The 72,089-nt window shown below is 36.2% G+C and overlaps 2 protein-coding genes and 1 pseudogene across 4 annotated transcripts; 2 read left to right on the top strand and 1 right to left on the bottom strand.

Moving 5' to 3' along the window:
* Positions 1–32,908: 32,908 nt before the first annotated feature.
* On the top strand, positions 32,909–57,578 carry LOC122026939 (WRKY transcription factor SUSIBA2-like). The gene is made up of 6 exons (XM_042585697.1): positions 32,909–33,346; positions 34,856–35,050; positions 37,699–38,173; positions 38,251–38,416; positions 38,485–38,643; positions 56,839–57,578. The coding sequence occupies exons 1-6, from the start codon at positions 33,029–33,031 to the stop codon at positions 57,407–57,409; spliced, it is 1,884 nt and encodes a 627-aa protein (XP_042441631.1). The 5' UTR covers positions 32,909–33,028; the 3' UTR covers positions 57,410–57,578.
* Positions 57,579–58,411: 833 nt separating this feature from the next.
* Positions 58,412–58,581, top strand: LOC122028443 (annotated as a pseudogene).
* A 742-nt stretch (positions 58,582–59,323) lies between these two features.
* Positions 59,324–62,686, bottom strand: LOC122026944 (chitin-inducible gibberellin-responsive protein 2-like). 3 transcript variants are annotated; one of them, XM_042585701.1, is made up of 3 exons: positions 62,563–62,686; positions 61,215–61,282; positions 59,324–61,148 (listed from the first exon to the last, which is right to left on the bottom strand). In XM_042585701.1, exon 3 carries the CDS (start codon positions 61,101–61,103, stop codon positions 59,568–59,570), a length of 1,536 nt encoding a protein of 511 aa, XP_042441635.1. In that variant the 5' UTR covers positions 61,104–61,148; positions 61,215–61,282; positions 62,563–62,686; the 3' UTR covers positions 59,324–59,567. The 3 variants fall into 3 exon arrangements, with proteins under 3 accessions (XP_042441635.1, XP_042441637.1, XP_042441634.1); XM_042585703.1 differs by having other exon boundaries at positions 59,324–61,109; XM_042585700.1 differs by having other exon boundaries at positions 59,324–61,282.
* Between the last annotated feature and the right edge of the window lie 9,403 nt (positions 62,687–72,089).

The raw sequence follows: 72,089 nt of genomic DNA, 5'->3' as shown, positions 1-72,089 counted from the left end.
TAATTTTCAATTAAGTTTAAAATAATTTTTAAGTTTTAAAATAATTTTTTAATTAAGTTTTAAAATAATTTTTAATTAAGTTTTAAAATAATTTTTAATTAAGTTTTAAAATAATTTTTAATTAAGTTTAAAATAATTTTTAAGTTAAAATAATTTTTTAATTAAGTTTTAAAATAATTTTTAAGTAAGTTTTAAAATAATTTTTAAGTAAGTTTTAAAATAATTTTTAATTAAGTTTGAAATAATTTTTAATTAAGTTTTAAAATAATTTTTTAATTAAGTTTAAAATAATTTTTAATTAAGTTTTAAAATAATTTTTAATTAAGTTTAAAAATAATTTTTAAGTTTTAAAATAATTTTTAATTAAGTTATAAAATAATTTTTAATTAAGTTTTAAAATAATTTTTTAATTAAGTTTAAAATAATTTGTAATTAAGTTTTAAAATATTTTTAATTAAGTTTTAAAATAATTTTTTAATTAAGTTTAAAATAATTTTTTAATTAAGTTTAAAATAATTTTTAATTAAGTTTTAAAATAATTTTTTAAGTTTTAAAATAATTTTTTAATTATGTTTTAAAATAATTTTTAATTAAGTTTAAAATAATTTTCAATTAAGTTTTAAAATAAGTTTAAAATTAATTAGGTTTGGAAATTTAATTAGGTTTGAAATTTAATTATTGAAAAAGGTTTTTGAACCCATGTTAGATTCAAACTTAACTTTGGGTTAATCAAGCAGACTTCCTAAGGATAAATTTTCAGTTTAGTGGAGAGTCATATGACCTTCTTGTGTATCAACAGTGGACCACTTGCTGAATACTTTCCAAACCGTTCCCGCTAAAAAAAAACTTAATACTAAATTTTGGTCTAACTAGCCCATGTTTGACTAGGGTAGCTTCGGTCATATCCACTAAGTCTAGTGCACCAGGTAGAATACACAAGATTCAACTTAGACATGCCTTCGACAAGGTTTCCTTGACGTACTATCATCCCAATCCATTCTGGTGCTATGTTGTAGGGTTTGGTAAACCTTTTTATCTAACCGTTCTAAGCAGAAAATAAACCTAATCCTAAGTGTATGAGTTTGGTTAATCAAGTTGGTTATATTGTTTTTCTGCTTGCTCCCCCTGAGTCATAGCTTAGATAAGGTCTATCTAAGTAATGAATTTGACTCTTAGGGATTAAGTATAGGTTTGGTTTAATTTGTTTGGTTAAAAGTTTTGTTTGAACTCATGCTTGGACTTGACTTCTAATGTTTTGACTAATCAATGATAAGCAAGGTTTGTTTGTTTGTTTAGGGTTGTAACCAAGCCCTGATTTGTTGTACACAGCTCGTTGTGATCCAAGTACCATGTTTAGACACTTGGATCCCAGTTCGAACCTTTCCAACGTTTTCTTGAGTCGCTCGACTTGACCCTTCAAGTCAGAATTTTCTTCCTCAAGTTTTGCAACTTGAGTTGAAGTTCCGGCTTGAACTTGGTTAGTCGAGTCACTCAAGTTAACCTGTTGCTTAAGGTGGTATATTTCCTTAAGTAACAAATTATTTTGTTTTTCAGATTTTGATAATTTTCTAAATAAACATTTAACTACTTTAAGCAGATTAGATTTTGAATAAATTGTTACCATATTTGGATCTTTCGATCCGTGGCTTCTCTCGGACGCGATGTTGTTCTCAGACTCGTATTCTTCGTCGGACTCGGATTCAGAATCTTCATTTCTTGCCATAAATACAAGATGGCTAGAGTGCTTTGTTTTCTCCAAGTCGGATTCATCGGAAGAAGTCTCATCCCAAGTTGCTTGAAGGGCCTTCTTTTTTCTTGTCGACTTGTGCATTTCTTCCTTTCGATTTAGACATTCGTTTTTGAAATGCCCCTTCTTGTTGCATCCATAACAAATCATTTCTGATTTGTTTTGGGTCTAGTTGGGCGGTGTCTTTTTGGCATTTCTTCTGAATTTCTTCTTTGTCAGAAGTCTTCGGACCATGTTGACTAGTTCTTCTTCATTTGACGAGTCAGAGTCTGACTCGCTTTCTGACTTGATCTCATGGTTTTTTATTTTGTCTCCTTGCTTGGCCCTGCATACAAAGTAACTCCTTTCTCGACATGACGTATGTTAGATTGTTCGTGTAATTCCAACTCACAAAATAATTCATATAACTTAAGAATTGAAAGGTCCTTAGAAACTTTGTACGCATCTACAATTGATGCCCACAAAGCATTCCTCGAAAAAATATTTAAAGCATACCTTATCGTGTCACGATTTTCAAGATTATGCCCGATCAGGTGAAGACTGTAACGACCCAATTTTCCCTATTTTGAGTTCTGAATATCTTTAAAAATATTTAAAAAATGCTTTTGAAATATTCTAGAGATTTTTAGGAATTTTTAGAGTATTTTTATGCAATTTTTGGAGTCCGTTTGGTATTTTTACCGAGTGGAGAAAGTTTAAAAAAAAAAATTTCAAGAGCTAGGGTTCGAACCCAGTCTCTCGGCCCAAGCAGTATTCGACCCAACCAACCGAGCTGAGCTCGTTTTGTTAACTAAGTGTGGGAACAAATATATTTAAGTAATAGATGGAACCGAAATAACCCAGGTTATTTAAGGAGATTAATTTCCTTCCCGAAACCTAAAACATAATCTCTCCTTTTCTCCTCACGCACGCGACGCCGTTTTCTTCCCTCGGGCGAAATCGCAGCCAAGGCTAGGGTTTCCTCCTTACGGCGTCGGCGAGGTGTTTTCCGGCCGGTCTCCACTCGTGGGTGACTATTCCGGCAAGGAGAGCTCAGGAAATACAAGGGAAAAGGTGGAATCGAAGCTCCACCGAAACCCTAGGGCGCTTCTATTCGGTTGTAAGTCCAAGAACCCGATGTAAGTGCTTCTCACCTGCGGTAGGAGTAGCTCTCGGGGTTTTGTTTTGCATTTTGGTTGTAAAATGAACAATAGTAGCCTTTTCATTCTAGAATATGGAATTTATTTCAACCCTTGTTTTTAACAATCCGAGTTAAGATTTGGGATAAGTCCTTTTGGTTATTTTGATGCACGGCAGAGCCTTGATGTTTCCCTTGTTGGTCACAGCATGTTGTTGATGTGTTTTTAGTGCTCGGATGGAAATTCTTGAGGGTTTTTCCTTGATTACCACAACATGCTATTTAGATGTATTTACCTTACACTTTAAGCATGATTAAGTAGTTAAACTTCCTTCAAGTTACAGCATGATCAAGGGACTGTTAAGATTTGAAATAAGGTAGTTTTTACAAGCTTATTGTGGGGAAAACTATCACTGCCGTGAGCCTAACTAAGGATACCATCTATGACCATGTAGTTTTTGGTTATTGGTTGTTGAAATTCAGTTTGAACATATCATGTTACATTCCAGTGGTATAGTTGTTCTTTTTAAATTACTGTGAAATTTAGTTTGAGTAGGTACTGGTTTATATTTTTATATCAGTGACATATGGTTTAGAATCTCTTGTATACTGTATAAACGAGAGAAGTGCAAGTAAAGTGAGATAAAGTCATAATCTGATCCTAAATTTCAGAATTTAGAATCAAAGCACACTAAGTGCTTAAATCAATGGCAAGGCATTTTATTACAAGAAGTATTTAAAGAAGGATATAAAGAAAAGTATTTTACTTTTAAAAGGGCATGTACCGGACACAAGGTCCAAGGGATGGGCTCCAAGTTGCCCCTAGACATAAGGTCTAGAAGTGTCTTAATGGTTTTGGGATTAGCTACCTCAATTCTCATTAAGAAAGGCGCGCAAAGTGGTACAATGCCGGGCCCAAGTAAAGTTGAATATTATTTTAAAGTATAAAAGTATTAATTTGGAAACAAACAGAACAAGTTCTTTTATCTAAGTTGCAAATTCTAGCAAGTTAAATGATTGTTTTCTTTAGAGATGCATGATGTAGTTCTATATTGCTATTTTCATGTTGAGCATGTACTCCCTGCTTTCTTTAATGCTTATGCATTCCTTATCGGATTTTGTGAGTAGAAAGCACTTACTAAGCTTTTAGCTTATAGATACTACTTTTTCCTCCTACTGCAGATATAGATAAAAATAAAGGAAAAGCTAAAGTGGTGTAGAAGAAGGCGACAAGGAGTCGTTGATGGTGTGTGTGTGGTGGCTATTATGGAAGTTTGGGTTTCTTGCTGAATGTTATACCTGCTGGTTTCTTTAATTCCTGCAAAAAGGAAATTGTTTTGAAATGCTAAGATGTGTTTAAATTGCTTCATTTATGTGTTAGAATCAATAAGATGGTAAATTTATATACTCAGTATTTTTCTTATCACTGCTGGAATGTTAAATCTGTTGGGTTAAATTCGGATTGTTAATACTCAGAAATTTTATATGTTTGCTGGTATGTTATATGAGCTTTACTCTATGGAGGAAATTGGCATGGGAAGTTCGGTTTGCTAGATACTCAGTATCCCTATGTACATGCTAATTTTTGGTTACTGCTAGCTTGGAGTTATTCACTTGGAAACTATTTTGCATGCTAGTGTTTTATATTTTGTAGAAGTAACTGTTTAATGGTAGGGGAAATATATACTGATCGGCTTGTTAGGAAATGAATGAGTAGTAGTTTATTTCACTTTCTCTTAATTACGGTTTGGTTGTAGAATGAATAACTACATTCTGTAACAAGGGATGTTAGGTAGGATTTCATGAATGCAAGTTAACAAAGGAAGTAGCAAACAGTAGAGATACTTAAGCTTCATTGCCTATATGTTACACTTGCTTGTGTTACACTTATTTGCATGTTTAAATAAGTAAGAAAAAAAAAACATCAGAGCAGTTTAAAGTTTTAGTTGATATGTGATATGTTTTAAACAAATTGATTAAAGCATTTCTAGTGTTAAAGTAGGTAGTACCAGTTATGTGTAGATAGTAGATTCAGTAGCGGTCACCCTTAGAGGAGTAGTAAGGAGGGTGGTCGTTACAGTTGGTATCAGAGCAGGTCCATTTTCCACCAACACACACACATCAGCATCATCCTTGCCGTCTTCAAGTAAGAAAGTATTTAAGTTCTTTCTTTATTGCTTTCCTTTATTTACATTATTATTTGTAGTATGGATTGATAGTTATAAGTGAATGAGTAAGATAAGAGTTTTATTTTTTTAGCTATTTCCTTTCTTAATATATAAATGGGTATGTTTAGAAAGGGTAGAGAAATCATCAAATTTTCTTATTTGTTTAACTAGATGTCGAGAAGAGGACGTCCGTCTTGCTCGTATTGAGGACCAATGCGGGAGAAAGAGGTGCCAGCTCAGCGGGCCCAATCTTTCAAGTTGTTGCCCAACTTTAGAAACAAGTAGTGGCGACAAGTAATTGCCAATCGATGGCAAATCAACAACCATCCCTCCTACTCCTCAAACGATGGCGTGGAGACTCCAGTGGTAACGAGGTTCCACCATGAGTCGCCACGACACCCGAGACAAGAATCCTACCTCATTCGGTGGTGGCGAAACGGAGAGTTTCTCGAGCACTAGCGAGCCTGGTTGCCTGTGCTTGGTTAACACTTGGAGAGCACCATGGAGCTTCTTGAGGCGAAGTCGAGAAAGTTAAGTGTGCCTCCTTCTGCCACACGCATGTGGTGGGAGAGAGTAAAGAGCAAGAGGGCAATCAATCAGATGAAGTGGATTGATTTTGAGACAGAATTCTACGACGAGTTCTTTCGCCAAAAGATCACCAACAAGCACTACGAGGAGTTTATGGAGTTCAGACAGGGGGATCTGACAGTGGAGGAAGCAGTTAAAAGATTCAACAGGCTAGCTCGTCTCTGCCCAGAACTAGTAAGTACAGAGAAGGAGCGAGTCAGACTAATGCTCAGAATGCTGAAGCCTGTGATATCACTTAATGTGAGCAGTGGAACTCATCAGCCCCTAACTGGAGAAGAGTTGGTCAGTAGAGCCTTAGTAGCTGAGCACTATCTGAACAGCATGAAGGCACAAAGAGAGCAGCACAAGCCAATCAAGATGGAGACCAAGACTGGGGGAAATCAGAAACCCCAGTCAAATAATCAGAACTGGAAAGGCAAGGGCACTAAAAGAAAGCAGTGGAATTCAGGAAGTAACCAGAAGGGAGGACCAGAAATCAAACAGACTAAGCTCCTTCCCTGCCCTAAATGTGGGAGAACACATCCAGGAGCCTGTCTTTTGGGTAAGACTGGATGTTATTCTTGTGGTCAAGAAGGACACATGGCCAAGCAGTGTCCTAACAAGTTCAAAGCACCCCAGCCATAGCCAATACAATATGGAGCCAAGCCTCAACTACATTATATGCCTGCAACTCTGGAAGGACCTCAGATCAGTCAAGGAAGGTTGGAAGCTCCACCAATTCCAGCCTTTGACAATGCCAGAGTATTCTCCCTTACCAAAGAGGAAGCTGCTAGTGCCTCCACGGTCGTAACAGGTCAAGTAGTTATTTTTCAGCATATAGCTACTGCACTATTTGATACTGGGGCGACCCATTCTTTTGTATCCATACCTTTTGCCAAAGAACTACAGGTACCTACAGAAAACATGAATTTCAAGTTCCCGACAACTCGACCTTCTGGAGACGTCATGGAATCCAGCCAGTGGCTTCGGTCTGTACCAGTCAGGATTTCAGACCGAGAGCTATATGGATTTCCTCAGCCAGTACAGTGTTTCAGTGGACTGCCGCAGAAGGAAGGTGATCTTTAGCCCAGAAGGTGAACCTTCCTTTGAATTTACAGGAGTACCAAAGAGGAAGACCCAGAAGTTCCTCTCTTCTCTCACAGCTCACCAGATGTTAGCTAAAGGGTGTGTTGGTTTTCTTGCATTCATTGTGAGTACCAAGGAAGAAGAAAGACCTAAGCAGGAGGAAGTTCGGGTAGTCTGTGAGTATCCAGAGGTATTCCCAGAAGAGCTACCTGGACTACCTCCCAATAGAGAAGTAGAGTTTGAGGTTGAACTGGTTCCTGGTACCGGTCCAATTTCAAAAGCTCCATACCGCATGTCTCCAGTAGAGTTGAAAGAGGTACAAGAACAACTTCAGGAGCTGCTTGACAAAGGCTTCATCCGCCCTAGTCATTCACCATGGGGAGCTCCTGTGTTGTTTGTCAAGAAGAAGGATGGATCTATGCGAATGTGCATAGATTATAGAGCTCTGAATCAAGTGACCATCAAGAACAGGTATCCACTACCCAGGATCGATGATTTATTTGATCAATTGAAAGGGGCAACAGTGTTCTCTAAGATAGATCTGCGCTCTAGGTACCATCAGTTAAAAGTAAAGGAGAGTGATATACCCAGAACTGCTTTCAGGACCAGATATGGACACTATGAATTCGTGGTTATGCCTTTTGGTGTGACTAATGCACCTGCAGTCTTCATGGACTTGATGAATAGAGTGTTCAGTGAATACCTTGACAAATTTGTCATTGTGTTCATCGACGACATTCTAATCTATTCCAGAACCCCAGAAGAGCATGACACGCATTTGAGAATAGTCCTACAGACCCTTCAACAAAAGCGACTCGATGCTAAATTCTCAAAGTGCGAGTTCTGGTTGGAGCAGGTGGCATTTCTAGGTCATATTGTTTCAAAAGAAGGCATTCAAGTGGATTCGGCCAAAATAGAAGCGGTCAGCAACTGGAAAAGACCCAAGAATGCCAGGGAGATCAGAAGCTTCCTTGGTTTAGCTGGGTACTACAGGAAATTTGTGGAGGACTTTTCCAGGATAGCCTCTCCACTTACAGCCCTCACCAGGAAGGACAAGAAGTTTGAATGGTCAGATAAATGTGAGCAGAGTTTTCAAGAACTCAAGAAGAGACTGACCAGTGCTCCTATACTGACTGTTCCAGAGAGCGACAAGAGTTTTGACATCTACAGTGATGCTTCCAAGATGGGCTTAGGAGCTGTACTCATGCAGGAAGGAAAAGTTATAGCTTATGCTTCCAGACAACTCAAAGACTATGAGAAGAACTATCCCACTCATGATCTAGAGCTGGCAGCTGTAGTCTTTGCACTGAAACTCTGGCGACACTACTTGTATGGAGTCCAGTGCAGAATCTTCACAGACCATCAGAGTCTTAAGTACTTCTTCACTCAGAAGGACTTAAACATGAGACAGCGCAGGTGGCTAGAGTTGGTCAAAGATTATGACTGTGAAATCCTCTACCACCCAGGTAAAGCTAATAAAGTGGCAGATGCACTAAGCAGAAAGTCCAGTGCATCCTTGATATCCTTATCATCATTAGCTCTGCCACTACAGAAGGAGTTGTCAGATTTCGGACTTGAAATTATTTATGGGCAACTTTCTGCATTGACCCTAGAGTCAACCCTGCTTGAGGATATACAGAAAAAGCAAAGCGAAGATCCAGATATTCAAAAGATCAAGCAAGGGATACAAGAGGAAGGAAGTTCAGAATTTCGAGTATCAGACAGTGGAATTCTTTATCAGGGGAATCGCCTTTGTGTTTCAAATGATGAAGAGCTGAGAAAGAAAATTTTAGAAGAAGCCCATAGTACACCATACTCCATGCATCCTGGTTCTACCAAGATGTACCAAGACGTGAAGCAGAAGTTCTGGTGGTCTGGACTCAAAAGAGATGTGGCTAAATATGTCAGTACCTGCCTGTCAGAGGGTCAAAGCAGAACACCAGAGACCAGGAGGAGTTCTACAGCCTCTTCCAATACCAGAGTGGAAGTGGGAAGACATATCCATGGACTTCATAACAGGTCTCCCAAGAACTACGAATGGATATGATGCAATATGGGTAATAGTGGATAGATTGACCAAGTCTGCCCATTTTCTAGCCATCAAGGTGTCTCACTCTATAGAGCAGTTAGCACAGCTGTATGTTAAAGAGGTGATCAGACTTCACGGAGTTCCCAAATCTATCATTTCTGATAGAGATGGGCGCTTCACTTCACACTTTTGGGAGTGCGTTCAGAATGCACTAGGCACCAAACTCAAGTTCAGCACAGCCTTCCATCCTCAAACTGATGGACAGACAGAGCGAGTAAATCAGATCTTAGAAGATATGCTCAGGGCTTGTGCACTAGATTTTAAGGGTAGTTGGTGCAAGTATCTGTGCTTAGCTGAGTTTGCCTACAACAACAGCTACCAAGCCACCATTAGGATGGCACCATATGAGGCGTTGTATGGCAGAAAGTGCAGATCACCTATATGCTGGCAAGAAGCAGGTGAAAGAAAGGAAATGGAAGTAGAGCTGGGCATTCAGACAGAGCTGATAGAAGAAACCACTCAGGATTGAGACTGCCCAGAGTAGACAGAAAAGCTATGCTGACACACGCCGTAGGCCACTGGAATTTCAAGTAGGAGATTCAGTTTTTCTTAAAGTTGCTCCTATGAAGGGAGTGATGAGATTTGGCAAGAAGGGCAAATTAAGTCCTCGCTATGTAGGACCTTACCTGATTACGGACAGGATTGGGAAGGTAGCTTACAAGCTAGAATTACCACAAGACATGTCAGCAATACACAATGTGTTTCATGTCTCCATGTTAAAGAAGTGCCTCCATGACCCTAGCCAAGTGATTGAGCCTCAGTCAGTGCAGATCCAAGCGGATCTTAGTTTTGAGAGTAGACCTACACAGATAGTGGACAGAGCAGTCAAGAGACTAAGAAGCAAAGAAGTACCACTAGTGAAGGTCGTCTGGCAGAACCAGGAACACGAGGAAGTCACTTGGGAGCGGGAGGACAGTATGAGACAGAAATATCCAGAACTATTCTAAGTTCGAGGACGAACTTTTTATAAGGTATGGGAAATTGTAATGACCCAATTTTCCCTATTTTGAGTTCTGATTATCTTTAAAAATATTTAAAAATGCTTTTAAAATATTCTAGAGATTTTTAGGAATTTTTAGAGTATTTTTATGAAATTTTTGGAGTCCGTTTGGTATTTTTACCGAGTGGAGAAAGTTTAAAAAAAAAATTTCAAGAGCTAGGGTTCGAACCCAGTCTCTCGGCCCAAGCAGTATTCGACCCAACCAACCGAGCTGAGCTCGTTTTGTTAACTAAGTGTGGGAACAAATATATTTAAGTAATAGATGGAACCGAAATAACCCAGGTTATTTAAGGAGATTAATTTCCTTCCCGAAACCTAAAACCTAATCTCTCCTTTTCTCCTCACGCACGCGACGCCGTTTTCTTCCCTCGGGCGAAATCGCAGCCAAGGCTAGGGTTTCCTCCTTACGACGTCGGTGAGGTGTTTTCCGGCCGGTCTCCACTCGTGGGTGACTATTCCGGCAAGGAGAGCTCGGGAAATACAAGGAAAAAGGTGGAATCGAAGCTCCACCGAAACCCTAGGGCGCTTCTCTTCGGTTGTAAGTCCAAGAACCCGATGTAAGTGCTTCTCACCTGCGGTAGGAGTAGCTCTCGGGGTTTTGTTTTGCATTTTGGTTGTAAAATGAACAATAGTAGCCTTTTCATTCTAGAATATGGAATTTATTTCAACCCTTGTTTTTAACAATCCGGGTTAAAATTTGGGATAAGTCCTTTTGGTTATTTTGATGCACGGCAGAGCCTTGATGTTTCCCTTGTTGGTCACAGCATGTTGTTGATGTGTTTTTAGTGCTCGGATGGAAATTCTTGAGGGTTTTTCCTTGATTACCACAGCATGCTATTTAGATGTATTTACCTTATACTTTAAGCATGATTAAGTAGTTAAACTTCCTTCAAGTTACAGCATGATCAAGGGACTGTTAAGATTTGAAATAAGGTAGTTTTTACAAGCTTATTGTGGGGAAAACTATCACTGCCGTGAGCCTAACTAAGGATACCATCTATGACCATGTAGTTTTTGGTTATTGGTTGTTGAAATTCAGTTTGAACATATCATGTTACATTCCAGTGGTATAGTTGTTCTTTTTAAATTACTGTGGAATTTAGTTTGAGTAGGTACTGGTTTATATTTTTATATCAGTGACATATGGTTTAGAATCTCTTGTATACTGTATAAACGAGAGAAGTGCAAGTAAAGTGAGATAAAGTCACAATCTGATCCTAAATTTCAGAATTTAGAATCAAAGCACACTAAGTGCTTAAATCAATGGCAAGACATTTTATTACAAGAAGTATTTAAAGAAGGATATAAAGAAAAGTATTTTACTTTTAAAAGGGCATGTACCGGACACAAGGTCCAAGGGATGGGCTCCAAGTTGCCCCTAGACATAAGGTCTAGAAGTGTCTTAATGGTTTTGGGATTAGCTACCTCAATTCTCATTAAGAAAGGCGCGCAAAGTGGTACAATGCCGGGCCCAAGTAAAGTTGAATATTATTTTAAAGTATAAAAGTATTAATTTGGAAACAAACAGAACAAGTTCTTTTATCTAAGTTGCAAATTCTAGCAAGTTAAATGATTGTTTCCTTTAGAGATGCATGATGTAGTTCTATATTGCTATTTTCATGTTGAGCATGTACTCCCTGCTTTCTTTAATGCTTATGCATTCCTTATCGGATTTTGTGAGTAGAAAGCACTTACTAAGCTTTTAGCTTATAGATACTACTTTTTCCTCCTACTGCAGATATAGATAAAAATAAAGGAAAAGCTAAAGTGGTGTAGAAGAAGGCGACAAGGAGTCGTTGATGGTGTGTGTGTGTGGTGGCTATTATGGAAGTTTGGGTTTCTTGCTGAATGTTATACCTGCTGGTTTCTTTAATTCCTGCAAAAAGGAAATTGTTTTGAAATGCTAAGATGTGTTTAAATTGCTTCATTTATGTGTTAGAATCAATAAGATGGTAAATTTATATACTCAGTATTTTTCTTATCACTGCTGGAATGTTAAATCTGCTGGAATGTTAAATCTGCTGGGTTAAATTCGGATTGTTAATACTCAGAAATTTTATATGTTTGCTGGTATGTTATATGAGCTTTACTCTATGGAGGAAATTGGCATGGGAAGTTCGGTTTGCTAGATACTCAGTATCCCTATGTACATGCTAATTTTTGGTTACTGTTAGCTTGGAGTTATTCACTTGGAAACTATTTTGCATGCTAGTGTTTTATATTTTGTAGAAGTAACTGTTTAATGGTAGGGGAAATATATACTGATCGGCTTGTTAGGAAATGAATGAGTAGTAGTTTATTTCACTTTCTCTTAATTACGGTTTGGTTGTAGAATGAATAACTACATTCTGTAACAAGGGATGTTAGGTAGGATTTCATGAATGCAAGTTAACAAAGGAAGTAGCAAACAGTAGAGATACTTAAGCTTCATTGCCTATATGTTACACTTGCTTGTGTTACACTTATTTGCATGTTTAAATAAGTAAGAAAAAAAAAACATCAGAGCAGTTTAAAGTTTTAGTTGATATGTGATATGTTTTAAACAAATTGATTAAAGCATTTCTAGTGTTAAAGTAGGTAGTACCAGTTATGTGTAGATAGTAGATTCAGTTGCGGTCACTCTTAGAGGAGTAGTAAGGAGGGTGGTCGTTACAAAGACCGTTGAGGATGTCCTTCAGTCGAGCGTGTTGTTGTGAGGCCGTCTCTCCGGGAAATATTTTTATATTAAATAAATTATTTAAAAGTAAATCTCATTTATTTACCTTGGACTCGTTGGTTCCTTCATGGAGCTTTACTAGGGAATCCCATAGTTCTTTAGCATTGTCGTAGGGTCCAACTCGGTTCAATTCCTCCATTGTGAGCCCGCACTGAATGATGTTGATTGCTTTGTAGTTTAGTTGTGCCTTCTTAATCATTGGGGGAGTCCATTCCTCTGGTTCTAATGATTTTCTGTCTTTCGTCGGGGGAGTGTAGCCTTTCAGGATCGTGAACCAGAGCTAGATGTCGGACTTCAAGTAACACTCCATTCTATTCATCCAATAACTGAAATTTTCTCCTTTGAATAGTGGAGGTCGAACAGTACTATAACTTTCTTGATACGAGTTCGACATCCTTGCAAGACGAAAATTAAAAGAAAAATATTTCCAAGACTTTCGTCTTGGGATTAGTAGTGCTTGAAAAGTAGAGATAAGAAAAATATTCTAAAAGAAAAGAAAAAGTTTTAAAAATACTTTGAAAATCGGTTAAGAACTTTCAGAGCTAACGAGGCTCTGAAAGTAGAGCAATTGCACAACGAGAGGCTATCTCTCTTAATTAAAATCTTTTTAAAACTTAATTAAAATTATTTTAAAACTTAATTAAAATCTTTTTAAAAGTTAATTAAAATCTTTTTAAAACTTAACTAAAATTATTTTAAAACTTAATTAAAATCTTTTTAAAACTTAATTAAAATCTTTTTAAAAATTAATTAAAATTATTTTAAAACTTAATTAAAATCTTTTTAAAACTTAATTAAAATTATTTTAAAACTTAATTAAAATCTTTTTAAAACTTAATTTAAAAATTATTTTTAAAAAAAACTTAAAAATTAATTAAAAATTAATTAAAAATTATTTTAAAAATTATTTTAAACTAACTTAAAATTTATTTTAAACTTAATTAAAAATTATTTTAAAACTTAATTAAAAAATCATTTTTAACTTAAAATTATTTTAAAACTTAATTAAAAATCATTTTAAACTTAACTTAAAATTTATTTTAAACTTAACTTAAAATTACATTAAAATTTAAAATTTTTAAACTTAAACTTAAATCAACAATACTTACAAAACATAAATTTATCCTTTAACCAAACTTTGGCTTAAAACCTACATTTTTGTAGGAATCCAAAGATCTGGACAAATGGATCTTGGACAGCGGCTGCTCCAGACACATGACTGGAGATCAGCACAAATTTATCAATATCAAATTCAAAAACTTAGGATCAGTTGCCTTTAGAAACAATGACAAACTAAAGGTAATAGGTACAGGTGAAATTCATTTACGGTCTAACATTTCAATTAAAAAGGTTTTACTTGTTGAACATTTTCAGTACAATTTGCTTAGTATAAGTCAACTCTGTGATTCAGGATTTAAGGTTAAATTTTTGTCCTCTGAATGCTTGATAAGTTATAATGACTCATCTAATATATTATTAAGAGGATTTAGATATAAAAATATATATTCAATTCATCTACCTAAAACAATACCCAAATGTTTGTTAATAAATCATGATGAAACTTGGTTGTGGCATAGGAGATTAGCTCACACCCACTTTAGAAATTTACTAAAATTAAACAAAATTGGTTTGGTTAAGGGTTTACCAAAGTTAGGGAATCCTATAAACAAATTCTGTAATTCTTGTCAACAAGGAAAACAAATTAAATCAACTCATAAACCTACTAATCAAAACAGAACAAATCAAATATTAGACCTATTACACTTAGATTTATTTGATTCTCATGGAATAAAATCTTTAAATGGGAGTCTTTACTGCTTAGTAATTATTGATGACTACTCTAGATATACTTGGGTAAAATTCTTATCTAATAAAAATGAAACCTTTGAAATTTTTAAACATTTCTATAAACAAATAGAAACCGAAAACGAAATTAAAATTAAGAAAATAAGAAGTGATAATGGAGGAGAATTTAAAAATTAAAATTTTAATAATTTTTGTCTAGAAAATGATTATCATCATGAATTTTATGTCCAAGAACTCCACAACAAAATGGATTAGTAGAACATAAAAATAGAACTTTACAAAAAGCTTCACGAACAATGTTAAACGAATATAATTTACCAAAGTATTTCTGGGTTGAAGCTGTTAATACAGCTTGTTATGTCCAAAATAGAATTACAATTAATAAATATCTAAATAAAACATCTTATGAAATTTATTTTAATAAAATTCCAAACATAAAATATTTTAAAGTATTTGGATGTAATGTACATATATTAAATCTTAAAGATTACTTAGGTAAATTTACTTCAAAAACTCAACAAGGAATATTTCTAGGTTATTCATCTACAAGTAGAGCCTATAGGGTTTATAATAAGTCTACTTTAAAAATTGAAGAAACCACTAATGTAACCTTTAACGAATATGATGACATGTCTATTAATAAACATGGTTCAGTTGATAATGACGAAGAAGACAAGTTTACACAAACCAATCAACTTGAAAATTCTACTTCAAGAATAGTGAAATCTAACCCTAATCATCCAATTGATCAAATCATAGGAAATCCTGAATTACGAGTTCAAACAAGATCTGCCTTTAAGAACTTAAGTCAAATAGCCCTAATATCCAAAATCGAACCTAAAAATATAACTGATGCACTGGCAGAACCTGACTGGGTAATTGCAATGCAAGAAGAGTTAAACCAATTTGAACGAAATCAGGTTTGGGATTTAGTTCCTCCACCAACAGATAAGTCAGTCATTAACACTAAATGGGTTTTTAGGAATAAATTAGACAATCAAGGAGAAATATTAAGAAATAAAGCCCATCTAGTAGCGAAAGGGTTCAGTTAAGTCGAAGGACTCGATTACAACGAGACTTATGCCCCGGTAGCCAGACTTGAATCAATTAGAATGTTGCTAGCTTATGCAGCATTTAAAGGTTTCAAGTTATACCAAATGGACGTTAAATCGGCTTTCCTAAATGGACATATTAAGGAAGAAGTCTACGTAAGTCAACCACCCGGATTTGAGGATGTAGAAAAATCATCCCATGTCTTTAAGCTAAAAAAGGTTTTATATGGACTAAAACAAGCACATAGGGCTTGGTATGAAAGACTGTCTAGTTTTCTTAAATCAAAAGGGTTTAAAGAAGGACAAATTGATCCTACACTTTTTATTAAAACTTTTAATTCAGACATTTTCTTAGCTCAAGTCTATGTTGACGATATTGTATTTGGATCAACCAACTCAAAATTCTTAAAAGAATTTGTCACTTTAATGGAAAATGAATTTGAAATGAGTTTAGTTGGTGAATTAAACTATTTCTTAGGTCTTCAAATTATACAAACTAAAGATGGTAACTATGTACATCAAACTAAATACTCTCTGATTGACACAAGTTATGTTCTGCAAGCAACCTGTGCTACAAGTCTTCATTAGCTCAGCAAGTCACACCATCCGGAAGTACCGACCAAAGCTTCAACTGTATTTACTTGTCGGTATATTTTTTATAAGCTTGCATTGTAATTCACTTAAGCAAGATAGTAGGTTGTTACTATCTTGCTCATTTGTATGATCTGCTTCTTTCTGAGGATCTCGAAAAGAAGGGCTATAGTGATTTGCCCATCGGTGTGATCAAGGATCTCGGACCTTCGAGTAGGAGTCGACCTAGACTCCGAACGAAGTAAACGAACTTGTCTCTCTTTACTTTCCGCTGTGCACGATTCTGATTTCAAAGTAAAAGAATTTTTTTTTAAAGAGCGCGATATTCACCCCATCGCCTTTAATCATAAATCAATTGTTATCCTTAAAGTAGTTAAATGTTTATTTAGAAAATTATCAAAATATGAAAAACAAAATAATTTGTTACATAAGGAAATAGACCACCTTAAGTAACAAGTTAACTTGAGTGACTTGACTAACCAAGTTCAAGCCGGAACTTCAACTCAAGTTGCAAAACTTGAGGAAAAAAATTCTGACTTGAAGGGTCAAGTCAAGTGACTCAAGAAAACGTTGAAAAGATTCGAACTGGGATCCAAGTGTCTAAACATGGTACTTGGATCGCAACGAGCTATGTACAACAAATCAGGACTTGGTTACAACACTAAACAAACAAACAAACCTTACTTACCATTAATTAGTCAAAACATTAGAAGTCAAGTCCATGCATGGGTTCAAACAAAACTTTTAACCAAACAAATTAAACCAAACCTATACTTAATCCCTAAGCGTCAGATTCATTACTTAGATAGACCTTATTTAAGCTATGACTCAGGGGGAGCAAACAGAAAAATAATACAACCAACTTGATTAACCAAATTCATACACTTATAATTAGGTTTATTTTCTACTTAGAACGGTTAGATAAAAAGAATTACCAAACCCTACAACATAGCACCAGAATGGATTGGGATGATAGTACGTCAAGGAAACCTTGTTGAAGGCATGTCTAGGTTGAATCTTGTGTATTCTACCTGGTGCACTAGACTTAGTGGATTTGACCGAAGCTACCCCAGTCAAACATGAGCTAGTTAAACCATAATTTAGTATTAAGTTTTTTTTGGGCGGGAACAATTTAGAAAGTATTCAGCAAGTGGTCCACCGTTGATACACAAGAAGGTCATATGCCTCGCCACTGAACTGAAAACTTATTCTTAGGAAGTCTGCTTGATTAACCCAAAACTAAGTTTGAATCTAACATGGGTTCAATAACCTTTTTCAATAATTAAATTTCAAACCTAATTAAAATTTCAAACCTAATTAAAATTCCAAACCTAATTAATTTTAAACTAATTTTAAAACTTAATTAAAAATTATTTTAAACTTAATTAAAAATTATTTTAAAACTTAATTAAAAATTATTTTAAAACTTAATTAAAAATTATTTTAAAACTTACTTAAAAATTATTTTAAAACTTAATTAAAAAATTATTTTAAAACTTACTTAAAAATTATTTTAAAACTTAATTAAAAAATTATTTTAACTTAAAAATTATTTTAACTTAAAAATTATTTTAAAACTTAAAAATTATTTTAAAACTTAAAAATTATTTTAAACTTAATTAAAAATTATTTTAAAACTTAATTAAAAATTATTTTAAACTTAATTAAAAAGTTATTTTAAAACTTAATTAAAAATTATTTTAAAACTTAATTAAAAATTATTTTAAAACTTAATTAAAAATTATTTTAAACTTAATTTTAAACTTATTTTAAAACTTAATTAAAAATTATTTTAAACTTAATTAAAATTTATTTTAAACTTAATTCAAAATTATTTTAAGCTTAATTAAAAAATTATTTTAAAACTTAATTAAAAATTATTTTAAAACTTAATTAAAAATTATTTTAAACTTAATTAAAAAATTATTTTAAAACTAAAAAATTATTTTAAAAACTTAATTAAAATTATTTTAATCAAAATTACTTTTAAAAAAAAGGGGTATCGGTCGACCGATAAAAATTACCGGTTGATTGAATAGACTTTGTCCATGTTAAACCAGTCAATCACATTTGAACGATAATCAATTAATCGGTCGACCGAACCGGTTAATCGGTCGACCGAAATAGTAAATTGAAATTAATTCTTGACCGTTCACGTAACTTGTATTTGTATCGAAGTAAATTTATCCGTCGACTGAACATAGTTTTCGGTCGACCGAATATCGATTACCTAGTCAAAAAGGACGACGTGGTAAAGGGATCGGTCGACCGAACCACTGGTCGGTCGACCGATCAGCCTCTATATAAACAGGATCGAGTAAACCACAAGGCTCATCCCATTAATCTTCTCCTCTTCATCTTTTGATCTTTGAATCCATTCGCCGATTCCAGCTTCGATAGTGTGCGACAATGCCTCGGTATTTTCCACATTTATTCCCGTTTTATCCGTTTACATATTGCTATTTTTTATTTTATTATTTTAGTGAAAAAAGTAGAGCAATTGCACAACGAGAGGCTAACTCTCTTAATCCCAGTCAGGACCCTAGGTTTTCATCTGAGGAATTAAGGCAATCTTTTCCAAATAAAAAATTTAAGGTGATAGGTACTCGTTGTCTAGATCTTCAATTCTACCAAACTTACTGTCCTGAAGCCATAGAAATCAACCAATACTTTCAGCTAGATAGCATTGTCTTTTGCCGACATGCTTATAATCCCATTCTCTGTTCTGAATTTTATCACAACCTGTGTGAACTTGATCATCATCACTATAAGACTAGAGTAGCCACCAGAGAAATGTTGTTTGATCTAGATATGTTTCTTCGATTTCTACGGATCCAACCCTCGATAAACCGTATATATATTCTCCAGTGCTTCTCTTCCAGATCCATTATCTGCTCCGTTTGCACATCTTACTCTTGATCTTATGTATGCCAACTTCTTTGAGGGACCACGTCCTAAAAAGACGTCCACTGTACCCCTTAGTCCGACAGACAATGCTTTTTATAAGATGATTATTTCCTGCATTCATCCCCTGTCATCTAGAGATTAGGGTGTTTTACGACCAGTTCATCTTTTTTTGATGTATGCACTGAAACATAGACTAGATTTTGACTTAGGATACTGGGTGTTCCGATCCATCATCTATTATTCGGGGTACAACACCTCGAATAAAGTTCATATGATCCAGTGTCATGTTCTCACTGCCTATATTGCCTCTTTAGGGGTCGGAGTTCACCATGGTGAACTAATTGAGCTATCTGATTTCAATCTTGTTGGTATTAGCCAGTTGTCTTTGGCTGGGATTAAGACTAGCGCCGAAGGCCTTGTGTATAAACGGACTCATCCACATTACGTTCAACCGGCTGTCGAAGAACCTATTGCTGAAGATGATCCGATTCCAGTTTCTGTGCCTCTTCCGGTATTTATTGATCCAGGATTTGCCATGACGCCTTACTTTGACTTTGCTCAGAGCAGTTCATATGCACCACCTCCTCCGCCTAGTGACTTTTTTACCCGTCTTCGTGATGATATTTTTAGTCGATTTAACTCCTTAGAGACGAAGATGGATGATCAGTACAACTCTCTTCGGGGTCAAATTGCAGATTTTCGTCAAGAGATGGTGGATCGTACTGATGCTTTAGAAAAGGAGCAGCGGAGGTTGTTTGACTATTTTCGAGGTGATGAGGATGAGGAGGAGTGATTTTAGGATTTATTACTTGTGACTTATTGTATCTATTAACTTGGATTATGACTAAGTTTGATCTTAAGTACTTTTCAGTTATTAATGTCTTTTGGTAAATTTTATAATAGGTTCCTTTATTTTTTTGAAAATTATTACTTAGTTTATTTTTTTAAATTTTTTTTTGTAAAAATCCTTTATAGAATAATTATTATTTTTGTAAAAACTTTTCAAATATTTTAATTTGGTGAGAGTTTTTAACTTTTTTAAAGATTTTTCATGTTTTTAAAATTTTTCCTTATTTCAAAAATAATAGATGACATGTAACACCCCACCCTCCTCACTACTAGACTGTGAGGGCGGAACGCTACTGGACTACTAACTTATCTTAATTAGAGTTGTTCACATGTAATTATCAATACATAAAACTCTCTAAACATGTAATTAATGACAGCGGAAACATGAATAACTTATCTCTACATTCTACTCCAGCATGTATACACAACTAAAATTATACATCAATCTAAACATGCTGAAATATATGTATTAATCAGAACATACATGCAATAATACTACAACTCAAATCATGGAACTATTGTACATAGCAATTAAAAGGAAGAATTCTAAATACATAAAGACACTCTGATAATAGAAAGGAAAGTTCTAACATAAAATATTAAAAAATCTGAATACAAAACAATCTTAATAAATTCTTATGCTAATCCCAAGGCTTCTATAGTTCAGGCATCACACATCCATCCGCACCTCCTTGTCGCCTTCCTTTAGCTATAGCTTTTCCTTTCCTTTATCTGCAGTAAGAGGAAAATGCATCTTTAAACAAAATTGCTTAGTAAGCGCTATCTAACTCACAAAACTCGAATATGCATGTAACTGGAAGAAATCTGAAAACTGAATACTCAAAAGAAAATTCTACTCATGCTCATCTAATAGCAAAAGAAACATATTGAAATGATATACATATAAAGCAAATCTATACAATCATGCTAGCATAAAGAACTAAACGTGCTGAATTTTAAACTTATGTGAAGCATATTTCTTTTGTTTAAAAACTTATACTTTTATACTTCAAAATAATAATCAATCTCTTCTGGGCCCAGGCGTAGTACCAAAGTGCGCTCCCTAATAGAAACTGGGGTAGCGAGCCACCAGTCCTATAAGGGTAAAGACCTCGGTCTTACCAGGGCCGAGACCTCGGAAACGGTCACCTGGATTTGTTTAACGACAACCTCGGAAATCGGGTACTAGCCTCTCAAAAATAAAATACTTGTTATCTTTTATTACTTCTAATATATAATGCCTCAACATTTCTTCAAGCACTAAACGTGCCTTTGATCCTCAACTTCTGGAACTTGGGATCAAATCAAGACCTTGGTCTTTTCTTGCTTATACTTCTTACAAAACCATTTATAGTTGCATATTCATATAAAAATATGGAACCATGCTAAGAAACTATTCTTATAACAATTGGTTTTAAGAAAACTAGACTGAAATTGAAAACTGCAATGTTAAACTATCAAAAACTGCAATGCTAAACAAATTCAGAATCTGCACTATAATTTCTAAAGCAAATCAAACTTCACAGAACCGAATTAATCATACTCATAAGTCCTAAAAGAAGTGGTCTAATAAGCACAAAACAAATCTGTACAGCAAACTCTAATACAATTTAAACTTCACAGAAATCTCCAAAGCAACTAAACTGTACAGCAAACTCTAATACAATTTAGACTTCCAAGGCAACTAAACTGTACAGCAAACTCTAATACAATTTAGACTTCACAGGATTCTTCCAAGGCAACTAAACTGTACAGCAAATCTAAACAACCATTCATGTTCTTCTTTGAAACTCACGGCAGTAACTTAACATTTCTTCCGGATCTAAACAAATCTGCATTAAGTTTCATAACAGCAAGTATCAAATAGAACAAGCCGAAACCTCTACTAATCCCCCTGTTCAGTACCCCGACAAGGAAACCATTGCAACTAGTAAAGGGTTTGCTACTGGAAAACCAAACAAATACCATTCCTCATGCTCAGATTTAACAAAAGAAATTCTGGAATTGCAAACTACACTACACAACCAATGGATCAAAGCTGCAATCCGAACACTTCCAGAACCAGCTATCCATGCTATTTCAAAACACAAACCGAGATTTGTAAGGCTCAACATGAGCCAACTGTGCACAATAAGGTAGCAACAATTAAGAATCTAAATATGAGATGCAAATCATAAGAGTTGAGGAGTCTAATCTACATGTTTAATCCGTTCAATCCCTTCTCATCTTCTTAAAAACTCACGGCAGAGAACTTTAAAATCATCCATCTTCACGGCATACTAAAAAAAACAAAGGAAACACCAAATCAAACTCAAAACTACCCTTACCGCAGGTGAGTAGCAACTTACTTCTTCTTGAACTCACATCCGAACGAAACGGCTTCTTAGGGCTTCGGAGAACTCGAGATTCCAGCTCTTCCTCGTGCCCACGAGCTCTCCTCGACGAGAGGATCTTGAGATTGTAAAGGAAACTTCGGATTGATCCTTGGCCGGCCGCCGGAGACAAAAACCCTAGCTTCCTTCGGTTCCGCCCGAGCTCCGCCGTCGCGAGCGAGAGAGAAAAGGAGAGGAGAGGTTTAGGTTTTCCCGAACATAACCCCTAAGTTCTCCCTTTATAACTCCAACATTCTGTTAACTATTACTTCTTAAATAAATTTCCCTATCTTTTCTAAACAGCACGGCCCGCTTGGGCACTTTGCTATCGCTCTTCGCTTAAGATTCGGGTCGGGCCGGAGGTCGCGGGTTCGAACCTCAGCTGAACCTTTTTATACCTAATTATTTTCTGTTTAACTACTACTGCTTAAAATATTTCCGCTCTTTCTTTAATCAGCACGACCTTGCTGGGTTCCTGGTCAGCCGAGACAACTAAAGGCTTTCCTTAACCGGAGGTCTCCGGTTCGAACCTCGGCTTAATTTCTTTATTTTTTTACAACTTGTTTCTTTTAGTAAAAATACCAAACGAACTCCAAAAATTACATAAAAATACTCTAAAATTTTTTAAAAATTTCTAAAAATCTCTAACATTTTTCTAAAGCATTTCTAAATATTTTTAATTACTATTAGGACTCGAAATGAGAAAATTTGGGTCATTACATGACACCTTTTCAAAGTTTTTTTTTGAAAATTGTGAAATTTTTTTAAACAAGTACTAAACTTTTAAACTTTGACTTTTTACATTGTCATGTTTTTCTTTACCTTATTTTTTTGAAACAAGTTCACTATTTAATGGTTTCGAGGTCTTCCCCTATTTTTGATGTGTGTAAAGGGGGAGAAATAGTGAATTTAGGGGGAGTTGTTAAACTCAGGGGAAGAATTAAAAGTTAAATTGCTTGTTTATTTAATTTATGCATATTTTTAACTTAACTTTGAACCTTGGTTGTCAAACATCAAAAAGGGGGAGATTGTTGGTGCAAGTTGCACCAGAATCAAATCTAAGTTTTGATGTTGTCAAAGGTTCAAGTTAAGTCTTGTTGTGATCTAACAAGTTGACTGAGTGTGTAGGCTGTTTACTCAACCGGGAAAGACCTAGTTGGAGGCTAGGTAGGAGAAATGTTAGCAGATCGTGGAACCCAGGTGCAAGTCCAAGTGGGTGGAGGGGACCCGACGCTTGGCGGTGTGATCAAGAGGTCTGGAGGATCGAAGATCAAGAGAAAAGTCCTGGCGAGCCGATCAAGGCTGAGTGAAAAATCCAAACTAGATCTGGAGGATCAAAGTTTGGCAGGTAGGTTGAGGTAAACTAACTGGAGGAGCGACAGTGAGGTCGTGTTCTCGAAGGAAACAACCTAAGGTCGCTGATCCAACTGAAGAAACCAGGAAGGTTTTGTTGGACCCCGTGGTAGTTTTGATGTGATCAACCAAGTTGGTTAGGTCCTACGTTTTGTCTGACCCCTGTGTCTGAGTGTGCAGGAACTTAGGAGCACAGGAAGTCGAGCGGAAGACGCAGCTAGCGAGAAGGACGGTACGGGAAGGGAGACGATGGGCTCGGTGCGTCCGAAGGACGAGAGAGCTGCGGAAGAGCGGAAGCCTGCTCGAGGAGAAGGCCGGGAACTGGGTTCAGGTGAGCCCTATTCCGGATGGACGCAATCACCCAAGGAGCCGAACCGGAGCAAGTCAACAGGAGTTGACTTGACAACGATTCGGTCGACCGAACCTATTGATCGGTCAACCAAACCCTTCATTAACCGAAGCCAACCGCAGTAGACACGTCGACTGCCATGTTAGAAGCTGACCGTTGGTGAAGCTGATCGGTCGACCGAACCTACTGATCGGTCGACCGAACCCAAGGTTATCCAGAGACCAAGTCGAGCAGTTTGATTGGGCCAACTCAGTTGGAGACCGTTGGCCGATCGGTCGATCGACAGAAGACTGGGCAGGTACAGCAGGTTCCGTCGACCAAACCTGGGGATCGGTCGACCGATCCCTCTCGAGTCAAAACCTGATCCCGAAGATCAGGTCATCCGATAAGCTCTAGAACCCCTATATAAAGAGGGTCTCGAGCAGCTTTACAGAACAAGGAATTTGAACGGAATTCAACTCTGTACTCTCAGTGTCTTAGCAACTATTGTGCTCTCAAAGTGTAAAAAGCTTCTCCGCCTTCACAGAAAGAGTTTTTCTTACTGCGTCTTTCATTGCCCTGGATTAACAACCCTCTTAGTTGTAACCAGGTTAAAACTCCGAGTTTTCATTTCCTTTATGTTATTTAGTTTATTTATTAAGTGTTGCTTTTAGTTTTGAGTTGAAAAGCCTTGAGGAGGGTTAAGTTTTCATTCGCAGGCAATTCACCCCCCTCTTACCGGTCCTCGCTGCACCAACAAGTGGTATCAGAGCCTAACAGCCTCAGAGGGACTAACCGCCATCTGAAGCACAAAGATCTGAACAATGGCCGGCGTGAACATCCATCCCCCAAAGTTCGACGGAGATTTCGCTACATGGAAGCGAAAAATGGAGATATTTTTTAAAACAGACTTTGATATTTTAATTACTATGAAATATGGTTTTGCAGCGCCGAAAGATAAAGAAGAAAACACATGGAGCAAGAAGGAGCAAGCCGACTTCGTCGCTAACGGAAAGACTGAGTTCCATCTACTCAGTGTACTGCCACCTCAGGAGGTAAATCGGATCGGAAGTTACAGCTCTGTGAAAGATCTCTTGGAGAAATTCCTGGAGCTCCATGAAGGTACCTCCGAAGCGAAGCTAGCGAGGCGCGACATCCTCCGGAACCAGTTGACGAACCTCCGGATGAACCAAGGTGAAAAGGTAGCGCAGCTCCAAGCAAGGATCAAAGAGCTGATCACGCAACTAACTAATCTTGGAGAAGAGGTAACGAACCATGATTCTATCCGGTATGCGCTCAACGCTTTCCCCAGAACTCCAGAGTGGGCCTCCTTAGTAAATGCGTACTACATCTCTAAGGACCTCGAGGTAAGTAGTTTAGAACAATTATTTTCCACTTTTGAACTTCACGAATTTCGTTTTTCAGAGCTCAATGGAGTAGAGAAGACCAGTCAGAACATTGCCTTAAAGGCAAAAATCAACAGTTCTGACTCTGAAGCCTCAGTCGACGAATCAGAAGCGGCACTACTGGTAAGACGCTTCAATAAATTTTTTAAATCTAACAAATTTAGATCGTAGAGGCATGAGAGAAAAAGAAGAACGATTCGTTGCTACAGCTGCAACGAAGAAGGGCATATCAAGGATGATTGCCCGAAATTGAAGAGCAAGCAAAAGGAGAAGGTCAAGTACAAGAAACCAGATTCCTCCAAGTACAAAAATCTGAAGGCGACATGGGACAACTCTTCATCCTCAGAGTCGGAAGTTGAAGAATTCTCGGGACTAGCACTGATGGCCAACCATCAGCTAGAAGAAACATCTAGCTCAGAAATGAGCATTGATGAAGGGGGAGGAACATCAGAAGAAGAAAGCAACAGTGAAGGGGGAGCATCACCAGAACAGGTAAGTAAGGTACGCAATCTAACCCCAACTCAATCTTTTAAATTTATCAAGTCTCTTTCTAGAGAGTTAGATCAATTAGAAAAAGAGAATGCTGAACTAAAGTTGAACCTAGCAAGAGCATGCCCGTTAGAAATGTATGATCATCTAAAATCAGAGAATGATAAATTAAAATTAGAAATTGAAAAATTGAAAACTGATGCATGCTTAAATAGATTTCCAAAATCAAAAGTTAAAATTTATGGAAAATTGAATTGGTACATTAAACAACATCAAGGTCAACTTAGGAAAATTCCTAAAAGTTATATACCCCCTATGTTTTTAAAGAATCCCGTAGGAAGGAACCTTTACTGGGTTCCAAAATCTGTACTTGATTAATTTTTTCAAAAATTAAAAGCTTACAGTGAGATAATTAAACTTTGAGGTTCTTTATGAAAGCTTTGTCTAAGGAAGTGGTTGTTGCTCCAATAACCAAGAAGGCCTAGTGCCTCGCCATGACCTGGAAGCCGAAATATCGAAATAAAAATGTTTAATTAACCTTCTGATAAAAGCATTAATATTAGAATTAAACAATGCTTTAAAAAGTTTTTTAAACATATCCTTAGGAACTCTTTAAATTTTTTTTTTTTTAAAAAAAAATTGTTTCTTGAAATATTAACTTAGAAATTTTTCCTTTGAAAATTCTTAATTTTTTTTTAACTCAGAAATTTTTTTTAGTTAAACCTAATTCAACTTCTGTAACTTGTTTGCCCCCGTTTTTACTGTGATTAAAGGGGGAGAACAAAGATAAGTACAAGTTTAGGGGGAGTTAGGAAAAATTTTAAAATTTTTCTCTATTTCTTCTCTAAACTGTGTTGCAATTTTATAAGTTATAAATTTATGCTATACCTGTGAGTTTAGTAATTTTCTTAAAATTACGTAGGTCTATTTTTAACCCTAACTTGAACTTGGGTTGATGCACATCAAAAAGGGGGAGATTGTTGGACCCCGTGGTAGTTTTGATGTGATCAACCAAGTTGGTTAGGTCCTGCGTTTTGTCTGACCCCTGTGTCTGAGTGTGCAGGAACTTATGAGCACAGGAAGTCGAGCGGAAGACGCAGTGGAGCGAGAAGAACGTGTGCGGCGTTCGAGGGACGAGAAGCCGGACGGAAGCCTGCTCGAGGAGAAGGCCGGGAACTGGGTTCAGGTGAGCCCTATTCTGGATGGTCGCAATCACCCAAGGAGCCGAACCGGAGCAAGTCAACAGGAGTTGACTTGACAACGGTTCGGTCGACCGAACCTATTGATCGGTCGACCGAACCCTTCATTAACCAAAGCCAACCGCAGTAGACACGTCGACTGCCACGTCAGAAGCTGACCGTTGGTGAAGCTGATCAGTCGACCGAACCTACTGATCGGTCGACCGAACCCAAGGTTATCCAGAGACCAAGTCGAGCAGTTTGATCGTGCCAACTCAGCTGGAGACCGTTGGCCGATCGGTCGACCGAACAAAAGGATCGGTCGACCGAACCTAAGCTCGACCCATGGACAGGTACAGCAGGTTCGGTCGACCGAACCTGGGGATCGGTCGACCGATCCCTCTCGAGTCAAAACCTGATCCCGGAGATCAGGTCATCCGATAAGCTCTAGAACCCCTATATAAAGAGGGTCTCGAGCAGCTTTACAGAACAAGGAATTTGAACGGAATTCAACTCTGTACTCTCAGTGTCTTAGCAACTACTGTGCTCTCAAAGTGTAAAAGGCTTCTCCGCCTTCACAGAAGGAGTTTTTCTTACTGCGCCTTTCATTGCCCTGGATTAACAACCCTCTTGGTTGTAACCAGGTTAAAACTCCGAGTTTTCATTTCCTTTCTGTTATTTAGTTTATTTATTAAGTGTTGCTTTTAGTTTTGAGTTGAAAAGCCTTGAGGAGGGTTAAGTTTTCATTCGCAGGCAATTCACCCCCCTCTTGTCGGTCCCCGCTGTACCAACAAGTTTTAAAGTTGAGATCAAGACAGTTCTACTATCTTTCATATTACTCTTACATTATAATATTATTGTTCTAACATCTGTTTTGCAGGAGATTTGTGCTTAACACTGTTTTGTAGGTTCGACTGGATCAGTCGACCGAACCACTGGATCGGTCAACCGAACAAGGGAAAACCAGTGCAGTATTCAGATCAGACCAAAACAGAGTTCGAGTCAGATCAAGCCTTGATCAGTCGACCGAACAGTAATATTGGTCGACCGAACCATGGTGACTCAGCATAAGACATGGAAAAAGGCCAGATCGGTGGATCGAACCGTAAGATCGGTCGACCGAACCAATCAATAATAAATGCAACATTAAAAGAGGATCTCAAAAATCTGCGACGAACAGAGAAAGAATCTGTTTGGTCGACCGAAAAGCATGATCGGTCGACCGAATCCTTGAAGATCAGTAAATGCAAAAAGATCGAGCCAGCGTCAGACTCCAGCCAGGAAGGAAGGGAGCGAGTTCGGTCAACCGAACGACATTGGCACTTATAAAAAGGAGCTCGAGGACTGAGGCTCGGTAATACTCTCTGATTAACACAAGTTCTGTTCTGCAAGCAACCCGTGCTACAAGTCTTCATCGGCTCAGCAAGCCACACCATCCGGAAGTACCGACCAAAGCTTCAACTGCATTTACTTGTCGGTATATTCTTTATAAGCTTGCATTGTAATTCACTTAAGCAAGATAGTAGGTTGTTACTATCTTGCTCATTTGTACGATCTGCTTCTTTCCGAGGATCTCAGAAAGAAGGGTTATAGTGATTTGCCCATCAATGCGATCAAGGATCGCGGGTCTTCGAGTAGGAGTCGATCTAAACTCCGAACGAAGTAAACGAACTTGTCTCTCTTTACTTTCCGCTGTGCACGATTCTGATTTCAAAGTAAAAAAAAAAAGTTTGAAAGTGGGAGATTTTCATCCCCCCCCCCTCTATCGCACTTAATCGATCTATCAATTGGTATCAGAGTAATTAAGTGCGATAGAGGGGGGGGGAGGTGAATATCCCGCTCTTTAAAAACTTTTTCTTTTACTTCGACAAGTAAATGTAGTTGAAGCTTTGGTCGGTACTTCCGGATAATGTGGCTTGCTGAGCTGATGAAGACTTGTAGCACGGGTTGCTTGCAGAACAGAACTTGTGTCAATCAGAGAGTATTACCGAGCCTTAGTCCTCGAGCTCCTTTTTATAAGTGCCAATGTCGTTTGATCGACTGATCCCTCTGTTCGGTCGACCGAACCCGCTCCCTTCCTTCCTAGCTGAAGTCTGACGCTGACTCGATCTTTTTGCATTTACTGATCTTCAAGGATTCGGTCGAGCGATCATGCTTTTCGGTCGACCGAACAAATTCTTTCTCTGTTCGTCGTAGATTTCCTAGATCCTATTTTAATGCTGCATTTATTGTTGATTGGTTCGGTCGACCGATCTTATGGTTCGGTCGATCGATCTGGCCTTTTTCCATGTATTGTGCTAAGTCACCACGGTTCGATCGACCGATATTACTGTTCGGTCGATTGATCAATGCTTGATCTGACTCGGACTCTGTTCTGGTCTGATCTGAATACTGCACTGGTTTTCTCTTGTTCGATCGACCGATCTAGTGGTTCGGTCAACTGATCTAGTCGGACCTATAAAACAGTGTTAAGCACAAATCTCCTGTAAAACAGATGTTAGAACTATAATATTTTAATGCAAGAGTAATATGAAAGATAGTAGAACTGTCTTGATCTCAACTTTGAAAACTTCCCGGTTTCTTTTGTTGGATCAACGACCTTAGGTTGTTCCCTTCGGGAACACGACCTCACTGTCGCTCCTCCAGTTAGTTTACCTCAACCTACTTGTCAAACTTTGATCCTCCAGAACTAGTTTGGATTTTTCACTCAGCCTTGATCGGCTCGCCAGGACTTTTCTCTTGATCTTCGATCCTCCAGACCTCTTGATCACACCGCCAAGCGTCGAGTCCCCTCAACCCACTTGGACTTGCACCTGGGTTCCACGATCTGCTAAGATTTCTCCTGCCTAGCCTCCAGCTAGGTCTTTCCTGGTTGAGTAAACAACCTGCACACTCAGTCAACTTGTTAGATCACAACAAGACTTAACTTGAACCTTTGACAATATCAAAACTTAGGTTTGATTCTGGTGCAACTTGCACCAACAGCTATTAGTAGCTCTAAGTCTTCTTGTGTTAAGGTGATGGTGGTGAGTCGTCCAACCTTTTCTATCTTTGTATTTTAGATTCATGCGAAGTTTCCACAGACGTTGCTAAATTTGATCCTGTTTGAAAATGGAAGAGATGGCGTGTTGGATATAGGGGGCATTGAGGTGGATTGTATGTTGATTGGGAGCAGACTTTAACCTGGAAGAAGATGGCGCTAAGTGATCCTGGGCTAAGAGTTGCGAACCTACACACACCACAGACAGAGCTAACGAGAATGTTAGAGCGAGAACCATGGAAGGGGTCCCTGATGTAGACACTTCAACACTCAAGTCAGAATAGTAGTTGAATGAAATAGAGAATAAGATAAATAGTAGTAACAATTGATGAACTGTGATAGCGAGATCTCACATACTTGGCCAACAAAGAGGACCCATTTTTTATATTGCCTCTCATAATCTCCACATTAATGAGATTGTAGAAAATATTTGGTGTCAAAGTATGTCAGGTGGTGGAGTATGTAAGACAACTTTCCTATAGGTAGAAAAAGGCTCCATTGCATGCATATGTCAGAGTAATGACATATTCCCTGATAAGTTGTTATGATTCTCTGACAATGTTATCTTTAGAGAGAGTCCGACTAGTTCTGGATCGACCGGCTGTAGACTAGGAGTCATGCTCATGTGGAGAACTAATCCTTGGATGTCCGACCTACGCTAGGGCCGACTGGGTTTACGATGAGAATCTTACATTCAAGTAGGGAGTATGACCTGGTAAGTCCGACCGACGCTTGGGAAAATCAACTGTAGATTGAGAGTCCTGCCTCTGTGAAGTGGGGAGTTGAGTTCTGTAGGTCCGATCTGAGCTAAGTTTGACTGGGTTTATGTTGGAGATTTGGCATCTGCCCATACAAGATGTCCGGTCGGACTTTATGCTGGGGGTTCATTTTTCACTCGGACGCTATACTTGAATATAGAGTTTGGTCTAAGCCGAGCAATGTGCCTAGCGTGTTCGATTGGACAGAGCACTCAGTGGTGACACTGGACTTATTTCAGCATAACGTCGATACAACCCAAAAGTTAACCCCTTTTTGATTTTGACCGCCACATCAGCGGACTTTCTTGACATTGAACCTAACTTTGGAGGTCTCACCTTATTCACCATATCAAAAATAAAATTCTCTATTCTCTCTCCTTTGATTGTATGCAACAATCACTATAGTGCTAATTTTCAAAACCATAACCTACAACTTAATTACATCAGTCATCACTGAGTTGTTGTTTTTTTTTATCAGCAATACCTTGGTATTTTGTTATATATATATATAAATATACTATATGTTATTTTGCACTCCAGGTGAGCGACCGTTGGCGACATCTGACGTGAGAAATCTAATGTGGCATTGTGACAAATCTCATCTCTTTTCTCTCTTAGATGCATGTAACAAAACGCGGTATTATGAGAAATCTCATCTCTTTCCTCTCTCATCTGCATGCAATAAAAAAAATTTCTCTCTTCTCTCCTTTAATTGAATGCAACGGCACTATGGTGTTAGTTTTTAAAAATCAACACTACAGCTTAAATACGCCAACCGTCGTTGTGGTGTTATTTTTCAAAAACCATCACACCACATCTTAAATACACTCGTCATCGCTATGGTGTGCTCTCTATGCATCATTGCTGATATTTAAAAATCAACACCAAGGTACTACGGTGTTTTTTTTAAAAAAATAACACAATAATTATGGCTGGTGTATTTAAGTTGTGGTACTGGTATTTAAAAATTAGCACCAAGTTGGTGCTATTTTTTTAAAACAGAACTAAGGTGGTGTCATTTTTTAAAAACAACACCACAATAGTGGTTGATGTATTAAAAACCAGTACCACCTTGGTGCTAGAGTAAAAAACAATACACAGCGATGGTTGTTGTATTTAAGTTGTGTTGATTTTTAAAACTCAATATCAATTGTTCTGTGCAATCAAAGAAGAGAGAAAGAGAGAATTTTATTTTATTGTATCTATATGAGAAAGAAAAGAAATGAGATTTGTCATAACGCTACATTTTATTACATGCAGATGAGAGAGGAAAGAGATGAGATTTACCATAACGCTGTGTTAAATCGTCCACATCGAATATCGTCCAAGATCACTCACCTAAGAATGTGCAAGATATTTTATATATATATATATATATATACATATACATATATATATATATATAGCCTGGACAGTAGCTATGAATGGCAGTGGTGAGCGCCTCTCATAGCTGTCCAAATTTTTTTTTTTTTTTTTTTTTTAAGCTTGGTTATATTAATAAATTTTTGTCTTTAGAATTTAAGAATTAGCTTATAATATTAAGTAAAATAAAATTTAAATCAATTTTTTTAAGATGGGTACAGGATAGCTGCCACTTGAAAGCTCATCGTCGTGATTCAAGACATTTAGATCGAATTATTTGGAGTTTAGAAGTGCGCTAATAGTTGATAAATTAAACAACGCTCAGTACTAATGGTTAATGAAATCACCATTTAAGTAGAAACAAATCATAACATTTCTTCACAAGAAGAAGCTTAACAAACTTTTGAAATAGCTATAGTCAAATTGAGTGGATTAGAGGGTAATGCTCAATTTACTCCTAATGACCAGATTTAATTATATAAAAAATATTAGATAAAAATGGACATTTTGTCATAGCCGACGATCTTTCAACCAGTGGCAAACTCATGGCCAAGCAACCGACAAAAGCTCATGAACAACCCACGAGATCACAGTCGGACAACAAATGAGCTCTCTCGTTGGGCTTTCAAAAAGATGCTGGGCCGTAATAGATCCAGGTGCCGACCCAAACTGCAAACTCTGTTTTTAGTATATTATTAAAACTTTGAAGGGTAAATTTACCCTACATATCACGTGTGTCTCGTGATCATCTCTGCGTACCAGAGCCGGGGCATTAACGTTATTTTGTGGATTGAGGACCGATTGTTGCGAAGCGTGGCATGTCGAGATGGTGACATTATGGTCCACACAAAATTGACAATTATTAAGCTCTTACGAGTCAACTGCGTCATCGTACTACAAACGATCTCCAACAAGCTACCTAATACCCAAGTTGCCCATGCGACTCCACAAAATTCACGACACGCCCCCTTTCTTTCGGGTTCACTCGCTTGCTCGGAGTGATCTCTACTTCCACAATCGTCCCTGTCGCGCGAATCGGATCTGGAAATGGAGGGTAATCCTGAGCTCGTCGGGGTAGATCTCTGCTGCGGAGAGGCCAAGGGCGGTTCTCCGGCCGCCGAACTTCTTTCCGAGGGTTCTGGCGCCGGTAACCATGACAACGATGACAGGACGCGGGAGGGGAGGGCTGGGAATATGGGGAAGCCGGATCCTGGAGTGTCTCAGTTTGCAGGAGCAATAGGAGCGAGGTACAAGTCGATGCCTCCGGCTCGGCTCCCGATCGCTCGTTCTCCGTGCCTTACGATCCCCCCCGGATTTAGTCCCTCCGCCCTGCTCGAATCCCCTGTTTTCCTCACCGACATGAAGGTGCGATATTCTTAACGGTCTTTCCATCTATTTTCCGCTTTATTGTCTGAATTTCGTGTCATTTCGTTAGTTTCGATGATTGGAGGTTCCAATATCAGTATTTTGAGACTTTTGTTTGGCAAGAAGACACATTTGCCTGTTAATGAGCTTGAAATAGTCTAAAACGAGGGCCTGAAAGACAAATTTACATTAATCATCGAAAAATTCTCCACTCATGAAACGACATAAGTGAAATGAGAATATTTTACCTTTTAAATTGGCTCCATCCAGTGACTCACTGTCAGCATTAACTGAGATATATGCGTTATTTTCTTTTGTGACTTGCGAGACTGCTGTTTTTTTTTTTCCTTTATGAAAGAATTTACGTAGAAAGCAACGTGTGGTGGAATCACCATCATCCAGTATTCTAAATTGATTCTTATTCTCACTTCATTCCATTCTGTCTCTTCACCTCTATGCTTGTGTATGACACATATAATCATGTCATAGTACTTGGTCTGTGGTTTAGCTTGATTGGTATCTCTTACTGCTAATTACCTCCACATTGTGCCTTCCTGATAAAGTGGCAATGTTTGGTGGAGTCACATTATCCATATTTCTAAATTGATTCTTATTCTCACTCCATTACATGCTGTTTCTTCACCTTTATGATGGTGTATGACACGTAATCATATCAAAGTACTTGGTTCACAGTTGAGCTTCATTGGGAATGTCTCACTGTCGAATACCTCCACATTGAACCTTCCTGATAGACTAGTGGCTTTAGAACCAATCTTTTGTGGCTTCTCGTTTCTACTTCCTAATATGATTCAATTGGAAAGCATTAATGGGCATTGTGTGTGCTTGTTAGAAGGAAGAATATTTTTAAAAAGAATAATTTGGCTGGAGAAACCAGTAATACAGGTAAGCTCACTGAGAAGTTTCGAAATGGAATAAGATGAGTCTGTACTGTTATTGTTTTGGTGCATTTTATTGGCTGGTTCTTTATGGATACAAATTTTTTGCTTGCTTCATATTGGATAGAATAAAGTTTGTCCAGACTAAAACAGATGTACGGGTGATTGTCACTTTCTTAATCTCAAAACTTCTTTTGGCTGGCTATAATTTTTAGGTGACCTTTCATTTTTTAAAATATTATTGAGATCTATTATATATGAGCTTTTAGATTGAGTTTGAAGAACTAGTTTCATTGGAATATAATGAATTGAATTGAATATAATTGCATTGAATTGAATTGAATTATACATGGCAACTTTTGTCTTCATGAATTGAATATAATTGCTTGAATTTTAGTAGTTTCATTGGAAATCTTGAAATCCTATAGATTTAAAGAGTTTATGGCTGCAATTACACAGGTTCTATCAAAAGAAAACACAGTTAGAAGTTGGAACAAACTACTTGTGGATTCATAAAGCTTCTTTCTTTTGCATTTCTCTATTAAATCATTTTTTGGTTTAATAATATAAAATAGGTTAATTGGTTGTCTGCTTTTGGCATTCCTGTTTTCAGGCTGAACCTTCTCCAACTACTGGAACGCTCAATATGCCCTCTATTGTTGGTAAAACTGTTACTTCAGGCATGTCAGCCTCTACTGTAGGTATTTTGAATCTCAGTTCCGGTGATGAAGGGAATGCTGGAGATTCTGAGTTTAGATCCCATGCCAAAGTATCTTATAGTCCTGGCTTATCCTCTTTGCGGCCTTTGGTAATTTCCATTTTCTTTTGTGTGAGATAGATCTCTTAGATCTACATATGTACATTGAGATAGATGACTTTTGGTGAATTTGTACACATCTATATTAATGTGTGATCTTAATGAAAGATTCTGACTATCAATGATATAATTCTCAATTTTTATTTCATAATTATCAAAGGTACTATGTTTGGGGATTAATATGTGCATGGTGTTGGTGTATGTATAAACACATACATTTATGTGTGTGAATACACATGCTAGGTACTATGTTTGGGGATGGGATTAATATATGCATGATGTATGTATAAGAATATACATTTATGTGTGTGAATACACATGTTATTTAAAATTGTAATAGTTGAAAAAGTAAGTCTGTGAAAATTTCAGGCACTAGTAGAAAGAAAATACTAATGAGCCCTCCTTTTCTTTAGTCAAATAATCATTTGCTAAAATTTTATTATAAATAATTAGTTCTTATTTAGAGATGTATGAACCACAACAATTGATCTTAATTGTTAAGGACACTGTAAATGCTTCACCTTCTCATATTTATTAATTTCATGCTGATTGCTGGAATTTTGCTCTTTATTTAGGGAAGAAATCTTATTTCATGCATCAACTAGTTTATTTTTATACATTTTTTTTGTACTATGTGCAATTATTAGTCTTGCCACAGGATGATCAGAAACCTTACAAATTAGTTTGAAACGGTTTAATGTTCTTAAAATTAAGCTCCCATATCTGAATGGAAAATTTGTAGTTGAACTGGAGAAACAAGCTTCAAAACTATAAACTAAGTAGAATGAAATTTGTATAAATAAAAAAAAAAATCACCAAGATTTGTTTTGAGGACATAAAATCTAAAAGAGTCTTAGATGTACAGGATCTATTATTCAGCAATAAAGAGAGATTTCAAAGTTTTCATTCACTTTTGTAGCAAAAAGTAATTACGCTCTCTCCAAGCACCTCTCACAATCCGTCATCAGGTTATGTGAAGGGAAGTAAATCACGGGATCAACTTATGACAGTGGCTAACGGGCAGGAGGAGTTCTTTCTCCAAAGACATGCGCCCGCCAGAATTGACCCCTTATCCCATTATAGCAAAACTGTCACATTCTAGTCAACTGGGCACCCCATGGGGACCATAAAATTTTTATTCACTTTTGTAGCAAAAGGTAATTACACTCACCCCAGACAAGCCCCTCACAGTCTGTCCCCAGTCATGTGAAGGGAGGTAAATCACGGGGTCAATTTATAGTCGACCATCTTTCCCCGAGGGCATGCACCTACCTGGAATTTACAAAGTTTTCATTCATGAGATTACTTTGAGCGGTTAAATTAAGAGGGAAATAAAGCCAATTGAAATGTGCTCCTTTACATAAATGAAAACTTATAATACTAAGAATGATTAGCCATGTTTTAGGTTACTCTATGCAATGGTAAAAAAAAACGCATACAAAATGTTAATATTCTAATTGTGAGAATCTTGAGAACAATGCATGAGGTTACTAGAAGAAATAAACAAAATGTTACTTTTAACGAGTAAGTAGAATCCATGAAGGCTCTTATTGGTTGACAACATGGAAATCATTATCGTGTCATCTTTTGTTTCCAGAGTCATCCCCAATCTACCAACTCGGCATTTTCAATTCCCAATTATTTCAAAATTTAAGCTCTAGACCATAGTTGTGAATCTAAGTTTTGATATTAATTTGTCACAGGAAGCTCTAGTTGAAAGAACCAAACTTCAAATGTTTTTGTATAGGCAAAATCAACAAGGCTGAAAATTGAAAATGAAACATGGAAAAGGGATGAAAATCCCTTGTATAAACAAATATGGAATTGCTAGGATGGATACATGGCTGCAAGAATCTGCATGACACAAGAAGATGAACAACTCACAGTCCTATGCCTCCTAAAAGAGTATACTGGTAATTCTATCTAACGATACAATGAGATAAAAAAAGTTAGATGGTTTACGAATGTTCATAGACTCCCCTGTTAAGTGGTAAGAGTTGAAGTTATGAGTGAAAAATGATGCAAAAACAAACCGAATGAGGTATTGTGAGTATTTCATACATGTAGCTCAATGATGAGTTATATCCATTTGACTCTGAATACTAGGGCAACATGCTTGTTGTAGTTGTAAATTTGAAATTTCAATATAAACTATGTGGTGGTTAAGGAAGCAATTCAAATTTTGGATTACTAATGCAGACATAATGTGGAAGAGAAATTATTTTAATTATTAAGAATTTCAGTGACATGCTATTCATCATCATTACAGCTAATTTTAGTTTACCACTAGTTAAAAAGATAAAAGAAAAAAAAAATTAAAGCAGTTCAAAGAGGATGGGATTACCGAGCTTTACTGCCCTGCCCTCCCAATCCCAACTTTAGTGAATTTATTAGTGAGAAAATGAATATTACATCTACATTACTTAGCAGCCTTCCATCTAAATTATATAACTTACCAATTTCTCTCATCCAACTGGATCATAATATGGTAAACTTTTCCTTTACTTTCTGTTTCTTTGTTTAATTACTGTGAACTTAGACTTATTATGATAATTAATTAGTTTTATGAGTTACTTGCCATGCCATTTATTCTGAAGGCCGTTAGCTTAATCCAATGAGTGCATGTGCCACATATGCAGATTTCTAGTCAACCTCTAGGTCAGGCCAGTGTCCTCTCCAAAAAAGAATTGGTTTCAGCTCCAACTTCATCTGTTGAAGGATCCAAATTATCATCTTTCCCTATAGCTAAAACTGATTTCAGTGAGGTAAAACTGACAAAATGTTCAGAGCAAAGTGCAGAGATGTTACAGTCAGATAGCAATGAACCTATACTTGAAAAATCTGCAGAAGATGGTTATAACTGGAGGAAGTATGGGCAGAAACATGTTAAAGGTAGTGAATATCCTCGGAGCTATTACAAATGCACCCATCCTAATTGCCAGATGAAGAAACAGATAGAACGTTCCCATGATGGACAAATTACTGAAGTAATTTATAAAGGTCAACATGATCATCCTAGACCTCAGACTAATCGCCGTACCTCAACTACTACTATTATGTCCAACCAAGATGAAGAAAACTCCACTAACTTTTCTTCTTTGATGAGAGCCGAAGGTATTTTGTGAGTGAATCATATCTTATTTTGTCAAAACTCTAGTTTATTCCTTCACCATGGAGCCTACAATTTGCAGACAAGTCAGAAAATGTGCCTTGCCACTTTGTGCAACCAATTGATCCGAACAATGATACTGAGATGTCTCCAGTCTTGATCAGTGAAGTTGATGCTGCAAATGGCAGTGGGCAATCTAATAATTGCGATGAGATAGTTGGAGATGATGATCCCGAGTACAAGCGCAGGTTACCTCTTTAGTTGTTGATAGCAACTGTATGAAATATTCATTTGACATTGCTATGACCATAAGCAGGAAAATGGAAATTGCTAATGCTGATGCTGCTTTAATTGGCAAAGTGAACCATGAGCCACGTGTTGTAGTACAAACTATAAGTGAAGTTGATATCCTGGATGATGGATATCGATGGCGGAAGTATGGGCAGAAAGTAGTTAAGGGGAATCCTAATCCAAGGTAAGTTTTGATTTTAGTAAACATTGCTCCTTTCAAGCTCAAACTATTGATTACTTCTATTTTGCCCGTGTCAGGATTTTTCTTCCTGTTCATAATGAGATTCATTTATGATTTTACCTAAGTATTATTATTCCTCATAATATTTTGTTATGTTATATATTCTTTTAGCTTTTTTTCTTGGCTACTAATGATAAAGAAAGATATTTGAGGAAGACCATGGTTGTAATCAATGTTTAGATGGCTCCACAGTTATATATGGTTTATTATTAGTATGGTTGTCTTCATACATGCATAGGAGACACTACATATATGTTTTATATGTTACCACTGGATGGTCACTAAACTGATGCACCGGTATATAATATACCAGTATGATTGTATGATAAGGTCGGTCCATGTCCTTACCTTTTCCCTGTAAGTTCTTATTTCTAATTCAGTTAATAGATATTTACTTGCTGCCTTGCAAGGAAAATTCATGAAGGCTTTTGTTTTATTTATTCCTTTTGACTAAGTTACTCGTGTTGCATTCAATACCCATTGTTCTCCTCCTTGTCAAGGCGATATTTTTTTTGTTTAAAAAAATTGTGTAAATATTTTGTCTTGGGCACTGGAAGTTTGGGACTGTCTACCTTCTGCTTCCATGCGAAAAAAATTGCTCATATATGTCTGAACATTATCTTTGCTAAGCTTCTGCATAAAGGAGATGGACTGTATGTCTGTATACACTAAATGCTAACAGAGAGAAATAATGATTTGTTAGACAATCTAAAAATTATACACAACATTAATAGGAATATACCAGTCATGAATGAGTAAATGTATATTTTACATATAAAAAAATAAAAACTAAATAAGAGTTTCAATAATACAACAATTGTACTTAAAATCAAATTACATTATAGAACCAACTCTTATTTGAACCACATGATCCTTAAAAACTTTTGCATGCATGCCTTTATTTAAGAGATTAACTATCATCAATTGTTGTTCAATGACCATTTTTTTCCTTAACACGTTCTCTTATGGCTAAATATGTCGACATGTTTATTTTGACTACCACTCTTATTGTTTTTAGCCATAAATGCAATAACTTAATTATCACAAAACATTCTTAACGGCGTAGAAATAGAATCTACAATTTTAAACTTAAACATTAAACTCTTTAACTGCACACCATGAGAAGTAGCTTCAAAATAAGAGACAAACTCGGCCTCCATAATGGAAGTATCAACTATTGTATGCTTTCCACACTTTCTAGATATGGAACATAAATACGTAACTAGATGTTGATTTATGTGAATCAACACATCTGGCAAAGTCTAAATTTGAATATCCAACATTTTCAATTTAGTAGTTCATTTAAACATAAGCATGTAAGTTTTTGTTCCTTGGAGGAATCTCATTATTTTCTTTACCTCCCTCTAATAGTCAATAATTACTTTGATATCTTCTCAACAATTCCATAGCAAATGCAATTTAGCTCTTGTTCAGATTTAAGCATACATAAAGTTCCCAATGGATGAAGGATATTGAATATTTTTCAATTGTTCTCTTTTGAGTTCATTCTTTGTGTATTGATCTAAATTGAATTTGTCACCCTTTACAATAGGTGTTATGCTTGGTAAAATAATTATTCATTCAAAATCTCTTTAAAATTTTATTGATATAGGTCTTTTGTGACAAACCCAAAATATATTTAGATTTATCCCTATGGATCTTTTTGCCTATAACATAAAATGCCTCACTCATATCCGTTACATCAAAATTCTTAGAGAGATTATTTCACCTCATATAACAATCTTTTGTCATCAGTTGCAATTAAAATATCATCTACAATAACACAAAGAAATATATGCTCCAACTAACCTTCTAGTATATTCATTAATCCATAATATTCTCTAAAAAACTAAATGAAGAGATGACATCATGAAATTTTAGATACCACTGTCAAGAAGCTTGTTTCAGTCCGCATATAGATTTATTTATTTTGCAAACTAAATGCTCACCATTACTAGAGGAGAATCCTTTTGGTGGTTGTTTCATATAAACCATCTCCTCTAAATCACCATTTAGAAATTCTATTTTCACATCATTTTGATGTAATTTCAAATTAAAATGGACAACTAATGTCATAATCACACAAATGAATATTTTTCAATATAAGAGAAAAGATCTCTCTATAATCAATTCGCTCCTTTTAACTCAATCCTTTAGCAACAAATTTAGTTTTATATCTCTCAATGCTGCTTGATGAGTCCTTTGTCTTAAAGACCCACCTACATCCAATGGCTTTTACACCATTGAGCAACTCAACAAGATCCTAGACTCCATTATATTTTATAGAATTCATATTCTCTTTCATGGCATAATACTATGGGACACTTCTTACAACTCATGGCTTGTAAAGATGTTTCAGCATCGTTTTGAGCTTCAATATTATAATCAAACAATTATAGAGACATATTATAGTCATTAAGAATCATTGATCTATTCATTCTAGTAGACTTTTCAATATTGAATCAATATTTTCTTGTAAAATAGGATCATGTTGTTCAACTAGAATTTGTTAACCTCAAGATCTATTGCATTATGATTAACTACTTGTGAACTTTCAATAGTTGGTTGTTCGACATGTTTTTGAACTCTAGGCATCTTATGTATCACAATATTCATCACTTGATATAAGAGATGAAACATTTGAATGATCTCTCGGGATCACTTCCACTAATCAAAGCTATTTCAAGAAACTTTGCATTTTTTGAGTCCACAAACTTCATGATATGAGATGGATAATAATATCTATTTCCCTTATCCCTACTTTTCGGCATATCCAACGAAATACCCACTAATAGTCCTTGAGTCTAAGTTCCTTTCTTGTGGATTATAAGCTTACTTCAAACAAATATCTCCAAACACATATATGCCACAAGCTTAATTTTCAACCTTTCTATAACTCAAATGGTGTTTTTGACACAACTTTGATTGGAACTCAATTCAATATATATATTGTTGTTTTAAGTGCTTTAGTCCACAATGACTTAAAAAGTTTGGAGCTACTAAGCATGCATTGCATCATGTCTAGTAATATTCGATTTCTTCTTTATACTACACCATTCTGGTAAGGAGAATCAGAAGAAGTGTTGCACAACAATTCATTACCCTTCAAGAAACCTAGCAAAAGGACTGTCCAACTTTAGTGCATTTATCATAACACTTAACACCTCTACATAACTTGACAATCTTAATTTGATTAGTACATTGTTTCTCTACTTCAACCTTAAATACTTTGATTACTCTTATTACGAAGCAAGTATGGATACATATATTGTGAATGATCATTATTGTTTTACTATATAAATATATTTTTTTACTACAAATATTTGTATGTATCTATCTATGATTTCTAATATTTTGAGTTGCACTTGACAGTTGACACCTTTCTTTAATATGTTGGACTACTTTACTTTTATGTAGTCCACGATATGGTTTAAAGTGTCATGCCGAGAAATCGAAACGGACGAAACATCTCGTTCCGCTCGACGACCAGCCTCGGCACGACCTCGGCACCAGACCCACAACAGCTACGACGTGTTGCGCGACCCCGTGGCCGCAGCGGAGGGGTCGCTCAACCCCGCAACAACAGCAGGGGTGGCATAACCCTTTCGCTGCCGCCACGGAGGCGTTGTGTGACCCTACGGCCGCTACAGAGATGTCACATGACCACCGTGTTGGGACTTTCGAGCCGCAAAAATCGCTTTTTGCGTTGTGGAAACCCCGAAGTCCCATGCCACCGGATCCGTGCGAAGATTAAATTTTTCATGTACGTGTTTTCTCTAATCCTAGATCTACTTAAAAGAGAGGTATACCTTTGATGCGAAGCCCTTCGCAAATCTCGCTCGTCCAAATGTTGTCGGATCTCGAGTGTGTTCAAATGTGCACACCTCTAGTAGTATCCACACGAACAAGAAGTGATTCTCAAACCACTCTAGATGGAGAAGAGAGCACCACAAGTGTGCTAGCACTCCCAAGGGCTCTCGGATGGGATTGGAAGAAGAAATGAGAGAAAAAGAAGAAGAGGATTCTGATACACGTCTCTAAACTCTCTATGTGACTTTCACTTACCCTTTCTTCTTGGATTAAGCTCACTCACCTTCACCCTTCTTGCTTGGAACTCTCGGCCAAGAGGAGAATGAGAACAAGAAGGAGCTAAGGAGGAAGAAGACAACAACTCACCAAATCAATGCCAATGAATCTCATATTCATTTGGTCGGCCACACATGGAATATCAATAAATTACATTCAATGTTAATGAATCTTGCATTCATATGGCCGGCCACACATGGAATGCCAATAAATTACATTCAATGTCAATGAATCTTGCATTCATATGGCCGGCCACACATGGACATTCCATGCCTCTTGCTCTCCCTTGATGATGTGGAGATGATGTGGCAAGAATGTATTTGTTGGCCATGCCATGTAGGATGAGTCATCCTTCATGAAGTGACATTTAGTCAAGTCAAACTTGATGTTTCAACTTCCCATTTGGTCAAGTCAAACTTGACCACACATCTTCCTTGTTGAGTTAAATCCAATCTTTGATTCAAGTCAATTTCAATTTAATGAATCATAATTCATTAATATAAATTGACTCAATGAATCAACTCTAAATTAGACTTATTCAACAATTGAATCCAATTGAGTATAACCCAATAAGTCTAATTCGGATTACTCTTAATCCAATTTTGGTTCATATGAACCTAATCCAATTGGTTCATCATATGAACATAATCTCCATCCACTCGTTCTTTGTGTGTAACCCAATAGGTTCTTGTAACGTTGGCAATGTTTCTAAATCTTATTTAGAAATATAAACAATGAGCGACATCTAGCAATACATCATTGCTACCCAAGTTACAAGAATGTTGAGATCCAACATCACCTTTGTGACTACTAATTGTGACCCTTCACAATATATGACAAATGTCCTTCTATCCTTGACATCTAGATTGATCAATGTGAGGCATAGACCGTGTCATCCTCTGATCAATCTAAATCTTGAACTCCAAGTAGACTCACTCTAATCAAATGAGTTCAATATCTCATATTGACTCATTTGGGCATGACCATGCACTTAGTGGTCTTACTCTATCAAGAATAACGATGTCACTCCCGTTATATAGGAGGGATAAATCCCATCTACATCACTCACATCTCTCCGCATAATTTGTTACATACCCAGTAATCGCCTTTATAGTCCACCCAGTTACGGGTGACGTTTGACGAAACCAAAGTATGTAACTCCTTATGTAGGGAACCATGGTGACTTCAGGTCCAAGGACTAATAGTCATATTAATAGCCACATGAGAAAGTATATGACACTCATATAACGATCCATAATACTTTCTCATAGCGGGTCATTCAGTATACATTCTTCAATGCATACCCATGTGTCAACTTGATATCTCTATATCCATGACTTGTGAGATCAAGTCATCGAGTTGACCTACATGCTAGTTTCGTCGCATTAACATTATCCCTGAATGTTAATACTTGACTAGGAATGATTAAGAGTAGTGTTCCCTATATCATCTCACTATCGATTCAACCAATCGATTGATATAGGTAAGAACCTTCTACTCAAGGACGCTATTATACTTAGTTATTTGGCACCAATACAAGTAAGTATAATAACCATAACAAATACCTTTATATACATAGGAATATGATACAATGAGTCCATACAACAATCATCAAATGATTGACTCTAGGGCTCTAACTAACACACCGTGGTTGTGCTAGAGGAGCCACGCGATCCCCGCGACCATGGCTGTGGGGTCGCACAACCTCGCGACAGCGCCAAAGTAGCGTGAGCTCACGAGTGGTATCGGATTTCAGATTTTTTTTAATTAAACTTAGGTTAATTATTTTAATCATCTCCTAATTATGATGGAGATAATCTAAATAAGCTTTATTAAACCCTCATAAAATATTTATTTATTTATTATCTATTTTCACATCTTTTCCTTTTTTTAAAGATTATTTTTTATATTGTTTATTTTGTTTATTTTTTAAATATTTATGTTAAATATTTTATTTTTTAATTAATATATTTTATATTTAAAAAATACCGAAACTATATCGGTACGATACGATACGGTACCGAAACTATATCATTCCGGTCCAGGATCGAAACCTCAACACGGGTCGAAATTTTAAACTTTGGTCCACGAACATCAAAATTAATAAAATCCAAAGTATCAAGTACTCTTTCAATTACTATTCTTTTAATTTTCTGCATGGAGATATGCCCAATTGCTAATGTCATGCCATAACATAGAAGAAGCTTCATTCATAATATTTCATTTAAGCCCATATTATTATGAATATACATTGCAGTATGTGTGTCATCATTTTGTAACTGAATTCTAAACAGACTGTTTGACAATACATCATTACCAAGTTCAAATTTATAGGACAAACTAAAACTACTATCTACAAATTTTAATAGAGTATCTAACCAATAATAGTTTAGATACAAAAATCAAATTTCTTGAGAAATTTAGAACATAAAAGGTCTTTTCCAAATGCAATACAAAGCCACTAAAAGTTAATGTGTATGTTCTATTGCTTCCACATGTGGACACCTTTCTAATTAGATATAATGCTCACTTCCCATTGCCTTCTCTAGGTTTACAAAATTTTGTCGAGAATTTATAACATGGATTGTAGAACCAAAATCAATATAGAATGCATTATGACTAGTGTCAACCATATTAGATTCATAACAAAGAAACTAAGTGAGATTATCTTTCTCAAGCCAATTTTGAAATTTTTGACAATGCTTTTTCATCTGTCTTTTTTTTTATAAAAAACAAATGATTCTTTCATAATAGAAGATTTTATAGGCGTAGGCATGGTGTCTTTTCCTTTATATTGAACTTAAATTTTATTCTTTCCTAGAGTTGTCTGATGTAATTATTTCTTGCTTCCATGGTCCATTTGCCCTCCTAAACATACAGTGTCACAAGTCTATTAATTGACCAATAATCTCTGTGTCATAGGAGATTTTAAAATGTAATGCACAACGAAAAAGTTGCACATCTCAACCTTGTTTTTTTTAAAAAATTGAGTTGCAATATCCCTCATTTGCATAATGTGCTAACTGACACCTTATACCGTAATATGCTCATGCACACCTTGGACACTAACAAGTTTCATGGATGAGAATTTCATGATTAGCATATTGGTCAATACTTTGTCTGAAGACTCAAATTGTTCATCAATAGTTTTCAACAAAACTCTTAACACTGTCATGCTAATTAACTGAACCACAAATAACAGCATAGATCTTAGTCTTTATAATCTTTATGAATGTCGCATTGAAGTAAATTGATTGCTCCCCGTTTTCATAAAGATTAATCTTATAAAAAATGTTGATATCAGTAATAGTAGGTGGTTTATTTTCCTTATAGCATAATCAATATCCAATCACCCTAAATGAAGGGGAATCCTCTCCCTCCAAACTCGACAATAATCACCATCCAACTCAGAAATTTAACATTTGAAATCAAAGTAAATAAGAGGTTATATTACTCTATTAAGTAAATATACTTGCTTACTATCCAAATTTGAGGCTATTTTCCAAAAGACCAATGTAAAACATACAATATGAATCAAATGAAATAAAAATTATTTGTGGGTTAAATTTTTAATTAAGGTAGATTCATTAAATTTAATGATAAAACTGTCAAAGTATATTAAATTTCTTAAGTTTCTTTTGGTAAATTAAAAAAAATAATTTGATAATTCATTCTAATTAATCATATAAATGCAATAAAAATTCTTATGGGATAACATTTATGGTATTACATATAATCAATTATAAATTAATATGTTTATTCTATATGTGATCCCAATAGATTATATATAATTTTACATGGTCAAAGATGTTGTACTCTTTAAACATGAAAATAATATACATCACAAGACATTAAATTAGTTCATGAAAATTATGGAAATTATAAATTAACACAAAATCAATTACAACTTATTCCATCACCTTGTATACATAATTTTACTGGACTAAATAATCAATTTCTTATTATTTAAGCCATCAAAAAATTACATCATTTTTTTTTTAAAGAAATTGAAGTCTGCAAATCACAATTTTCGTTAACAGATATTTGTTACAAATGATTGATATCTCCATTTTTAGATTTCAAATTATATATATTCTTCAAAACTAAATGAGTTTCTTAAGTATCTTCAATTCAAGACTGATTTTGAAGAAACCTTTATTCTAACTACTGTATGATTTCTTACAAAAATTTATAAATAAAAATCCAACCAAAACATATCAAGGCAGAGGCTAAGAATAACTCTAATAACAAATGTTAGATAATCTATAAATTATACACAATATTAATTGAAATATACCTCCAACCATTGATTTCTTTGCTTTTTGCTGTAGAAAATCAAAGATATCTTTGTGGATTTTCTACACCTTGACAAATCCAAATCTGATAGTGATAGTGTATTATTAGAAGAATTATTAGGCATAGGGACCTAAAAACACCACGCCCCTTTATATACACCTTCCCATTCCCATTAAAGTTGTAATTGATATGGGAGGATACAAGTGGTTTATTAGGGGATTAATTGACTTGATGTAGTTAATTGGTCATAGACGATTTCAGAATTAATTTTCATAGCCGTGGATTAATTGGCCATATTCTAAAACTGTTTTAGGATTAATTTGCAAAATCCTTTATGATTCGCAAAAAGAGTTTAGAGGTATAACATTATCATTAATCAATGTGTTTAACATGATGTGGCTTCTGTAGTAAATCCATTATTATAAATTAGCAGGTGCTATTTTTTATTCAAAAATGTGTCTGGAGGTTCAAGTTTCAATCATTAGTATGCTGTTTTTATGCATCATATTGTGACATCAAAAAATTGGTATATGAGTAAATTCTAACAAATATTATAAAAATAGCACGATCAGACATTTATTGTGGTGGTGCTAACAGATTTTCATGGAATTCATTAACTTGTTCAATTTTGTGTTTAGAAAAGAAGAATAAGATAGGGAGGCATATATTTCTTGTATATTAGGGCTGTAGTGCAACCAATTATACAGAATTTACAATGATTCTAATGTAGGTATGAATCCTCTGGTCCTTGGAAGGTAAGAAACAAAAACAAACTGTAATCAAATCCCCAATCAAGGGATTATATAGCTGCCCATAGTTGTATACAATCTCACCTTCCCCTCAAATTGAGGGTGCATCATCCTCAGTTTCCACATGAAAAAATCATGTTGTGGTTTAGTGTGCCACCCGGTGAAAAATTTTCCAAGCTACCTCAGAATGGCACATGGTGAAGAGAATTTATTCTTTCAAATAGCTCTGAAACAAATTTATAGTTTACTTCTATATACTTTGTTTTTCCTGGAAAACTAGATTTACTGACATTTTTTTATTGCACTTTCACTAACACAATATAAATGTCGTATTTGAGAAAGAAAATCCAAATTCTGCCAATAATCATAGCAGTTAAACAATTTCAATGCATGTGGATAACATGGCACAATGCTCTACTTAAGTTGAAGATTTGGAGATAATATATATGTTTATTTGATTTGTAAAATACGAATTAATCTCTCAAGAAAATGCAATAATCCTTTCTAGAACAATAAATATCTTTGCATCCTGTGGAATCAACATCACTGAGACCTCTCAAGTCATGCATAGTCAAATTGATCTCCCAAGAAGATACAATAATCCTTAGTAGAATGATGAATGTCTTTGCTCCAACACAATCAACGTCACCCAAACCTCTCAACTCTAGCATAGTCTTTAAGTGTCCCATGGTTAAAGTGAAGACTGAAGATACCGAATAATGTGATACATGGGTCCTGTAATGCAAAAATGTTTAGAGACAAGTTGACAACTTGATATCCATAAGCCATATCTAGATGATGACCATGAGATAGACTAAACTTCTCACTATATGACAATGTAGATTGTGATCATAAATCATAAATATGGTAAGGTTGTTAGAAACGTTAATGGAAAAGAGGTGGAAAGGAAGAAGGAGATTTTATTATGAATGAGACTTTAGTCCCACATTAGAAATCTTTCGGCAAGTTTATTGGTTTAAATTGTTCACATGCATTCATGATATGAACAAATGCATGGGGAGAGATTTTCACTCACGCGTGGGTGTACAAGGAGATGCAAATTAAGGGCCTAGATTATACTGAACCAAGTTGACTCGTGTGTGAGCACGACCCGCGTACGTTGAATATTGGATTTGTTGGGGCAAAATTTGCTCAAGAGAATGAACCAATGTTTTGCCACCTTTTTTTTTTTTGCTATTGCTCAAATGTAAAATGGATGAATTAATTGAGATTAATTTCATCGGAATGAAGCCGATGAGTAGTAATAGCTAGCGAGTAATGATATTGAATGACCTTTATTCAGCCATTCACCGCCACAAAAGCTAAGCTCGTTTATAAGGAGGTCATTAGCAGAGTAAATAAAGAGAGAGACCTCAGAGTAGACGCTCAAGTAATTCCTTCCACCTTCGTTCCTAGGTTTTTCTCTCTGCCATGTACCCACTCGGCATATTCATCCGTGATAGCAGTCGGGTGCTCCCTCAGTTTGCTGTGATCCACTAGTGCTTGGTGGCAATCACAGTCTGCCGTTATATCTTGAGAAATAGGCGACCCGAGAAAACCTCGAAGCATCGGAGGTGGGGCGAATCTGTTTTTTAAAAGCAAGTCTCGACATCTTAATTTTTCGACTTGGTGTCCACTCAGGAACACTCAGATTCTGCTCGGTGTCCACTCGGAACCATTTGGCTACCACTCGGCAACTCTGCTTCTCGACTCGGCACTTAGAGCATTCGACTAACTCGATTTTCCACTCGAACTCGAACTAGGACTCGGCGAGAAGCAGCCATCTTCAGACAACCTAGCAGCTTGGCCTAACTTTAAAAATCAACAGTCTGAGATTATCTGTTAAGGTCATCTCGATAATTAAGTTGAAATTGACCGTGTAGTTTCAATTCAACTAAAATTTCCCAATATCTCGAGCATATTATCCAACAATCTTAAAATAGATTTTGTTATGTTGAAATGGCCACGGAAATGGTTGAGATGCAACGAGCTCAACGCGTGAAGGCCCCCTTTGTCCGATTGGAAATGTTCCAATCAACCACAGGGAAAGGCCAGAGAAGTTCACTTGATTGAACTTCAAGAGGTGGCAACAGAGGATGTTCTTCTACTTGACCACACTCAATTTAACTCGGTTCTTGACCAAATACCCTCCCAAGCATACTGAGGATGCTGATGTTCAGACCATTAGTGTAGTAGAGGCATGAACTCATTCTGAGTACCTATGACAAAACTACATCCTCACGGCTAAGGAGCTGTGGGAGTCTCTGGACAAGAAGAATAAGACAGAGGATGTGAGACTAAGAAATTCATTGTGGGACGATTCCTAGACTACAAGATGGTTGCCTCCAAGACGGTGATCAGCCAAGTCTAGAAGCTTCAGGTGATCTTGCACGAGATTCACTAGGAAGGTATGGTCTGAGTGAAACCTTCTAGGTGGCAACAATTATTGAGAAGCTGCCTCAAACTAAATGAATGTGGAGGAACTTCTTGTTAGACTTCGCATCGAAGAAGACAACAAGAGTTCAGAGAGAAAGATGTTTTCTCAGGTTACTGTAAAAGCCAACGTGGTCGAGCACAGTCAAAACTCTAAGTGGAAAAATCCCAAGTCTTTAAAGATGAGATCCAGAGGAGACATCAATAAAAAGTTCTATAGGAAGTGCTTTAACTATGACCGAGTTGGTCATAAATCTTCGGAGTGTAAATAGCCAAAGAAGAAGCACGAGCCCAACCTAAATGAGGGACCAGAAATGGACGACCTTGTGTTGTGGTCTCCGAACCGAACCTAGTGGGTTCGAACCCGCGATAATGATAGATCGACATTGCAACAAGGAGCTACTTCACAATTTTGAAGAAATCAAAGATGGAGAGAAATTGTTCATGGGGAACTAAGCAACCTCGGACATCATAGGCTAAGGAAAAGTGGTGCTGAAGCTGACCTCGAGCAAGGAGTTGACTCTCAACAATATGTTGTATGTTTTAGAGAATCGGAAGAATCTGTAGTGTCTAAATCACTGTTAAGCAAGCATGACTTCTGCATTGTTTTGAGTCGGACAAAATTGTTCTGTCTTAAAAAGGAATTTTTTTAGAAAAGGGTTACATAACTGATGGGTTATTTAAGCTCAATGTAATGACGATTATGCCTAAGGTTAATAAAATTGTAAACTTTTCCATTTATGTGCTTGAGTCTTTGTGTTTGTGGCATGATAGACTGGGACATGTTAATTACGATATGTTACGCAGATTAATTAATATGTAAAGCATACCAACATTCCATATTGACCCAAAATACAAGTGTGAAATTTGTGTTGAAGCGAAAATGATAAAGTCATCCTTTCAACATGCTGAAAGAAGTAACGAATCACTCGACTTAATTCACATCGACATGTGCGGCTTAAAAGGTACACCAACACGTGGTGGGAATAAACACTTCATCACTTTTATAGATAAAAAAAAAGGCAGCTCGGTGCACGAAGCTCCCGCTATGTGGGGTCCCGGTAGGGGTGAGCATTCGGTTATTTCGGTTAATTCGGTTAATTTGATATTAATTTTGTATAAATTTTTTTTATTGTTATTTTAAACAAATTTAGTTAATTCGGTGTTAACTGAAATAACTAATTCGGTTAATTCAATTTTAGTAAAACTTTGATTTGATTTAGTTAGCCAACATTAAATCAGTTTTCGGTTAATTCGGTTAATTTATGGACCGAATTAACCGAATGCTCACCCCTAGGTCCCGGGGAAGGATCCATTGTACGCGGCCTTACCCTGCTTTTTGCAAGAGGCTGTTTCCAGTTCATCACTTTTATAGATGATAATACAAAATACTATTGTGTGTATCTTTTCAAAAGTAAGGATGAAGTTATAGAGAAATTTGTTCTCTATAAGAATGAGGTTGAAAACCAACTTCATAAAAAGATTAAGTTGGTTTGAAACGACTGAGGCGGTGAATATGTATCACCGTTAGCTGAGTTGTGTGTTGAACATGAGATTAAACATGAAACAACAACTCCTTATATTCTCAGCAAAATGGATTTGTTGAGCGAAAGAATCACAATCTAAAGGAGATGATGAATGCTCTTCTTTTAAGCTGTAGACTACCAAAGTTTATGAAGGGAAAAGCTGTGTTAATAGCTAATTACCTTTTAAATAAGGTACCTCGAAAAAAAATAGATAAGAGCTTTTATGTGTTGTGGAATGGATGACATTCGTCGGACAAATATTTGTGAATGTAGGAATGACTTGTTAAAGTTTTGGTGTCTTATCAAAAAGATTTAAGATAGGACCAAAAATTGTTGATTGCATATTTATTGGATATGTGCATAACAACACTGCGTATCGATTTTTTATGTATGTGTCACAAATACCGAATATACATAAAAATTCGATAATAGAATATAGAAATGCATCGTTCTTCAAGCATGTGTTTTCGTGTAAGGTTTGAGAGGAAGCATGTTTCTCAAAACGGGCATATAAAACACAAGAGAAAGGAGAAGATGATAAATCAGTTGAGGCTGAGCTGACAAAGTAAAAGAGCTTGGGTGGAAAAATCCTACGGAACGGATTTTATCACTTTCATATTGGAAAGTGAGCCCCAAAGTTTTTTATAAGTAGTAAGCTCTTTTGATGGACCTCACGGGAAAGGGACAATTGCATATGAGAAATACTCTATCTTGCAAATCATACTTGAGAACTTATGGATCGCCCCTAAGGAAGTAAACCACTAGGTTGCAAGTGGATCTTCGAGAAGAAAATGAAATTAGATGACACGATTGACAAATACAAAGTCATATTGGTAATTAAAGGATACCGACAACAAGAATATCTTGATTACTTTGATACGTATTCTTTGGTGTTGAGAATAACTTTCATTAGAGTATTGTTGGCTATCGTCACTCTATGAAATCTGTAAATACATCAGATGGATGTAAAGACAACATTGCTAAATGGGGATTTAGAAGAGGAAATTTATATAAAGCAACCTGAAGGGTTTTCTATGCTAGGGCAGAAAAATAAGGTTTGTAGATTGGTGAAGTTGCTATACGACTTAAAATAAGCACCAAAGCAGTGATATGAAAAATTTGATAATGTCATGAAGGAATGTGAATTTAAAATCAATAAATGTGATAAATATATCTGCATAAAAATCACATAGAATGACTATGTTATCTTGTGCCTATATGTAGATGACATACTTATCATTGGGAGTAATGATAAGATAATCAAATTCACTCAAGATTTGATATGAAAGGCACAAGCCTAACTGATATGATTGTAGGAATCAAAATTCTTAGTCAATCATATTATATGGATAAGATTCTTGAGAAATTCAGCAAGGGTGATACTGTATTAGCACGAACACTGATAGATATGAGTCAACATTCGAAGAATCAAGGAGAAAGTATCTCTCAGATAAAGTACTCTTGAGTGATTAAAAGTCTGATGTACCTGGTGAATTGTACACGACTAGACTTACCTTACGGAGTAAGTAAACTGAGTAGATACACAAGTAATCCCGGTGTTGAGCACTGGAAAGGAATAACAAGAGTACTGAGGTACTTGAGAAATACTCGTAAATATGAACTTCATTATACAAGATATCCTGTTGTGATCAAAGGATACAACGATACGAGTTGGATTACAGACGTAAAAGACTAGCTATAAGTGGATATGTATTCATTCTGGAAGCTACAACCATTTCGTGGAAATCTTTTAAGTAAACCGTAATAACCAGATCCACGAATCTAAGTTTGTAGCTCTTGACAAATATAGTGAAGAGACTAAATGACTACGACAATTCTTAGAAGATGTTCCTACCGAAACTTGTACCGGTAATTTGCATATATTGCGATAGTTAATAAGCAATTGGCCGAGCACAGAGCCATTTGTATAATGGTAAGTCTAGACATATACGTCATAGGCACAATACCATTAGTCAACTACTCTCTATAGGAGTTATCACCATTGACTATGTGAAGTCAAAGGATAACCTAGCAGATTTGCTAACTAAAGAGTTAAATCGAGAGTTAGTTATAAGTTTATCGCGAGAGATGAGCTTGATGCTGATGAGAAATATTGGTGCAAAGGAAACTCAACTTATGCAGACCGGAGATCCCAAAAATTAGGTTCAAAGGGATAACCTAACTGCATCGATAGTTGTTCACTATGAGGAATGACTCAATAGATCAGTGAAGGATCGAGGTAAAGCGCATGACTTTTAATGATCTAGTAGAGTAATGTATAATGCTCTTAAAAGATAACTTATGTAAGAAAGATGTGGAGTCATTTCAAAGAGAATTGAATGCACAATTCTTATAACTTTTTAGAGAACCAGGCGTGTTTATGGCCAAAAACAAATATACTCATGAGAACTGAGTTGTATCAAGGAGAGTTCTGGGAGAGATATGTCAATGTTTACACAGATGATAAAATAGTTCAAGGACATCGCATCTACAAGCAATGATCTTCACAAGGGAGGTTCAAAAGGTAAAATCTACCTGTCCTGTGTTGGACTTAATGCTGGATGCTATCACATACCCTGTTTCCATTCATGTGGGAATTGTTAAAATTGTGAATGGAAAATAGGTGGAAAAGAAGGAGATTTTATTGTGAATGTGACTTTAGTCCCACGTTGGAAATCGCTTGGCATGTTTATTGGTTTAAATTCTTGCATATGCATTGATGATGTGAACAAATACATGGGGAGAGACTCTCTCTTATACATAGGTGTGCAGGAGGGTGCAAATCTAGGGCCTGGATTACACTGAACCAAGTTGACTTGTATGCGAGCACAACCTGCGCATAAGAATGTCGGACCGAGGAATTTGCTATTTTTTTTTACTGCTCAAATGTAAGACAGATGAATTAATTGAGATTAATTTCATCATATTAAAACCGATGAGCAGTAATGGTTGGTGAGTAATGACATTGCATGACCTTTATTTGACCATTTACTGCCGCCAAAGGCTAGGCTCCTTTATAAGGAGGTCATTAGCAAAGCAAATAAAGAAAGAGAACTCGAAGTAAATGCTCAAGTAAATCCTTCCACCTTCGTTCCCCAGTTTTTCTCTTTGTCGTGAACCTGCTTGGTAGATTCATCCATGATAGCCATCAGGTACGCTCTTAGTTTGTCATGATCCAACAATGCTTGGTGGCGATCACGGCTTGCCACTGTATCCTAGGAACAAACGACTTGAGAAAATTTCAAAGCACAGTCGGAGGTGGGGCAAATATGTTTTAAGGAAACTGCTTGAAAGCAAGCCTCGACATCTTCATTTCTTGACTCAACGATCCGAACACTTCTTCCCGACTCGTCGTCCACTCGGGAATACTCGACATCCACTCGGGAACATTTAGATTTTGCTCGGCGTCTGCTTGGGACCATTCGACTTCCACTCGACATCCCCTCAGGGGCACTCAAATCCTGAATTGGTGACTCTGCTTCCTGACTCAGCACTCAGAGTATTCAGCCGACTTGACTTTCCACTCAGATTTGGCTAGGACTCAAACTCAACGAGAAGAATCAACCATCTTCTAGATAACCTAGCAGCTCGACCTAACTTTAAAGGTTGACAGTCTGAGATTATCTGCTCAGGTCATCTCGACAGTTAAGTTAAAATTGACCATGTAGTTTCAATTCAGCTAAAATTCTCCAATATCTCTGCCAAATTGTCTAACAAAGTTTCCTATCAGTGTGATGTATTGATTAGCGTAAGAGTGTCGACAAACTTATCATTTTGGAGATCTACTAGAGAAATGAGCTATTGTGTATACTACGTTTATGAGAGCAAGTATCCGTTATAATTTTTGGATTAGCGCCAAGAAAGTATCAAACCTAAGATTTTCATTTGGCAGGACTCTTGGTGAGTTTGTTTAGATGAATTTCCATATAAATTGCTTTTGAATCATTGCATCGAAGTATATGAAAACTTGGATTTTCAAATTTGTGTGTAAGACATAAATCCAAAAATATATTAACCAATCATCAATAAATAGCACATAGTATAATTTACTAGCCGAAGAGCCAAGAGAGAGTTGGCCCCATACATCAATAAAGATAAAGTTCAAATGCAGATATAGTAACTTTCTCACTTCTAATGAAAGGCAAGGTATGAAATTTTGTAAATGCATAATTTTTCATAGGTACTATCAATATGAGTTTTTGAATCAAATTGCATAGCAATCAAAGAAAATAACGAGTTCAAATTTCTAGCAGTTAGATGGCCAAGGTGATGATCCCAAAACCTGCATTGTCTATTTTAAGAATTTATTTCAGCAGTTGTAGCAAGAAAATAAATGGGAGAGCAACATTTCTCCAAAGTCCAAGTTGTCCAACAAGGAGTTCTGCTATCTTATAGTCTCTCCAGTCACCTTTTGTTCCATAGTTCTTGTATAAGATAATCAAAAGAGAAAAACAAGATGATATAATTTGTTTTGAAAGTTGATTGTTAGAAATCAAGTGAGCTGAAAATTCTGGAACACAGATCATTATTAAGAGGATTTACTGGTGAGTTTGGAAGTGTTATTGTGTAATGAATTAACTTGAGTTATAGGAAGACTTTGTCCATTAACGATGTAAATATTCATCTTTGTTATAGGGCATAAAAGGCTCCAAGATTTTTAAGTTACTTGTTATGTGATGAGTAGACCCTGTATCTATAATTCAAAAATTTGTGGGATTTGTCTTATTAAGAAATGAAGTAGGAAGAGCTTGGATGACTTGTTGGATTAGTTTTTGTGAGATAATAGTAGGTAAAGTAGAACTTGAATCATTAGGTGCATAGTGAGAAGCTAGAGAAGTGCTTGACATATGTTGTTGGAACTTCTATAGGCAGGTATCTTCTCTTAAATCAAATGCTGTTTTCTTCTTAATACTCGCAAAATTTTGGAATTTTCTTGGATTACATGAAATTTGTCTTTGAAAATTTTCTTAATCTGTTCTGTTCTTTGTTGTTTATCTCGGCCATGCTGGCGGATGATCTACTATTTAAAACCCAATTTCCTTTTGCAGGAGCTACTACAAGTGTACAAATGCTGGTTGCCCTGTCAGGAAACATGTTGAGAGGGCATCACATGATCCAAAGGCAGTAATCACGACCTACGAAGGAAAGCACAATCATGATGTACCTGCTGCAAGGACAACTGGCCATGAGTCTTCCGTATCAACTGTCACAAATGATGAAAGTTCTGCAGGTGCCCACAGCAGGACAGCAGCTCTGCCCATGCCTGGCATGATAAGGAACTGCAGTACAAGAACCTTCTCCCACCCATTCAACCAAATTGAGAGTTCTAGGATCAGTCTTGATCTTGGTGTGGGCATCATTCCATATGCAAACAACATCACAAATGAAAAGCATCAGTCTTTAGAAATAGAACAGGTAAATTATCACGCACAATCTATCGACTGTAATAGGTGGGTGGTGCAAGCTACCCCGTCATCTGCATCCACTTTAAATGGAAATTCACAACCAAGAATCTATGAGTCTGGAGACGGGGGTGATGGATTTACAATTAAGACAACTTCTATAAATCCTTCGAGTATGTATTATGCAACTGCTGGGAACTTGGTCATGGGCCCATGATGACTACATCAAACCATGTCAGCAAGGGTCCAAGAAAAAAATGAAAATTAAATGCTTTGGTGAACCAGTTCCACTGTAATTTATTTTTCTTCTTGTCAACCAAAAACTTATCATATATATGTAACTCGCTTTCATGCATTAGTAGAATTTCGACTGTTTCCGCTTTCCAGGTCCTGTAAGCCATGTTCACTTCTGTTGTATAATTCATTTTCTCCAAGACTACTTGAGCGGAGTAACTGGTGCTTCATAACTAGTAAGATGTGGTGAAGAATTTCCTTTCTCCTTCGAGAACATACTACTGCCACTCAGCAAAGTAAATCTAAGTAGATGTTTTCAGCTCCCACTGCTCCTATGTATGGAATTGTGCTTCGTTGTATGTTTCGCTAATCTAAAAGATCAGTTTCTCTACTTTATAAAACTTAACATCGGCTAATTAACATTCTGTGTCTACAGTGTTCCTTGATACACCAGCTTTGTCTGTTTGTTTCTGAAATATGAGGCTGAAGGTTATTCTTCAAGCTGTAGCTGTCAGGAGACTTTACCTTCAGGTCTTATTGTTAGAAGAAAGTTTTAATTTTTTTATTAAAAATAATACATATAAAAATTTAAAATATATTTAAAGTATTTTAAAAAAGAAAATCAGATTTAAGTTATATTCTATTTGAAAAAGTTTTTTTAAAAATAGAAACAATATAGAAAAAAATTAAAGACTTTTTTCCTTTTAATTTTTTAATTAAATAAAATATATAATAAAAAAAATCTTTCCATCACTTGTTCATCTTCCTATTTAATAAAAAAATATAAATCTTTTAATAATTAATTTGGGTGAAGTCTAAGATTAAATTATCTTAATACTTTTTCCTTTTTATATTAAAAATAATTTTAAAATTTATTAGTAATTTTTTATGATTATTTTTTATATAAAGAAATATGTTTATGGTTCTTTTTAGTTTCACATCTTAGGATTGACAATATCTTGAATGATAACATTAAAAAGTAAATATTTTTCGGTCTTTTGGTTAAGATTAAATGTAATATTTATTTTTATTAGTTTAATATTTGATATAAAAAATTAAATTAATTTTTTATGAGAGAGAGTCCATTATAATAACTTGTTGAAGTTCTCAAATGTCGCTCTTGTGTTACACGGGCACGGGTCTAGCATACTTTTATTAAGTTCATGTACGTGAGCAAGTTAATTTTTATTATATATTTCTTCCTTAACACTATATATATTATATCTCTAAAAATATTATTTTCTTTTTCTCTTATCCGTCAATCCAACCTTTATGCACAATGCTGTCATGCCCATATATGAATTTAGATGTTTTCAATGTAAAACGTATAATTAAATCAAATCCAAATCAGAAATCAGTTGCAAAACAAATTAGAAGCTTGCAATTCAAATTCTTCTAAATGGAAGTAGATCAACACTCACTGGTCAATTACAAGGCAAGTTCATCAGGTTGCGAGTGCCTCATGTCCTGATTACTCCTCCCAGAAAAAGAAGTGTTCCTTGCACTGGTCAACGCTGTCTCCTCCAAACGGACTTTGAATGCATTTTGTACATCAAGGTCTAAACTAATTCGAGACTTGGACTTCTCTATCTTGCTGCCGTCCAATAGACCATTCATCGCCAATGCATTTCACATGACATAGATTAGTTTTTTTTTTTGCACCAAAGAACCATCAAATCCTGACTTTTTTGCACCATATCCGACTGTGGCAGTTATTTTACACGGGAAGACCAACACACTGAAGAAACGGAATTGATATTTTTCAGACTGTTTTATATTTTTGACCTCATGTTCAATAGGCTCCCACATATTTATGCAGTGGGCGAATGATTTGGTTCTCTTTCTTGCCTTTTCAATGACAAAAGAGCCCAAACTGATTTAGGCAATACACAATATCTCATAGAAGTCTATAATTCTTTTCAACCATTAAAACTAGTCCTAATTCTATTAAAATACAGTATGCAAACATCAAAAGCAGGAAAAAAAAAATCTACAATCATATGACCAGACTACCGATAGTATGAACAGCTTACAAGCAGTTTCACAACTGAAGTAGAGGAAAATTCTACAATCTAGTAACAGCAAAGATGTTTACAGTCTATTGTGTCACAGGCAAAAACTAGCTTGTCAGATCTTTGATTTCATCTCCAGGCACATGAAACAACCAGAGTCCTATTCTTCCATCCAAGATAAAGTACACCATCTCGCTCTTCAAGCCAATAGTGTTCCGAGTAGTTTTCTAACAGCGTCTTGATGGTTGCATTAACGGTAGGACTAAGGGGGCATGGTCTGAATCCTGCCATCATAAACCGAGATCTCCATTTCCCATAGAGCTCATGTCTCTCCACTCGTTCCTCCCCTTCACAAGCAATTATGTTAACTATGTCCCTTGCAATGCAATGCTGCTCTACATTGATTCTCTCCTTGCTGTCTCTTGCAATGGTAATGTCTACTGATTCAAACATGGCAGTATAATAGTCCAGGGTCTCGAGAAATCTAGGAAAGAATGGAGCTGTGTTTGTGTTGGATTCTTGTTCGACGAGTGTGACAATCTTTGGAGAGAAGCTCTTGACCATCCTGATAAGCCTGTCCCGGTGATTACTTGTGCTCACACTCTCGTCTGGCATGTGATGCAGCTGAAAAGGAAAGTTCACTACCACTGCCTCCCCAGGTTGTATGATGATAACCTCAGCTTCCACATCACAGCCTGAAATAGCAGCGCCATGGAATTCAAAGGGCACTTTACAAGACTCAGCAAGGTGAGACAACCTCTGACCCACTAAATTTAAACCACCACCTCGTGCATAAGCAGAGTTGGAATCATCAACTCCAGTGATTCTAACATGTGGTGGACCACCAGGTCGTGCTGCAAGGGCTTGAATGAGTGTTACCCACTGGCTTCCCTGGGCAATCTGGAAATCAATAATATGAATCATGTGTTCATCCTTTACAGCCTCAGCAATCGCCCCATTTGCAGACAGGTAACCAAATTTGAAGTATGGACAAACCTCGTAAAGAAGGTGCATGTAAGAGAGGAGATCTGAACTAGTGGGTTCTTTACACTTCAAAGATTTATAAATTGAACTCCCTGAGGAAGCCAATCTAGCAATAAGGCCTTCAAGCAAGTATGCTCCCAATCGTTGGTGTGGTTCCCCTGAAACTGAAACCATCTGTTTTAACTCTGAAATTAGCCATTCAATAGCAATTGGATCATTCTCTGCAACAGCTCTAGCACAGGCTATCAGAAGTTGTTTCAGATCTCCTTTAGGAATTCCCATCGCTTGTTTCCATTTCAGGGGTTCCAGGGACAGATGGCCTGGGTATGTGTTCTCAAAAGTCTCGACCATATCTGAATTAGGCCCCAGCATAGCATCCTCTATCTCTTTCAACCTGATTCTGAGATCATTTGGGTCTTCGGTAATACATGAAGCACTAATTGGAGATCCATAGATATTATCAAATTGGTAATCTTGCAAGGATAAAGGGCTCCCACTGCTTGGTGTGCAATTGAAGGAAGATGGAGAGTGGTGAATAATGTAATTAGTGTTTGCTAAGGAGGATTCCAGAGTACAGAACTGAACACGATTGATCTGAGATTGAATGTTTTTTGACTGGAGCTTATCTTCAGAAGAGAAAGAATGCACATATTGGTGATCTTCATCGGATCTGGAATGCATGGTGTTCTGATACAGAGATTTCTGGTGTTTGTCAAAGTCTGCATACTTCATAGATGCTTGCATCTTGTAAACCACTAAATAGGTTGATCTAACAAATCAAAATAAGACTACCTGAAAGATCAACCAAGCGAAGACCCCTTTGCATTTGCTTTACTACTTAGGTTACGAGGATAATTTATCTGAAAAAAGATATAGTAATAGGGATGAGCGCCAACATATTCTTCTTTGTTCTTTAGCAACTGAAGCAGCCATAAAACAAAAAGCTATTTAATTGCGATTATTTCTATGAGTACATGAAATGTAGCATCAAAGACACAAATAGCCAGCAGAAATTAAGAGTTCAAGCAAACATCATTTAATTAAAAAGAATTAGCACCACTTACACAGGAAGAAAAGGGGGTGGGGACTAAAAGAAGAATGTGAGAATAATCAATAAGGAGGGATCAATAAAATGATAGACTAGCATCACAAAAACACCCAACAACTTTTAAAGGCATAGTTTTGGCTTAATTTTTTTCTAGTTTGATAAATTAGTTCTATTTTTTTTTTCTCTTTTGCTGTCCCAACATTTTTGTTTACAAATGAAAAACAATCATAACATGAAAATCATGGTAGCATCTAAATTTTTTACAATCAGAACTAGTCTAAATCTTTCACAATCAGAACTAGTAAGAAGAAGTGAATCTTTACAATGATAATAAAATTCGTTTACCAATAAGTAAATTTTCCCTTTGTTCCAAAAACAAAGGATTGAACTTGGTATAGAAAATGTCAACAGCAAACTACAGTTCTCTTAGTCCAGGAACTATAGTAAGTTTTAACTAACTAATACAGAAATTAGTTACCATTTCTCTCAGATGATTAATTCTACCTGAGGATAAGATACAAAGAAACTAGAAGAAAGATCTGTATATTCAAGATCAAAACCAGCAACTCGCTAATATTGTTAACCAAAACAGACATAACTAGAAAATGTAACAAAATAAAGTAGCAACAAAGGAACTTCTGAACAGACATCTAACTATGATAAGAAAGAAAGAAAGAAACTCAAAACCTCAATAATTTTATTTTTAAATGAAAACTTTCCCATCATCAAAAGAGACCACGACGCAAAGGGTAGAAAAAAAAACCGTGAGTTATTTAGAGGCAACGCAACTCCACCCATTAGGGATTTCAAAATCAACACCATATAACAGTAGAAATCCCATGTAAACCTCAACTCACCCCTTCCTACGAATCCCCAGATACCAGAACAAAAAAAAAATCGTCTTTTTATGAAGAGAAAAAGAAGGAAAAAAAAACGATAAATCACATAAATTTAAAAAAAAAAACAAAGAGAAAAGCCCAACAACAACATCCCAGATCCCGCAGAGACGGATGACTCAAATACTCAACGAATCATGAATGTAAACTTAAAATCAACCCCCAAGAGGAAGTGGTAGATTAGGCGTCAGCATACCTTGGCAGGATTTGAGATTCCACTTGAATATATCCAAGAAAGGATTCGAAGAAGCAGCGGAAGGGAGGGAGAGGAGAAGATTGCTCCAATCTCAGAGAACAAGTAGGCGAAGTGCTGGGAATTAATTATAAATAAATAATAGAGAATGCAGTTGCCACCGTGGAAGCATACAATTACATTTTTGCCACCGCAACGCCTTTCTATTTAAAAAAAAAATGTTTTTATTTTATGAATATTGTTAATTACGTTATAGCATCTTCCGTACCTAAAACGATGGGCGCCATGTCCAATTCGGTCCGACCAAATTTCTGAATATAATTATTGTAAAATTTTAATAAAAAGGGGGCGAATATAAAAAAAAATGACCCGCCACCCGATTCCGCGTCGTCCTCTTTTGTGAAAAGGAAGTTTCCAGCTCTTTCTTTCCCTCTTCAACTCCATTAATGATTTCTACTTTTTATTCTTCTTTAAATATGGAATTTTAATTTGTTCGTGATGCACACGCGGCTCTAGATATATAACGTGATAAGGTTAGGATTGTGCTAATTATTAGCTAGTAGAAAAAATTGTTGAATCAAATTTGACGGGTTGAAAATGAATATATAATGACATATATTTGTCCAAATTGTGTATGATGTGACCAGAAAGAAATATAATTAGGGAATATATTCACATACTCATCGACACGTTACAAGTTTAAATTGAATTATTGTTATAGAATATCTAAATTGAATCCAAGTAGCAATCTAACTAATTTATATAATCCAGAGGCGTCTTCTCGAATATAGACCCCTTGTTTGTTAAAAATTGAAAAAAAAAAATATGAATAACATCGATTCTTTAAAAAGATTTTTATTGATCATCAAAATAAATCAGAAAATATTCATTACGAACAACACATAATCTCAATATTGTATGATTATGCACCCCATTAATTTTAAAAAAAATATGTATAAGCAAAAACATGTGAGCCACGTTTGCCGCCGTCACAATCACAATGTGACTTTTTAAATTAGCAAATAAAATCAAAGTCTATTTTGTACCATTTTTACACAATAATTTATAGGCGAAGAAGCTAATTAACAAGGCAATTAGATTTACTAATGTTGGCCAACTTTTATGTTCTTACACATTATAATAATAAAGGTTTTTCTTTCTGTGTTTGCATGTGTGTTTTTGACCATTAAAACCGTGACAATGAGTCAACAACAGAGCAACTGCATGCGAAAGGGATTGAGAGTGAGAGTCGACGCTAAGAGGGCAATGAAGTCGTTGCAAACGAGAGGTTTAGTTAGTTTCAGTTGAAAGCATTTGTGTCCTTTGACCTATGGAAGTGTAGGAGTTCCTATCTAGAAATTGTTCCATCACTGCACGTTGAATTATTAGAGGCCGCCAATTTGAGTAATATACTTTATTATGCTTGATCCGGTCCGAGATGAAGAAATGGGTGAATTTTTGTCAAATCGTCTCCCACTGGGTCGGCTTATACGGGGTCGAACTCGAGCGAATTGTATGTTATCGGGTCGGTTTTTGCTGGATCGAACTTCATGAGTGATCGCACAAATAATTCGTGAATCGAACTCCATGAGTGGCGTAACCATACAGTTTTGATTGAGTTTCTTTTATTTTTGCATAAATTTGGTTTATTTTCTGTTCAATTATTCGTGAGCACAATTCGTTCTGTCTTCATGAGTGGTTGCACAGATGATTCGCTTCAATCGATTAGTGTCCGACTGGATGGAAAAAATTATTCTTATTCAACTTACGGACAACAACACTGATGATTATGAAAAGTCGTTGGATGTTTAGAAGGTCGATAATGCGAAGATTATTACGTGGATCAATATTTTTATTTCACATTCTATTGGTGCTTAATTGGCCAAGTACAAGACAATTAAAGAGGTTTGAGATCATTTGACAAGATTATACATACAGTTTATCTTTGTCAAACAATATCAATTGGAAGTAGATATCCGCGTTCTTTGGCAATAAGATATGGGTGTCCAAAATTTTTATTCTACTATGCCAGAACTATGGGACCAGTTGACACTCACAGAATCCTCAGAATTACGAGCATTCCCAGCTTATGTTACTCTTAGAGAAGAACAACGTCTGGTCCAATTCTTGATAGCTCTTTGTGATGACTTTGAAGGATTGCGCGAAATAATTTTACATCATAGTCCTCTCCCTTCCGTTGATTCAGTAGTACATGAATTGATAACTGAGGAGATTCACCTTAAGTCTCAGGTTGATAAGAAGATTATTGTACTATCTACGCCATTTGTTTTTGTAGCACTATAGTGGCCTTCACCTCATAATCAAAGTAGGTCGACTTCAAAGGTTTCTAGTGATGAGTGTGCTTATTACAAATAAAAGGGACACTGGAAGTCTTAGTGTCCATTATTGTTGAATAAAGATAAACTACAGCAAAAGAAGAAATGACCACCATAGCAGCAGTATCAGTAGTAATGACCTCAACAGGCACCATTGCTACATCGTAATATTTTTTTGAAAATCTAGTAATCAACCACAACAGTTATCATGTGGATTACCTTAGTCTAGTAATGGAATGGTTGCCCCCTCTTTAGATCCGTATATGCTTAAGCAGTTTTAACAATTCCTTACTTCACATCTCTTTATCATTCTATTTCTTCTCATATAGGTTTGTCATCCTCTGTTACATCAAGTATATCTTTCTCTTTGTGGATCTTAGATTCTGGAGCCTCACATCATATATCACTTGACTTGTCATCTTTTATCACCTTGTCTTCTAATTCATCTTTTTTAGTTGTGACTATTAATGGTACTCCGATGTCATTAATAGGTATTGGTTCTATTGTTACAACTTGCTTGTCTCTTCTTGAAATTTATTATATTTCTAGTCTTACACTTAATCTTATTTCTATTAGTCAATTGTTTGAGTCTGGATATTCAATCTTTTTTTTTCATCCAATTGTTATGTGCAGGACCTGTAATCTTAGAAGGTGATTGGGATAAATTGTAGGCAAGGGGGACTCTATGTCTTAGATAAGCTCCAAATACTAGATGTTGCAGCTTCTAGTGTCGATCTATTATCTTTTTGATTGAGTCATTCTTCTTCTAATTTTATTTGTACCATACTCATCTAGGTCATGTTTCAGCGTCCTATTTAAAAAGTTATAATATTTCTGATTATAGTGATTGTAAACTGGTAAAATTTTCTATGTTATCTTTCAATAAAAGCCTATCTTTTTCTCCTAATCCTTTTGATCTTGTTCATTCTGATGTGTGGAGGTCTTCTCCTGTTACTACAAAAGGGGATCAAGATATTATATTTCTTTTATTGATGATTGTGCTCGTTTTGCTTGAGTTTATTTTACAAAATACAGATCTGATTATCTTACAATCTTCAATGACTTTAAAGCTCTTGTCAAAACTAAACATTCGGTTGTTATCAAGTATTTTTGTTGTGATTTGAGGGGCGAGCATACTTCTAATATTTTTTCTTATTTACTTGTATCAAAAGGTATTATACATCAAACCTTGTGTCGAGAAATATCTAAACATAATTGGGTTGCGGAGAGAAAACAGACATCTTGTTGAGACAACCCACTCGTTCTTATTGTTTACGAATTATCCTATTATTTTTTGGGGAGAAGCAGCTCTTACTGCTACTCATGTAATTAATAGGATTACAACTTCTCACAATTCATGTTTGTCTCTTTTTTAAAAATTGTATGGTTATGGTCTAATTATTTCTTTTTATGTGTTTTTAGTTGTATTTGTTTTCTTCTCCAACAACACGTCGAGCATGATAAGTTGTCCTCTAGGTATGCTTTGTGTGTCTTCCTTGGTTATGGTGTTGGTTAAAAGGGATATTGTTGTTTTAATCCAATCAGTAAAAAATTATATATCTCTCATCATATTGTGTTTCTTGAGCATATTCCTTTCTTCTCTCCGTACCTCTTCTACCACATGGCATGACTCATGCAAATCTTATTTGCATTCATCCTTTCAGTACCGACGTCGACAGAGCCTCCCCCATGACTACTCTTCCTCATGACAACTTCACTAAATCTGATGGTTCTCGTTAAATCTAAAAGACTTGGATTTACTATGTTATTTTTGGAGATCTAGATTGCCTTTTCACCAAAAGGTTATCTCTTGTCTAAGTCAAAGTGCATAGCCGATCTATTTGAGAATGCACATCTCACTAACAATAGGGTAGTCGATACTCCCCTTGAGACTAATGTTCAGTGCTCTATATCAGATGGTTCTCCTTTGCTAGATCCTATCCTTTATCGTACGGTTGTGGGAAGTTTGGTTTATCTCACTATGACTTGTCTTGGCATTGCGCATGCTGTACATGTGGTTAGTTAGTTTATCACTGCACCGACCATAGTTCATTGGGCTACTGTTCTTCGCATTCTCTCGTATCTTCGGGGAACTCAATTTCAGAGTCTTTTATTCTCTTCTACTTTCTCATTAGAGTTGTGTGCATACTCTGATGCTGATTGGGCAGGCGACCCTACGGATCGTAAGTCGACCACCAACTTTTGTATTTTTCTTGGAGATTCTCTTATCTCCTGGAAGAGTAAGAAGCAAGATGTTATTTCTATATCTTCCACAGAAGCTAAGTATCATGCCATGACTATCATCACTTGTGAGATTATTTGGTTACGTTGGTTGCTTGTAAATATGAGAATTTTTCTTCAGTAACCTACTGCTCTTTATTATGAAAATCAGAGTGTTATTCAAATTTAGTACTGTCAGGGTCGAAATGTAGCTAGAGGGGGGAGGGGGGTGAATAGCTCATCGTGTTTGTTGTAGCTTGCTTCTTGATGATGATATGCAGTGGAATGTACAAGAAATAAAAACACAATGCTAACACAAGGATTTACTTGGTATCCACCTCAAGAAGAGGTGTCTAATCCAAGGATCCACACGCGACACACTCTCGACTAATGAAAGCACTCCTTTACGGTAACTACCGAAGGCGGAGAAGTCCTACAACACTCTCAGTACAAGAAGAAAGAAAGGGAAGCAAATACAATTGAAATTTTACAAGATTTACACTGGAAACCCTAACCCTAGCTTCTTCTTCTTGTTGTAGATCGCCTCTTGACTTGGATGTGCACAAGCACTTGCCTTCAAGAACCTTCAAGAACTGGCGGTGAGAGTTCGGAGAAGTTGCTGTTTAGATCAAAGAAGTATCGGGCGAAGTAGTGCTGAAGAAGATGCTCTCAATGACTTTATCCAGCGCCAACGGTCGGATCTCAATCGATTGAATTACTCTTAATCGATTGGGGAGGCTTTGGATCGATCGATTGATCGATCCAGAGCGCCTCTATGCTCTCGAAAATCATTTGAATCGATTTCCCAATCGATTCAACATGTCTCGCACAATTTCCAGGGCTATCGCACGATTTCCCAATCTCCCAATCGATCGCCCAATCGATTGGAGGCTCCCAATCGATCGGGTGATCGATTGGGAGGGTCTCTGTGCTTGCGGCGATAGCTCCCAATCGATCACTTGATTGATTGGGCTAAGGTTTCTTCGTGGCACCTCACCTAATTAATCAACTGATCGATTGGGCATGATTTAATCGATCGGTTGATCGATTGATACAACTTGATTTACCCTAATCAAGTCCCATAAACCTAAAAACCCAACATCCGATTAACCATTACCTGTTGGGACATCATGCCTAGCATCCGGTCACCCTCGACCTGCTAGGACTTCCTCACCAAGTGTCCAGTCAATCCCTTTTACCCACTTGGACTTTTCTCCTCGTGCCAAGTATCCGATCAACCCTTTGGCCTACTTAGACTTCTCCATACCAGGTGTCCGGTTAACCTTGACCCACCTGGATTTCCACGTGTCTGACTTCACTCACCAAGACCTTCACCTAGCTTCACTCACTAGGTATTTCACCTGGCTTCACTCACCAAGATTTTCCTTCTGCCTAACTTCACTCACTAGGTCTTTCACCTGGCTTCACTCATCAGGATTTCCCAACTTCCTGGCTTCACTCCCCAGGACTTCCCAGTCAAGTATCTGTTAGAGTATATACTAAAAGTCTAGCCTTTTGTAAATATTTTATTGTGAAATAAAGAATCACATTGGTCAAATGTCTACATTTATATGCTAAGTGTAGTTGTTCAATTAATTTATATTGTAGATAATATGGTATGTGGTGTCACACACAAAAGATCATGTTATCAATTCCTTATAAATTATAAACAGTAGCTCATGACTAAAATGGAAAGGAACAAACCATTAGAATAGTTGTAGTGTAATTTGGTATTAGTTTATCTTAACTATAAAATTATACTAGTACACTCTGAGTGGATTGAGCAGGACTATTTAAGGTAAGTTCTTTTTATACTGACTGAATAAAAGAACAAGATTTTTGTTATTATGGAAGTGTATGCTCTTAATCTTGATACAATAATAAACACATATATCTAGTATTTATTTCTTTGACTTATCAATGGGTGAGATTATTAGTTCGATAAATCAAGAGACCCGATAAGTTGGGAAATGATATTATTTATAGTGTGTGTTGTTAATTATAGAAGGAAACTGTGTCCTAGTAATCTAACATGTAACCTGCAAGTGGACTTAGTCTAACATGATAATGAAGTTGAGTGGTACTACTCTTGGAGCTAGATATTAATTAAGTGAGTTGTCAGTAACTCATTTAATTAGTGGACATTTTATATCTTAAACACAGGGAGACTAATACACTCATAATAAGAAGGAACCCAAAATATAATTTGGGATTGGTGCGATAGTTCAATAATAATTCTTTAGTGGTATGAATTATTATTGATGAAATTAAGTTGGGTGTTCGGGGCGAACATGGGAAGCTTATTTTCATCGGGAGACCAAAACCAATTCCTCCTCTCATTCCCTATCGTAGCCTCTTATTTATAAAGTATTATACCCACCTATACCCACCTTCTTACCCAACCTTAGGTGGCCGGCCAAGCAAGCTTGGAGTCCAAGCTTGGGCCGGCCAAGCAAAAGGTTGAGCCAATAGAGGTGGCCGACACTAGCTTGGAGTCCAAGCTTGGTGTGATCGACCATATAAAAATTAAAAGGATTTTATTTTTTAAAATCTTTCTTTATGTGGAAGCCATGATTTAAAAGAGAGTTTAAAATTAAATATTTCCTTTTATAGTTTCTTCAAAAGATTAAGAAAAGATTTGATATCTTTCCTTATTCATAGATTGAGAGGAAGATTTTACTTTTAAATATAACTTTCCTTTTTGGAAATCATCCACATGTTTTGATAGAGAGATTTTAATTTATAAAAGTTTCCTTTTATAACCAACCATGAAGGAAATTTGTAAAGAAAAATTTTATTTTACAATTTTCGGAAATAAATTAGGAAGTTTTAATTTTGTGTTTAAAACTTTCTTTGTTTGGAGCTCTTGATGTGGCCGACCATTGAAATTTAAAAAGGAAATTGTTTAAATTTCTTTTTGTTGGCAAGGAGAATAAGGAAGTTTTTATTAAAATTTCCTTATATGCCAAGACCAAAGAATATAAAAGAGAGGGTAGAGGTGCCTCACCTAATAACACAACTCTTCTATTCCTCTCTCTTTTCTTCCTTGGTGGTGGTCGGCCCTATCATCTCTTCCTCTCTTCTTCTAGTGGTCGGACCTATCATCCTCTTGGAGCTTGTTTTGGTGGTCGGATTTGCTTAGTGAAGAAGGAGAGAAAGAAGGCTTTGTTTCCTAGTTTTCCTTGGAGCTTGGTTGGTAGCCGTGATTTACTATCTCTTGGTGAAGGTTGCTTGGCCGAAACTTGGAAGAAGGAAGAAGGAGGCTTGGTGGATTCTCATCTTGGTAGATCGTTGCCCACACAACGTCTGAGATAAGAAGAGGAATACTGTAGAAGATCAAGAGGTTGTTGTTTACAAAGAAAGGTATAACTAGTAATTCTATTCCGCATCATACTAGTTTTCTTTGTATGGATTTTGAAATACCAAACACGAGAGGCATATGATTCTAGGTTTCGAATTTGTGATTCGAGTTTGTATTTTTTTTGTTTTTTGAATTTGTGATTCGATTGTTTCTTTTGGTTAAACCTAGGGTTATATAAGGAAATTAAATATTAAATTTCTTTAAAAGGCTTTGTCTAGGCAGTGGTGGATGATCCTATACCCAAGAAGGCCTAGTACCTCACCATGCAGCCCTGGAAGCTAATTTTAGAAATTAATATTTAATTAAATTTGTAACATGGGTGAATTTGGATCAATAATGTTAAGTATCGTTTGCGATTCAAGTTTAAACCACTAAGAACAGATAAGTTAAATTTGGAATCAATAATGTTAAGTTCTGTTTGTGATTTCTAATTTAATTTCTAAAGAGCACAATAGGCTGTTAGTAAAGGTTCAGGATTTGTACAAAATTTTTGTACAGGGGAACCGGTATGATATTCCGCATAGCAACCAACAGTATCCAGTCAGTCTTGACCTACTTGACTCTTCTTCACATCTAACTGACCAACCTTGACCAGAGGAGAATTGTACCAACAATCTCCCCAAATGAACGATTGCACCTGCAATCTTCATGTAGTGTCAGTCTCCATGTATTGTCAAACATCAAGACTCAAGCTTGAGTTAGCTCAAGCTTAGTTAACCAAGTTAACCTTAACCCAAGGGATATTGCACCAACAAGTACAATACATTTTTTTTATAAGAGAACAAAGAATATCAAGATTAATTGTCATCTCACTCATTATCATCTGTAGATTGGCACTATCACATTACCTTTTATTTTTTTCTCACTGCAGATAGCTGATATGTTGTTGGAATGAGATGCACGTGAGAGGAGGAGGGGGGGAGGGGGGCGGAGGTGAATCACGTGTCTTTTAAAAATTAGTTTTTTTGTTTTGAAAATATGAGTACGCGCAACGAAAAATACGTACGAAGTCGAAAGTAAAATGACATAAGAAAAAACATAGGTTGTTTTACTTAATTTGAAGTCTTCAGCGACTCCTACTCCAAGATCTAGGTCTCATAGACCTATCGATGGGTAATCCACTAAAAGCTTCTTCTGGTACCTCTGGAAGAGGAAATTGAAAACAAGAAAGATCGGAGAAGTGTAATAGACTACACTTCCCATTTACAGAATTTTAGTACAAGAAAAACTTGTTACCGACACGTAAAAATTAAAATGGGTTGTTCGTGTGTTGATGATAGCCTGTCGACCGCGATCAGAAGTCCTTGGAGCAGTCGTCAGGCGCAACAACTTTGCAGCAGAGTCATAGCAGGAGCCCCGGAGCAGTCGGAACCTCAAATAGACGCATAATAGCTCATATATGTGTTCTATATTGAAGCCTTCTCAAGACTACCTTATATAGGGCATGGAAGGCGCCTTCCATAGGCGTGGAAGACACCTTCAATGGGTTAAACTTTATCTTTAAGTTTGCTGCAGCTTATCGTCGAAGCGGTCAAGTTTTATCCCTTGGAAGGCGCCTTCCATAGCCATGGAAGGAGCCTTCCATAGCCATGGAAGGAGTCTTCCATGAACAG

The sequence above is a fragment of the Zingiber officinale genome, chromosome 10A (assembly GCF_018446385.1).
Source record: "Zingiber officinale cultivar Zhangliang chromosome 10A, Zo_v1.1, whole genome shotgun sequence".
Classification (NCBI taxonomy): Eukaryota; Viridiplantae; Streptophyta; class Magnoliopsida; order Zingiberales; family Zingiberaceae; genus Zingiber; species Zingiber officinale.
This window is presented reverse-complemented; position numbering and strand designations above follow the sequence as displayed.

What these genes read in the sequence shown, in the direction of transcription:
- LOC122026939 (XM_042585697.1), top strand. Translation starts at nt 33,029, where the DNA reads ATGGAGGGTAATCCTGAGCTCGTCGGGGTAGATCTCTGCTGCGGAGAG. An exon ending in TTCTTTGATGAGAGCCGAAG is followed by an intron (nt 38,174 to 38,250) that starts GTATTTTGTGAG and finishes TACAATTTGCAG; the next exon opens with ACAAGTCAGAAAATGTGCCT. An exon ending in GATCCCGAGTACAAGCGCAG is followed by an intron (nt 38,417 to 38,484) that starts GTTACCTCTTTA and finishes GACCATAAGCAG; the next exon opens with GAAAATGGAAATTGCTAATG.
- LOC122026944 (XM_042585700.1), bottom strand. Translation starts at nt 61,166, where the DNA reads ATGCAAGCATCTATGAAGTATGCAGACTTTGACAAACACCAGAAATCT.